The sequence below is a fragment of the Danio rerio genome, chromosome 22 (genome assembly GCF_049306965.1).
Source record: "Danio rerio strain Tuebingen ecotype United States chromosome 22, GRCz12tu, whole genome shotgun sequence".
NCBI classification, from domain to species: domain Eukaryota; kingdom Metazoa; phylum Chordata; class Actinopteri; order Cypriniformes; family Danionidae; genus Danio; species Danio rerio.
Genome location: NC_133197.1, coordinates 18,799,550 through 18,866,190, shown reverse-complemented (window position 1 = coordinate 18,866,190; position 66,641 = coordinate 18,799,550). Strand labels below are relative to the sequence as shown.

General features: G+C 36.0%; 2 protein-coding genes across 2 annotated transcripts in view; one reads left to right on the top strand and one right to left on the bottom strand.

The window, feature by feature from the left end:
* Positions 1-6,821: 6,821 nt before the first annotated feature.
* fgf22 (fibroblast growth factor 22) lies at positions 6,822-47,047 on the bottom strand. Its single transcript, NM_001040095.1, is given in 3 exon segments — positions 6,822-7,016; positions 13,124-13,227; positions 46,723-47,047. Coding segments are annotated over 3 exon segments (624 nt in total).
* A 10,911-nt stretch (positions 47,048-57,958) lies between these two features.
* The window catches only part of polrmt (polymerase (RNA) mitochondrial (DNA directed)), an 84,771-nt gene continuing 76,088 nt past the window's right edge, over positions 57,959-66,641 (top strand). The window contains exons 1-4 of the mRNA XM_005170522.5: positions 57,959-58,159; positions 58,552-58,650; positions 61,168-61,859; positions 63,999-64,132. Coding sequence (XP_005170579.2) covers positions 58,018-58,159; positions 58,552-58,650; positions 61,168-61,859; positions 63,999-64,132 — 1,067 coding nt within the window. The 5' untranslated portion in view covers positions 57,959-58,017. The remainder of the gene's footprint in view (positions 58,160-58,551; positions 58,651-61,167; positions 61,860-63,998; positions 64,133-66,641) is intronic.

Genomic DNA, 66,641 nt, shown 5'->3' with positions numbered 1-66,641 from the left:
TGACATATTTTTGGTTGATTGTAATCATTAGACTGTATTTCTATCAAAGATATTTGATTTATAAAGAGGAATTTGTCCGCAGTTTTACTATGAAGAACTGAACTATGACGAGTAAACTGCGGTAATGTGAGAAATTTTTTAAGTTATCTGAATATATTTTTATATAATATAATATAATATAATATAATATAATATAATATAATATAATATAATATAAAACTGGTAGGTGCAGCTAATCTATTATATCAAAGCTTTATTCTTTATCTTGACCATCCTAATTACGGACCCAAATTCTGAACAATCAAACTGCCCACACTGTCTAAAAATGGAGGAAAACAGAAGATGTCTTCACCGAGCTTTTCCAGGGTCCAGTTTTCTTATTTTCTCAGGCATTCCATCCTGATTTTCCGCTGAGACGTTTCGCGGGCTGTTTTAGCATTGATCAAAGGTCCAAAGCTTTGATCTTTCGTCCTAGTGCTGCCAAAAGATCACTCCGGTCTCTCTGGCGGGCGAACTGACAGGACAGTAGACCAACAATGATAATTACAGGCTCCTCTTTATGTTTCTTTCTGTGTCTTTCAAGCTCAAAACTGGCATAAACAGACACTCTGCACTACAGCCTGAATTCCTGGCCTGTGAGACGAGGAGAGGTAGAAAGGTAAAGTTTTTTTTTTTATTCTATCGATGAAGAAGAAAATAGATTAAAGGATCTGTATAAAGTATAGGTTTCTGCTATAGATTGATGTTGAAGCCTTTCTTTCATGTACATTTATTCTTAAGTTGGATTTTAAAGCAAATCCCCTCTTGATTTTGGTCTAAAAATGTGTTTTTAATATGAAATATCAACAATGCACGACTTTAAATAGTTAGTTCAGCCAAAAATGAAAAATTGGATAGTAATTCCTTACCCTCATGTCGTTTCCACCTTTATTGGAGGTACTTCACTGTAAAAAAAATGCTTGGTTCTACACCATTTCTTCATGTTGTCCCAACACAAATCAGTTTGGTTAACTTTGTTTTTGCAAATTTAAGTGGATTAAACATAAGACAATAAAGTTGTTCCAAAAAAAGCTTACGAATTGTGTTGTTTCACCACGTTTTAAATTAGTAGTATAAACAAGCACCAAAAGTCTTTTTATTTTTTATTTTTTTTTGTGTTGAGGACAAAGTAAATTAGGTACAGTATTTGAAAAATCATTACATGCACACTGTAAAAAAAAACAAAAAAACAATAGGTTACACACAATCGATTTGTGTTGAGATAACTTGAAGGGATTAAGTTAACTTATTAGTTTTTTTTTTAATTTAAGTGGGTTGAACATAAAACAATAAAGTTTAAACAGCAAACTTATTTTTTTTAGTGCACCCGGTATTTACGTTTATTTCAGTATAATTACAAGTGGATTATGTTAAATTCAGGCAGAATTTAGGCAGCTTGTCTATTTTCAATCCCTTCCAGAAGTGGTTAAAGGAATTAAACTGGTTCAATCAGTGTGGAAGTGATGTAGATGATGACAAGATAAAGGGGGAAAGCCCAATGCAATCCAAAAACAATTAATTCTTATTAATTTGTATGATCTCTGTTAGGACTGAGCGATATGGCCTAAAATCTAAATCTCGATTAATTATATTTTAACTTGATTAAGATTAATGAATGATTATTTTATTTATTTATTTATTTGTTTATTTTTTGCCCTCATACTTCACAGACTTTAAATATGCTCACAAATTACAATTGAGAGATTGCTGTATGAAGGGTGCATTACTTAACTTTAAAATAATTGAAGGAAACACACACTATCTACTATCTATGATTTATTTATTTATTTATTTATTATTACTGAAAATTAAATAATAACTGAAATTAAAGCACACATTGCCTAAAACTTAATATATAAATAAATAACTTGCACTTTTGGAAACAAAATAAATTATTTTTAATGTTTTCATATTAAAAGTAGAAAATAACATTTAGTTAAATAAAATTAAATAAACTAGCTCTTGTATATCCTGTAAATAATATTTTAAACAGTATTTTTTATTTTTTTGCATTTTCATAAAACAAATATTTTATGTAAAAAATTATTTTAATGTAATGGAAAATATGCCATCTCAAGGTATCTCAGTGCAGCTTTCAATCATCGTCATTGTAGTGCAAAGTAAAGCTCAAGAAAAGGTCTGTCGTCCTACCCAGCCCTAATCTCAGTCATTTATTTTAGTATGATTTGCATATCCTCCTAATGAGGTATAGGATTAGGGTTGGGGTTTGGAAACACACCTCCTTTTAAAACATTGTATGTTTCATACTAATGAAATTGAATGAATTTGCACGAATTAGCCACATAATGCATAGAATACAAAAAAAAGGGGTTTACTTGTGAGAGCGGGCTGGAAAATTCTCTGTGAGATCTAAACACAAGTCATCTAAAGTGACACGTTTAGAGCACACAAAGCTAATTTTGCCAATTGAATGGTTGCTTTTATAAAGATTATAATTCAATTCAAGATTTATAATTCATTTATGGGCGAGGCAGTGGCACAATAGGTAGTGCTGTCGCCTTACAAGGTCACTGGGTCACTGGTTCGAACCTTGGCTCAGTTGGTGTTTCTGTGTGGAGTTTGCATGTTCTCCCTGCCCTCGCGTGTGTTTCCTCCGGGTGCTCCGGTTTACCCCACAGTCCAAAAACATGTGGTACAGGTGAAATGGGTTGGCTAAATTGTCTGTAGTGTGTGTGTGTGTGTGAATGTGTGTGTGTGTGGATGTTTCACAGAGATGGGTTGCGGCTGGAAGGGCATCCACTGCGTAAAAACTTGCTGGATAAGTTGGCGGTTCATTTCGCTGTGGCGACCCCGGATTAATAAAGGGACTAAGCCGAAAAGAATATAAATGAATGAATAATTCATTTACTAACTCAGTTGCTATTTGTAAGAAGTAACTAGTAACTAAATCTAAATACTTCTTTATTTTAACATGCCCAACACTGCTGCTGATTGGCTGCGTGCATGTTTTGTGATTCAGTTTGATCAGGCTCACGTAACTATTTTGCATAAAGTCAGAAAAGTGGCTAATTTAAATAAATTCATATGATTTTCTTTGTGAAAATGTATAGTTTTTAAAAAGCCCCCAAAGCCCAGCTCTAACCCTTGCCCTTATTATGGGACGAGCAAATCACACTAAAATGTATGAATGAATTTGTACAACTTAATATGAATTAACCACTAAATCGAAAAGTTGCAAATAGCATAGATTTGTTTATAGCACACATTTACTGTAGTACAAGGTGAAAATAAGTCCTTAGATGCTCTCATATCAAGTACCATTTTTGGTTTATAAGAGTTCATTTACATGTCTTTAGTAACTCATCTTGCATTATATGTAAGTTCTTTATATGTAGGTTCTTCAAACGAACCTATATGGTTTCTTTGTTCTTGGGTGTTTTGTAGCATCAACTCCACTGCATGATTTTCCTTCTGAATGGGGCTTTTCTCTGTCTTCCAAGCTTTGCAGCCCAAGTGTGACCCTATTATGAAGTTTTGTTGGATCATTATGTCAGTAGTAGTGGCATTAAGGGTTTTTATTGTCATTAAACCTGCAAATAAGACAAGATTCAATGAGGCTAATAAACCAAAGCACTCTTGTAACGGAATATACCTCAGCATACTCCATTAGTTTTCATCGCCTTGTTCAACATATGCCGATACAAAATGTCAACCAACATTTCACACAGTGAATAAAATCCTTTTACTTTTTGACTAACAGGCAAGATGGGTATAAACGTCTCCGGAGCTTTTTAGCGACTGCCAGCAACAGGTGAAAGCAAAGCCCTGTTTTGACTTAAACATATGAAGCTTCCATTAGTGCGGCTAGAATTCTGCCTTTTTGGACGGCAGCTTTGGACTTTCTGCCACGGAAAACCACTCAACAGGTGATGTTGATCATTAGTAGGCAGAACATGCAGTTGTGGTTAGTGACACGTGGAGGAAGCCAGATTCTCACCCATACATGGGGCAGACTGTGGTTATTGAGGACAAAACTCAGACAATAACATCATAAGCGAACAATGAAGATCAGAAATGTTGAAACATATGAAATGTTCTATTTTTAAAATATCTTAAAGGGATAGTTCACCCCAAAATGAAAATTGATTAACTTGATTAAGAAACTGATAAAAGTTGGGAACCACTCGAGAGACAGTAAATATTTAATCAATTATTAATGGCTACTCAAGTGGTTCAAAAACTTTATGAGCTACTTTCTTCTGTTGAGCACAATGATATTTTGGGAAAAAAAATGAGGTGAAAACCTGTAACCATCGAGTTCTATAGTTTAAGAAAAACAATTATGCTTGCATATTTTAAGCTTTCTTCACAATTTCCTCTTTTGTGCTTATCAGAATAAAGAAACTCAAACCGGTTTGGAACAAGAAAAACAAAAAATGTGAGTAAATGATTATAGCATTTTCAGTTTTGGGTGAACAATCCCTTTAAGGTGACAATAAGAACAGACATTTGGCATTTCTGTGTGGTGTTTGAATGTTTCTTTCTGTGTTTGCGTGGGTTTCCTCCGGGTGCTTCAGTTTACTCCACAGTCTAAAGACATGCAGTGTAAGTGAACTGGATGAGCAAAATTGCCCGGAGTGTACAAGTATGTGTTAATAAGAGTGTATGGGTGCTTCCCAGTACTGGATTGCAGCTGGGTGAGCATCCGCTGTGTAAAACATATAAGGGAATAACCTGAAGGAAAATAAATTAATGACTGGATCAATGAATGGTATTCACAGTGAATCTTCTGTGATGGTTTCTTTTTGTTTTGGATCCGTAGTATGTGAAATTTCTGAGTTTCATTAGACTTAATCATTCTAACCACAAAAAATAAATGAATGAATACATTTTGAGGACAAATATTTTTTTATAGTGAAAAAGGTTTTCATACTGACAGCTTCAGAGTTCATGTTGAAATATATGTAATGGACGTAGACAAACAACCAGTTTCAGTCATTTCTTTTTTAAAACTGCACAATCACCAACTGTGATGTCCAGCCCAGTCTCAATAAAAAAAATGTTGTTGGACATATTTCCCCCCTGAAATTAAATCAGATTGGTTTTATGTGGCAGAAGTCAACTTTCAGTGAATTGTTCTTAAAAGAACCATTTTTTTTTATATGATATAAATGATCTTTTTTTTCCACTAAAAGAATCATTTTTTGTAACAAAAATATTACATGAACGTTAAAAGTTCTTTATGGAACTATCAATGACAATAAATAACAACCCAGGTTCATTCTGAAAATGTACCCCTATTTACATTTCTGGAGAGCACCAAATATATCCCAGGAGCTGCATTTTTTTGCAGTTTTTGTTTTTGCGAATGTTTAATGAATGTTTCCCGCTGTTTAAGATCTCAAATTTCTCTCATGAGTGCCATTTCTGAACGATACCCCCACCCACCCCTTTTCCTAAACCCAACAAATAGTGTTTTTAAAAGCACTTATTGACCAACACCCACCCACTTCCCTGAACTCAACCGACAGCAGTCAGATTTTTTACCATGTATTCAGATTTTACCAAATTCTCACCCTGTTATTTAAGGCAGCTTTTGCTTTATCAGGTGATTATTTTGTGACTGCTAACATAATGACTGTCTAAATTATTTGAGAGATTTTGAACTTTTTCATCAGCCAAATATGTTTTTTTTTTTTTGTCATTCAAATTATATAAATGTGTGGCAACACTTTATTTTGATGGTCTATTTGTATTTGTATAATGAGAGGCCACTGTGTACACTTTTTGAGAACTCAAATTTCTCTCATGAGTGCCATTTCTGACTGCCCCCCCCCCCCACTCACCACCTTTCCTAAACCCAACCGATAGTGTTTTTTAAAGCACTGATTGACTAACGCCCACCCACTTACCCAAACTCAACCGACAGCGTTTTGAAAAGCAATTCTAATAAAGAAAAGCTCTCGCTGCAGTCTGATTTTTTTACCATCTTTTCAGATTTTACCACATTCTCACCCTGTTTTTTACTTGCTTGTTTTATTTTTTGGCTTTTGTTTTAGCTGGTTTCTGGTGTCGTTTTTTACCAGACTTCAACTCCTTCGTCACGGTCAACTTCGCTCTGCATCTCAAGTGTGCCAACGTACACGACGAGCCACTGGACAAACTGGTAACAGCGGGAAAGCCGTTCATTTTGAGGTAAGCATGAAAAGGATCACAGGATCACCTGTAGCGTTTTTTTTTTTTTTTTGTATTTTTTTACGATGAAATGCAGCAAAATGTTCCTCCAGCTACACAATTTGTGAACTCCAGAAATGTATATAGGGCTAGGTTTCCAGAATGAGCCTATGTTGAGAAGTAATCGTATTTTTAAGAGTATATTTTGCAATGAATGGACAAAATGGTCCATGATCACAATTTGTGTGAAAAGCAATACATTTTATGGAGTTTTATTTTCTCTAATGTTCATTTCAGCTGGAAACTACATGAAATGTATAATTTTGGGGATGCAAAAATATTGACATGAGACTGGGTTGGTGATGTGAGTCAGTAATCTGCCATAACAGGAGTACAAAACAAATGCGGTAATGACCTAGTTAACTCAACAATAACATTAATACACAACCTGTATATACATCAAAATAACAGCCTTGCTCAAGTCTTTACTGGGTCACAGGATGAGCCTGAAGACAGAGTAATAAGTTAATGTACTGTGTGACAGTACTCAGGAAAAAAACAACAACAGACAGAGCAGAATGTAATAACATTTAATAAGTCCCCATCAAATGCTGATGGCATAGCGTCGCTCATGATGAAGTGTCCGGCTATGTGGGCAGCATTGGGAGGAAATGAGTAGATGGGTGTCTCCGTCTAGCTTTGTGACCTCTGCGGGGTTTTCCTCGGCCGTTCAGTGACACAAACATCTGCCTCCCCCTGTGCTTCCAGCGCAGAGAGGCGTAAGTGTTATAGCCGTTCTCTTCAATCCGCTCTTTGAACTTGCAGCTGGGGTTGTATCTGGCCTGCAATGAGTCGAATGAAGAGAGTGGGTTGAGGCACTACTATAACTGTGTTGGTTGTGACAATCAAAATGTGTACATGCTGTGTTTTTGTTTAAGACAGTTATCCTGTCAAATACAAATTACCATTTTGTCTAGATTAGTGTTTCCCAACCCTGTTCCTAAAGGCACACTGACAGTACACATTTTCAACCTCTTTTTAATCAAACACACCTGAATCAACTCATCAGAACATTAGAAGAGACTCCTAAAATGAATGGTTCAGATAAGGGAGACATCCAAAATATGCACTGTTGGTGTGCCTTAAGGACCAGGGTTGGGAAATATTGGTCTAGATCAGTGTTTCTCAACCACGTTCCTGGAAGACCATCAACACTGCATGTTTTGGATATCTCCTTCATCTGTCACACCTATTACTGATCTTTTAGTCTGTGCTAATGAGCTGATGTTCTGAATCAGGTTTGTTTAGTTAAGGAGATGTGGAAATGTGCAGAGCTGGTGGTCCCTCGAGAATGTGGTTGAGAAACATTGGTCTAGTTAACTAAATGGCACATTTGGTCATACTTGAGTTTGATGGTGCGTTTGTTGAATTTAAATTACATTGCATCATGCCAGCTAATTCCCATTAGATTATAAGTAAACTGTTGGGTTGGGCTTAGGGTTAGTGTAAGTTGGCATGTTTCTTATAGTCAGTTAAATGCCTGTTGAAGGAGCATTATCAACAGATATTAAGCAGACAGTCTACTATATGGACCATCAAAATAAAGTTTTACCACACATTAATATAAATTGAAAAAAATCATATTTGGATGATGAAAAAGTTCAAAATCTCTCAAATAAATTAGACAGTCATTTTGTTTGCAGTCACAAAGCATTTACCATCTGATTAAGCGTAAACATTAAAATCTTCAAAAAGCTGCCTCAATTTGCCAGATCTACTTGCTGAATCAGTAGTCACTTCATTGCCAAGCTTTAATTTTTTTTTTTTTTTTTTTTTTTTAAGTATACTTACTTTTTCAAGTTTGTTTTAGACAAATGTTAGGTCAATTTTGGACCTAAAAAGTACAAAATCTGTCACTGGGGCAGTACCTTCTAAAAAAGGTATATTTTTGGGCCTCAAAGGTACAATTTGGTTAAAATGTCTACCTGAATGGTATGAAAGTGTTTATTAATTCATTCATTTTCATCCGCTTTTCCTGGGCCGGCTCACAGGAGCAGCAGTCTTAGGCCCCGTTTATACTAGTGCATTTTAGTTTTAAAACGGCGTTTTAGAATAAAAACGATCCACGTCCACACTCGCGTTTTACCCAGCGTTTCTGAACTGCTCTCCGTCCACACCAAAACGCTGAAAACGCACATCACGTGACCACACAGACACTCTCGGGCAAGCGCTGCAGCCCATCTACCCAGATGAGAGCTCTGCTAGTTGGACATCTCATCAAGCATCTCCCGCTGGATCTAATCTCACTATATTTATTAAACGGGATATTTCATTCATCTTGTTGTCTTTATCTAACGACATATTCCCTGACTTTGGTCATTGAAATCTATTACTTGTTCTCAGGTAACGTGTTTTGGCTGAGCGCAAAGATAAGTTAATGATTAATGTAACCACGTAGCCTATTCTGTTTATTGACTTGCCTTTATTTCCTATAATGTATAAACTTATTGTATGTTATACTTTTATAATGGCCATTATTGATTATTAAAACTGATATTCAGCAAAAGAGAGGGTGTGTTTCGTATTTTCACTGAAATTGAAAGGAGGCAGTTGTTATCGGCTCCGTTTTGTTATAAATATCCACACAGTGAAGATGACGCTCATATATGCAGCACGGCGCCTCAACATTTCTGCTGTCTAAGTTGCTAATTTTAAAATGAAAATAGGCAGTTTCTTAAATCATGTTTACATTTTTTGTTGAGAAAGTGAAACAACGGAGCCAGGGTGATGTGAATGAAGTTATAAAGTACACTGTTCCCTTTGAAGATTTGCCCGTGTCCTCGGTATAGTCTGCTTTTCCATATCAAACTGAGAAGAAGAGACTGCAGCCTTGATCAAACTTCCGTAGTCTGAACTTACAAGGAGAGGATGCAGAACTGAACTGTGTGTGTTAGGCTACTTAATATTGAGGAAAAGCCCCAATCAGAGAGGCGAATGTCTGCAGCCCCGCCTCCGTTTTCAGATGTCTCCGTTTTCCATCATCCACACTGAGACGGAGCAGCAGCGTTTTAGAATGAAAACGGCCTCTCCAGCGTTTTCGAAACGCTCCTTTTTCGGCGCTCGAGAACTCCGGCGTAGTGTGGACGGTTGGCGTAACCGTAGCAAAACTTATGCGTTTTCAAACTAAAACGCATTAGTGTAAACGGGGCCTTAGGAGAGAACCCCAGACTTCCCTTTCCCCAGACACTTCCTCCCGAGAGACATAGTCCCTCCAGCATGTCCTAGGTCTTACTCAAGGCCTCCTCCTGGTGGGACATGCCTGGAACACCTCCCTAGGTAGGTGTCCAGGAGGCATCCGAAACAGATGCCTGAGTCACCTCAGCTGACTTCTCTTGATGTGGAGAAGCAGCGCCTCTACTCCAAGCTCCTCCCAGGTGACAGAGCTCCTCACCCTATCTATAAGGGTGCGCCCTGCCAACCTGCAAAGGAAACTCATTTTAGCCGCTTGTATTCGAGATCTTGTCCTTTCAGTCATGACCCAAAGCTCATGACGATAGGTAAGAGTAGGAATGTAGACTGACCAGTAAATCAAGAGCTTTGCCTTTTGCCTCAGCTCCTTCTTTACCACAATGCATTACTGCTGCTGCTGCACCAATCCGCCTGTCAATCTCACGTTCCATCCTTCCCTCACTCGTGAACAAACCCCCAAGATACTTGAACTCCTCTACCTGGGATAAGGACTTTCTTCCAACCTGGAGATGGCAAACCACCTTTTTCCGGTGGAGCATCATGGCCTCGGACTTGGAGGTGCTGATTCTCATTCCAGCCATGTCACACTCTGCAGCAAACCGCCCCAGTGCATGCTGAAGGTCCATGTTTAGTGTAAAGCATAAACCGATACAGTCTTACTGAGCTAATTGAACCATGTGCTGAAAAGCAGCAATAGAAACCTGAGAGTGAGTAATATTCCAAACATCTCATTGTGTACCCATCATGCATTTTTATTTATCTCAACCAGCCTGTTGTTGCAAATCGACCCTCATGGAATCAAAAAGCTGCTTGATGAAAACAAAATAGCTGGATAAAGCTATTTACTTTCAAAGAAAAAAAGGCTGATGACAGTAATGCTTGGAGTTCTGGTTGAGCATACAGTTTGATAAGATAATGGTGGAATGAGTGTGACTAATAATCACTTAGAAGGGTAAGAAAAGAAGGGTGCTCGAGTGATTCCCAAGGTTTGTCATGTTCACTCTGGGGATCGGAGGACAGATATAGCCATCTGTAAGCCATCTTATCATGGCTGGGTGACAGATTGCCAGGCAGAGATTTCTCAGAGAGCAGTTAAAAGTGAACCATGCAATGGGGCGTCTTCATTAAACAAGCCACAAACAACTGTCTGGTGGCACGCACTAATTTCACTAAGCCAGTAAGTGACGGCAGATTCTAGAGTCTATTTGTAGAGTATAGGTCATTTGACATTTTAAAATGTCATAGTATTTTGTTGGAGTCCCTACAACTGGTTTAAATGTTAAATCCAGAAGACATTGTAATTCATATTAAAATAATAAGCATTTAATATTAGAACCATCTTTCAATGATTTCCATGTGGTTTATTTGAATCAATTTGGGTACTGATGGTCTTTTAAACTCCTCCCTTTCCATAATCCAACTCTGCTCTGATTGGTCAGCTGACCAAGTCTGTTTTGATTGGTCTTTCTGAATGTATTTCAGGTGCCATTTACACTACTGTTGTTTTAAAATGCACAAGTTTTATTAAGGTTATGCCTGGCATCCACACTATTCCACCATATTCATTCTACAAAAACTGAGCATTTCTGAAAATGCTAAAGGCCCTATTTTAGTTTGGAAATGCTAGTTTTCCTTTTCAGTGTTGACAGAAGGAAATGCAAACTTTTGAGAACTAAGGTGTGGCTATCCACAGTCGTCTTCTGATTGATTTTCTAGATTATTGTCTATCCCTGATTCGCCAAGCCTCTCTGATATGACCGATAGACTGCAAGTATAGATGTTGGTAAAATATGTGCATCCCCAGTGACACTGGCTATTTCTCAATATGCGTTCTTCAGTGATCTTGCATCGTCGTGTTCTCATGTAATGTCATCATCTGCTACCAAAGTTTAGCTCCAAAACTCAAGACCGCAAGAACAGAGGATGCGTGAAACTTCCCACATGTGTTCTTGATATCATGGACGCACCGATGCAGACTTGAGCACCGAACTCGCTCTAGAAGTCCCAGAAGTCATTGCGACTGGAGGTGGGAAGTGCAGCATTTTATATAGGATTGTTATTAAAGTTTAGAGATATAACTTATTTGTCTCAGGAGTTGCCCTAAATGAAACAGTGAAAATAAACATTACCACGAAAAATCTTAATAACTGAATAAACACATTAAAGGTGTTTATTTGCTGAAATTAGTATTAAAATCAGTTTTATTTATATTGTGCAACAGATATATTTGTGAGGTCTTTTTTTAGAGTATAAATTTTAAAAAGGGGAAAAACAGTATATCATTGTATGAATGCTATAATGTTTAAAAAAAAATTTTTTTTACAAAAAAAAATGCGTGAAGGTCACGTGACCATCAGGAAGTACCAGGAAAGAACGCAGCGTCTCATTTCTCACAGGACACGTTCTCTGTTCTCGTGGTCTCCTGAGTTTGTTCTTCCAAAAACACCTGGAAAGACCAGTCTTCACAAGAACGCAAGTCAGTTCTCTACGTTCATGGAATTGAGAAACAGCCCATGAATAGTCCCGTATCATGTTTTTTTAAGCTGTATAGTAAGGGGAGAGTTTTTATTTTAAAACGCAATAAAAATGCCAGTCTGAATGACGAGCATTCTCTAACGAGCTGTTTTCTAACAAAAACTCCACGTTGACGTACACTAGTAGATAAAATATTTTAAAATATAATTACGTATTAAGCAGATTCAAAGCTGACTCTCTCTTTTAAGAGACAATGACGAAGTTTAAATGGACATTGGTAATTGAATAATTTGCCTTCATTTTAATAAGACAATAATTTGATTAGGGCATTTATATGAGTTGCTTTTTGTATGTTCTTGCATAATTCTGTTTTACACATTATAGCACATAATTCCATTAACGTCATTGCGTCACCATGCTATTTACGTTTCCTCTGAAGTTTCAAGTCATTTCGGGAGTTTTATTTTTAATTTCGCATTCTGCATTCTGAATGATTTTGAGATATTGAGCTTCAAAGTTTTTGCAAAATAAAAAGTCTTAAAATGTAAACAACTTATAAAAAAATCCCATAATGTAAATATGTTGTCATTTAATAAGAATATGTCAATAACTCAATTTTGACAAAAATGTCAGATAGAACCGTGTAATTCTAAGGTGACGATTTGTTGACTTTCACTGCAGTTCGGCAGTTTCACTTTCATTCAGGAACATTTCATTCATGCCCCTATGTCAAACTGAGGTATCGGATGCAAGTAGGATTAGCTTTTAATGGAATTTGATACCGCATGCTGCACGAAAAAACCCTCCGCATTTTATGATGTGTGTCTATGATCCTGAATCGATTGGTGCAGAGAACAGTGTCAAACAGCTGTGTGTATAGACTATCTTGTCGCAAAACATGGCGAAAAGTCCCCCATGACGGTAATAGTTTGATGAGGTTTGATAAGGTGTTTACATGTCTGTACTGCAGATTAAGGTAATCAAAAATCTCTGTTTACATGGTAGACTCATAATCAGAGTATTTTCCTAATCATTATTGGTGTCCATAAAAACTTACCACTGTCTATTTTTAACAACTTTGTGGACTGTTTACAGGACAGCTACATTACAATTATTTTAGGAAAACACATATGGCATGCTAAAGTATTCCCTACTTTCAAACATTTTTATTTCAAATATCTGTGATTTGAAAAAACACTTGAACATTTTCATGCGATGTACCTACCGATCCGAAGAGCGTTCCCTTTTTGGACATAGCTAAGTACAGGCCGGTGCTGACAGATTTGATGGCGACAACTCCCACACTGACAGATCGGATTTCCATCAGACCTGAGGAGGGGGGAAAAGAACAGAAGTCTGGTTTAGAAAGAGCGAGTTTCTCCATCAAAAGCCACTCTATCATTGCTGATTAGAAAACCAGGCATCCATATGCTCAAGGGATGTTTTTTTTCTCCCTCTCTCTCTTAGGACATGAACAAAACAGGACATTTTACAATAGGCCAGTTTGAATGATGCTCTTTGTGAATCTACCAAGAACAACCTAGATTTCCAGACATGTTCTTCTTTTGGTACTCATGTCGTGTGATGAATGGAAGTGTAGAATATGCAAAAACATATTGCCAGTGTTGGGGGTAACATTTTAATGTTATTAATTCTTGTGGCAAATTAAACCATGTATTGACAAATGCAATGGATTCCAGTATATATGGCAGCAAATAAAATAACAGTATTGAATAGTGTATATACAGTGCTTGACATTAACACCCGTCAAATGCGGGTAGATTTTACCTGTGGCGGGTTAGATGACATCCTCACTAGCCACTTTGGCTGGTTGAAAATAATTTTTAAATTGCTTTGTCACTTAAAATTAGATTTTTAGTTTAAAACCACTTGTCAATATGTGTGCAAATGTGCTCTTAAATTCGAGATACAGCACGACTGATAACTGTTTGCCCAAGCAAAAGAAAGCAGATGAATACCGAATGAGAAAAAGATCAGGCGCACGGTGATACAGGCGATCCTGACTCACTGACATTAGTGTCGCACAACAACTGATGTGATATGCATGAGTGCTTAAAAGCCCCTGAGTCCCATTTCCTTGTGCGAAGCAACCGTGCCTGGAAATGCAACTGCTGCAATCGTTCCTCTTTGAAATAGACTGGAAAAAAGCAGTGCTCATGCATGTACAGTCCTGCTACTTTCAAGCACTCAAGATTTTTTTGTAAGCAGCAGTGTTTGCTGCTTTCACTTTAACCATTCTTTGAACAGATTATTAATGTTATCAATGTAAACCGTGTGTGCGCGGTCATTCTTTTTTTTATTGCACACAAAATGTTTTTCAACTGCTTTCTTTTGCTTACATTTATTTTTGTTTATGTGGTTTAATTATCTTCTTTTACAATAACATTGCTTTGATAGGAGATTGACTCTCCATTTATCTATAGTAAAGTGACTAGTCATCTGGGACCTTAAGCCTGGACAGACTACTGTGTATATTTCTAGATATATACATGCTAATTATTTTTTTTAATGTCAATTGTTTTTTATGAACATTTTTGTTAAATAAAATTTTTAGTTTGTTTGTTTTGAACTATTATTTAAAATTTTCCCAACAACAAAATTGTGGCTAGTGAAAATGGCAAGTGGCTAGTAACGGTGGAAGTGGCTTGTGATCGAAAAAGTTAATGTCAATCCCTGTGTGTAAATTATACATTGGCTATATTAATCTGAACCAAATTAATATATTTGAGTCAATTACATATATATATATATATATATATATATATATATATATATATATATATATATATATATATATATATATATATAWWATATATATATATATATATATATATATATATATATATATATATATATATATATTGTAATTCAGTTTTTATTTCCAAAATGAATATATAAAATTTTACAATCATATAGAAAAGTACTTTTAGCCCATACTGTATGAATCTCTCATCCCGTTACATCAGTAATGACAGGATAACTATAGTTTAGACCAAGCATTTCAATAAATTACATTAAATTTGTAATTCGTAGTGTCAGATGAGGGTTAAGTGTCCAAGATTTCCAGCCTAGGCACGTTCTGAAAGCATACCCCCATATTAATTTCTGGAGCCAGAGGAACACATGGCTGCATTTTGCCATTTCAGCATGGCTATCCTCCCTTTCTAGTTACTTTCTGATTGGTTATCTGGACTATTTTGTATCCCTGATTCATCAAGCCTCTTTGATATAAAAATCACATAACCAGTAGACTACAAGTACAGATGTTGGCAAAATATGTGCATCTCCAGTAACCGTGAATAGTCATGTATCATGGTTTTTAAGCTGTATAGTGAGACGGGTTTTTATTTTAAAACGCAATAAAAACGCCAGTCTGGACTAGGAGCATTTTTATTGTATCACACTGTTTTATGCATATCAAAAATGCACTAGTGTAAACAGCACCTCAGGATGTTCGTATTTTGCAGGTATGCAAATGTGTTACTCCGAACATGTAGCCAGAGGAACGTATGGCTGCATTTCATGTTTTCTTCAGTCAGTCGACAGTGGCATCTGGTGGATTTACGTGAGAAGACCAGGCGTGAACGGCCCTCATGAGAGCAATTTGAGATCTGAAAATGTGTACACAGTGGCCTCTGATGGGTTTACGAAAACAAAAAGTGCAATAAAACGTACCTCCTGGAACGTATTTGCCGCTCTTCAGAAATGTATATAGGGGTGCGTAATCAAACTGAGCCTGGATTGAAGATTTCTTTGATGTCGCATTTATAGATTTTTCACACCTCCAAATGTCCAGCATGGCTGATGACAGTTCTAGGTACAGTATTTACATTAGTGAACGCAACCAGTGCTTAACAGAGAGATCATGAGGTGTTTCCACCTCTGTACCAACAAATTAATTAATCTTCATATATAGCACTTACAATGTAGATTAAAATAGAAGCAGCTTAAAATAGAAGTACTAGTGATATGAAACTGTATCAGTCCAGTTGTCAGAGTTGAAGTTTAGGCTAGTTCAGTTTAGTGTGATTTAATTTTCACTGCTGAAAGTCCAAACACTGAAGAGCAAATCCATCAATGCTTAGCTCCATTCACCAATTGACGAAAGTGCAAGGAAAAACCTCAAGAGAAACCAGGCTCAGTTGGGCACAACCGTTTTTCCTTTGGCCAAATTTCTTGTGCAGAGCTGAAGTCTAGGTGCTGGAGGCTGGAGAACGCTGGACGTTCATTAAAGAGAAGCTGCAGGTCTGAGTAGGTTACCAGTGGGTGTCGTCTGCCTCATGGCCTCCACTCCTCTATGACATCCAATGACATCACATTTTTTAGTCAAACATATTTACGTTTTTGGTGTTTTGAAGAATATTGAGTGCATTTTGACCTATAATAACTCTAATTGCCTATTTCAGCATGTTAATTATAAGATGACCTATTTTTAATCAAACATTTACAAGATTGTATTCCTGCACCATCAAGAGACGATCATGAAAGATTGGACTTATTATTTCATTGCTTAACTTTCATCTATTAAAACACAAACTATGCGTCTTCAGCAGAATTTTGTTGCACGCTGTAAAAAGTAGATAAGTGTTTGTAATTTCTGAAAATGACACATTATTTTTAACTCGCTACTCTTGGTAGATTGCATTGGTCCTTCTTCCTATGTTTTTGGTGGGTTTTTCCCTCCAAAATGGATGCTAGCCCATTGTCATGACAGTAGACTAGATTGTTTTGGAGATGACCTGAGATTGTCCTGGAAATCTGTGAATAAGTCTCAAGTTCTTTCTAAAAGCATTCCTCTCCATTACATCACATTCTTCTTAATGTGCGATGTTATCTGTCGAGAACATCCATGACTTTTCAAGGCTCATAAAAAACAGCTTAAAAGGAAAAAAAGAGAGACAAAATGCTGCAAACCATTTGGTGTCGGCTGGGTGCCTCTCTATAATACTGCAAGGGGAAACGCTGATGACAAATCAGCTGTTGGCTTTGGACAAGGACTGTAAACACTGTAACACATCGAGGTGCTGAATGAGATGTTGACCTAGTGCCAGTTGGGAAATGAACACACAAAAAACCCACAGGAAGGCCATTCTGCAGAACACGTGTGTTGCAGGTGGCAGACCGAAGAACTCGGGATTGGGATTCTGGTTAAAGCTTCTCAGCTGTGACTGAATAAACCCTCGCCGTCAGGTTTGAGCAGGTGTAGCCATTTCTCAACTGCCGTTTCTTCCAGTTTAAACTCAGTTTAGACTAATTATCGTATGCAACTTTGTGACACTTCCTGGTATGAATTACTTGTTGAATTACACATGCTCTATTATGATAAAAACCTGGACAATGGTAGAATGTAGTGATGGAATAATGGCATTGGCTGTACACTGTTTCCAATGGGTTTTGAATTGTACAAACATGTATATATATATGTATACATACACACACACACACACACACACACACACAGTTGAAGTCAGAATTATAAGCCCCCTTTGAATTTTTTGTTCTTATTTTTTAAATATTTCCAAAATTATGTTTAACAGGGCAAGGACATTTTGATAACATGTCTGATAATATTTTTTTCTTCTGGAGAAAGTCTTATTTGTTTTATTTCAGCTAGAATAAAAACAGTTATTAATTTTTGTAAACACCATTTTAAGGACAAAATTATTAGCCCCTTTAAGCTAAAACTGGTTTCTATAGTCTACAGAACAATTGGTGCTTTTTCAGAAATATCATATATGTTATTAAACTATTAGAATTACCATATTGTATCCATAACCTACAGAAGATCAAAATAGTATTTCATAGTTACATAAAATAACAACATGCAAATAAAAAGCTATAAGCCTTTAAATTCTTTTACCAGTGGACTGTGACCCCTGGGGTTATTACGCTAGATTAATAGTGTTATTAATTAATAGTGTTAGTTGCAGCAGTTTGATTTTACGCACAATGTTAAATTTTGACACCTTTACTGCACTCACATACATTAAAGATAAAGGCCACAACTGAACATAGAGGATGATCTCCAAGTGATCTTCAAAATTATACCAAAAATAGTCTTGTGCTGTAAACATGGTGCTTACATGATCATTAAGTGATATTAATATTAAATTAAACAAATGACTATAAAAAATGATATGGTTGTTAGACTGTAGCACTTTCTTTTGTGTCGTTAATAAGCTTGTGTATATTAGTTCCTATTGATGTGTGTGCATCGTTGTGTGCAATCTTTGTATGTTTATAACCATCTATGAGGATAGTAGGGGTTGCGATTCATTGGAATGGTTATTTTGGGAGTCGAGGGGCTAAAAAAGTTTAGTAACCCACACTTAAACCTACCCATAACACTAAACCTGTCCCTAACCCTACTCATATCCCAGCTTAAGAGCACTATAAATGATCTGCAACACATAGGAACACAGTGCGTACATTGTATTTATATTTTGAAATAATTACAATGTAGTTAAAGACACTGTGAAGTTTCACAAACTAATTTCGAGAATAGCATTTGATATGATTGACCGCAGCTGGTCTCTCATCTACAATCATTAGCTAATCAATCAGATTATTCCAAATTTACTATAAGAAGCCAAGCTTAAATGTATCCCTTAGCTTTGTTTTCTGAAGAAACCCCCCATCCACCCCTTCTCCCCCTTTTTTTTCTTTACCAGGGAGAGCTCTCGAGAACTACCTGATCTTGTATTCCCCTTTACAAGCTCAATCGACCAGGCAGGAGCCCTGGGCTCAATTATCTCCAAGCTCAGGGTTCTCTCCCGGGACAGTATGCCAAACCTGCTAACATTTGTCAAACAAAATCTAAGTGTGAACTCTTGAAATATAAAGTGGGACCGTGATTTATAGTGTACAATATTATATTTTTGTCTCATCTACTTATGCCTAAGTGACTGTTATGTTTAGTAGGCCTTAAAGATTACTTTATGATTAAGTGTTCATAAAAGTTAAATCTTTCTAAAATTAATACCAGAATACCGGATATTTTTTTTTAAATTCATACATTTTCAAACTAATTAGCATAAAAATAATACCAATTACCTTTAGCAAAGTGTAAAATAGTTGCATTTTCCTGTGAGATTGGGTTGTTTTGCATTTTTGTAATAATATCTAATTAAAAAAGGTATACATAAATCATTCATTTATTTTCCTTCAGCTAAGTCTCTGATTTGTCGCCACAGTGAAATGAACTGTTAACTATTCCAGCACATGTTTTCCGCCAACTATTCCGGATGCCCTTCCAGCCACAACCCAGTACTGGAGAACTCCCATGCACACATACACTTTGGCCAATTTAGGTTATCCAATTCACCTATAGTGCATGTCTTTGGACTATGGAAGAAACTGGAGCACCCGGAAAAACCCACACGAACACAGGGAGAACATGGCAACCCCACACAGAAATGCCTCAAACCAGCAGCCTTCTTGCTGTGAGGTGACAGTGCTAACCACTGAGCCACTGTGCTGCCATATTATACATACATCAATCAATCTAATTTTTCATGCATTACATTTATTGCATTTGGTAATTTTTTTTATCCTTTACTTTAAAAAAAAAAAAAAAGCATCTGCCAATGGCATGAATCTAAGTAAAACTGATATAATATAACAGCAATTATATAAAAACAGTATTGAAATAATTGGCAAGCAAGTGCATAACTTGTTAGGAGAAGACAGTCAACAGGAAGTGACATCAAAAGTATTAAAAAAGGTGTGAGAGAGAGGGAGATACAGGGTAAATAATGCTGTTCTTCATAAACTTGAATGGAAAATGTAATCCATCATGAAGTGCTGATAGATGCCCCTGTCGTACAGCTGCAGTCTCATTCTATGTCTGTGCTTTGAAGGCCAATATGTTATTTCCTTGCTGTGTTTACAAACAGTGTAGCTTTGGTGATGGACGCGTGCAAACAGCTCATAAGACATCCAGCCCGTTTCCCAGATGATTGGGGCTCACATTGGGTTTATGAGCAACACTCCAGTCAAATGAAAAGCATCACTGTCTGAAGTGCTGTTACTTCTAATTTTCATTATTAGCTGCTTGAAGGTGTGAGTCAAGTACAATTCAGGAAGACCTCCTAAATGAAGAACTGGCATACTTAAAGGTGCTGTATGTTAGTGTTTGACTCTTCTAAAGCATAAAAATGTCATAATATGTTTGCAGATATTTAGGAACTATGCTGAACATTCTTGTTTACCTTAAAAACAATGTTAAAATCAGATATTCTGCTTTAAAAATGCTGTCTTTGTTTTGGTTTTTTAACCCGCCCAATGCCACTTTAGTCAATTATATTCCGATACCCTGGGTTTCCTTGGTGAAAAACCACGTATTTCATTCATTCATTCATTCATTCAACCATTTATTCAGAAAGGCTCTCATAGCATGCGTCCGTGACTGAAATGCGACCTCCAGTGGACAGTAGTAGACTCCAAAATGAGTATATAAATATAAATATAAATATAAATATAAATATTATAAGTGTAAACATCAGGTAAGCAGGTTACATTTTAACCCTGTGTCAAAACATGTTATGTGACAAGATTTGCAGTAATAAGCAAGTTGGATGTTTGCACCAGACGAAACACAACAGAAATTTAAATATAGCCTTTCAGAAGCACAGAATATGCACTCACTCTTGAAATGGTAAGGGTTATAATCTAAATAATGCATATTAAACCTCTAACATTATTAAATGTACATGCTAAATCACTGATATATGTTCATTTTCAGTAACACTAACAGTTCTAAAGGTTAATTTCAAACAGTTTATTTTATTTTCAAGATCTGAGGTGAACTATCTGCTGCTACTTTCAGTAGGATGGCAAGACATGTCATGTAAAAGGGCATTTAAACTCATATTAATATTTAACACCGAATAAAGCACATAAGGTGTGGTGATTATAGTTTTCTATTGTTCAGCTGCAAGAAATAGAAACCGTTTCTAAAATATCAATTCGAGGTGTTGGATTGGAAAAAAAAATATTTTAATATGCTTCAGCCTTACATCAGCCTTTAGCCTTGATCGTCCGACTCGCTTTTGTTGGTCAATCTGGAAACCCGGGCTTGCGTTTGTTTTGATCCAGGCATGTAATACCTTGTTCAACCGCTGGGTTTCAAACTTACACACTGCATCTTTAATGATCTAAAACCATATCTTTGTTAGAAGAAAGGGAAAAGAATTCCCCGTTTGGAATCAAATTTTCATATTAATGTTGCTTTGTCAATCTGAACTAGCCATATCTGTTAAAATGCACTGAAAGGACTGGATTTGTCTAGGAGAACTTATTCAACCTTCTTTTATGCATGACCAAATGCCTACAAAGGCATGTACTGTAGGACCATTATTAAGCATTATTCTCTTTCAAAATGTCTTCCATTGACTCCTAAGTTAATGTTCTCAGGAATTAAATATTTCATGAAAAAAGTCTTGTCCAGCACAACCTAAAACTCAAAGGAAAAACTTGTCTTTTTTGTGACAGTAAGAATTAGATGAGAGTGTTCTTTCTGTGAAGCGGCATCTGGTTGGCGCATTTGTTTCCTGTAAAACATGCAAGAAAAAAATTGTAGATGAGAATAATTGCAGCAAAATTGTGTGGAGATCGTATTCATCTCATCTTCGGCAAACTCTCTTGACCTTTGACATGTTTTGGCCGGAGCGGGCAGTAAGCTGCTTGAACTATTACAAGCAAAATCCCCATTTCTACAGACTTAGTCAAGTGTAGACGACCTATTCTTCCCATCCAGCATGTAACTCCTGAAAGCCCTTTGCGCAGTCTTTTTACTCTTTCACTTTTGCCTTAATCTCCCATCCTTTACTTTCTGGAAGTGAGCCCATCTTCAGATCATTCAGCCCTTTTTTGACGTTGAAAGCAAATCATTTATATAAAAAAGGCAGGAAGGAGCTCTCAAAGCGATTCCTTTGTCAGAATTATCGTCGGGTGAGAGGAGCAGGAGGAGGAGTGGTGGAGAACGTGGGCACTGGATGCTGGTAATAAGGAGAGCCAGGGCGGAGGTCAGGAGGTTCCTAAAATTATGTTTCCTTCAACTGGCCCTTTGCTCCCAATAGGCCTTTGTTACCTACCTGAGATTTGGAAGCTGACAAGGTCTCATTAATGACCCAGCTTTTGTCACAAAGAGCAAAGTTCCACCCACATCAATTAAAAGAGAAGGAGGGGGTCGGCAGGGTGAAAGATGGAGCTAAGTTTCTATGCTGAACCCCCCTCCCTTACTTGCTTTTTAAAGAGGGTCTTTAATTTCCCAGGTTGCCCCCTCCAGAAGCCCTCTCTGGCCTGTCGCCCCTTCGGGTGAAAGCCTGGGAATCTCTTGTGTCCAACTGGGTGCTTGTAGTTGATTGACATACCTTTTCAATTTTTTTCACAGTTTGCTTTCTTCCTTTGGAGGGTCCTGATGTTGTTTTTTCTCCTTTTCTTTCCTAACCCTTTTCAGATCACAACCTTTTCATGCTGGGTCCTTATTGCTGGGCCTAATGGCCGTGACCAGCACCTTTGATCAGATCAGCCTCCTCCTAGGTGCTCTTGAGCCGAATGAACTCTGGGCCTATGTGTGTGGGATGAGCATTCAGGCCGTCAGCCCACCCCAGTCAGCGCTGCTTTAAACAGCTTGAGTTTCAAGTGTGCGGGAAACTGCTCTGCCTAACATTTGGACCATGTTACACTCAAAATCAAATTTTCCCCTAACCCTGGTGCCCTGGGGAAAGCGGTTATCATTTGATACTATCACTAGTTCCAGAAGGAATGTGCTCTTGTACTTAATTTATTTTGTACCAATTTTGTCCAAAAATTTCAGTTCAGGCTTCAAACCTGGTAGACAATGTGGCAATAAAATGAGAACAGAAATTAAAGAAGGGTGGCAGATCTATAAAAGTGGCAGATGTATAAAAGTTTACTGATATGAAAAATTTTACCAATACCATAAATCGATAACTTTTTATATTTTTAAAAAATGAATTCCGATATTTTTGAACCTAATTACAAAAAAAAGCTCACAAATTTAGTGCACAACTGATATTTTAAAACTGCAGAAAACAAGGAAACTGAAAGGAAACATCTACGTCTTTTTCCCCACCAATCAGTAACAAATTTCGGACAAAAAAGTAGACAAAAAGTCCTCTTAATTGGGAAAATAACACTAACATTTGCATTTAATAGCTGATATCCATATGGCCACAGATAATATAATATAATATAATATAATATAATATAATATAATATAATATAATATAATATAATTTTGATCAACATACAGTAATGCAACCCTGCTAAATAGTAATAATACTAATAGTAAAATATAATAATAAATACAACTACGACTAATAATATTTTGCTTATGTATTCAGATAGTTTCATGGTTTTAATATCCTGAATTTTAGATATGCACTAGACTTTCCTTGGATGTTAACTGGGCTTCATAATTTAGGTAATTTTATGATTGTTTTAATCTTCAAATGAATGTTTACTACCAGAGATCCAGTTCCACACTGTCTGGTATAGTAAAATCTAAACTTTTCCAAATGTACACACACCTATAGGGCCCACATTAGTATCCCAAAGGTATATATTGCATTGTACCTACAAAAGAGGAACATTTTTAATCACTAAAAGGATATGTACATTTGAGGTACCAATGGGATATCATCCCAATTGCAGCTATTTATTTATTTATTTTTAAGAATTTTATTTTAAGAACTCTGTCCATACTGTACCTACAAACTGCACACATATATAAGGTTGGACTGTCAAAATGACCATGTAACCTCAGTGGTAATGTCCTGGTATACTAATGTAAGTTGTATTTTTGTGCAGTTTTCCACCTTGGCTTCATATTACTGTATATTATTCAAATTACGTAAGTCTGTCCAGGCATTTCAGTCTATAGTAATGATTCTTGTGTCTTATTTAGATCCCATGACACCTTACATAGCCATAAATGTAACTTATGGTTGTTATTGGTGTAATAAATGTGTACAGCTAAGCTGTTTATTATACCAGTTTCCAATGCTCCCTCTAAGCTGAACTTGTGGAAAAAATAGGCATTTCATGACATTTTGGCACTAAATGAACAGACACCATTTCAACTGTAGACCATTTGCAGTGTCAGATGATTTTCAGTATAAGTGCTAAAGCTTATATGCTCATAAAATGTATACTTTAGGCATTTTTGTCACACTTAAAGTCCTGATATTAGTTACGGAGTATCAAATTAGACTCAAATGTAAATGCCTGTAAAGTATGTGTGCAAAATATATTACAATATTGCTTTTTGGAGACTGAAGAAATGCAAGAAGCACATGTAATGAACTAAAATAAACACAGTTTTTTTGTGACTTAGAAGCAAGACAATGGCTTACGCAGATGCTCTTGCTCACATTTAGTCTGTCCGGACTGGGAAAATGGTCAAAGGAAAGGGATGAAAGAATCGAGAGAGCTAAGAAAGGACGTGGCTGAGGCGATTCTTTGCCTGGCCTGATTTCTCTCTTCGTTCCCACATTCTTGCCATCTCCAGGGGGTGGGGTGGTGTGTGTTAAACTACGTTGGCTTTGATAACATCAGTCTTTCTCATCCTATTAGTCTGCTATTCATTGCACCAGAGGCCTGCGTGTGAGGTAAACATGCACGTTTTCCTATTTAAATTGATTGTTAAATAGATTCTTTAGCAATAATAAGCCTGAATATTATGTCCTGTGTCTTTGTTGCGGTTGCCAAACAAAAGCCACACACTTTTTTAATGCTTAGAAATGTCTGATAATTAACTTACAATTGATTGCGGATAATTGTAAGCTAACGAAAAAAAGAAAACAGGAAATAAATATATTAATTTTTTTTTAATTGAATGATGAGACCCTGATCGCTGCAACAAATGTTAATGTTAAAATGTTTAACAATCTTGACTTCTATTGACATTTTTAGTCATTCGAAAGAATATTGTCTGGGTTGTCCAGTAAATAATGGCACAAAAACCAGTAATGAGCTGCCACTACGTTATTTCTTATACACACATCTTGTGGTGAAATAATTTTTATTATCATTTTAGTGATGTGCTTGAGGTAGGTCAATTTATTTTTAGGCTTTTGATAAAATAGTAGACAACTTTGGAGCCCTTTAGACAAAAATTAAGATAAATAAGCAAATTAAAATATAATCCTAAAAGAAAATATAAATAAAAACTGTAAATGAAAGTGCTTATTTATTGGCTGTCTTAGTCCTATTACTTTAAAATAACAAACTTTTATAACTATTTATTTATTTATTTAGGTATTTATTTATTTAGGTATTTATTTATTTATTTATTTACTTTTATTTTAGTTGTCATTTATTTCTTTAATTATATTTTTCTTGAATGAATCCTCATTGCACTTAACAAATTTAAAATGATAATAAAGCTCGTTTTTAATGGTTTATGAAGGAATTATAATGCTCTGTTTCGTTGTTTCATCTTTATTTACAAGTAGCAGAGTATTTACAGGTACTGTATTTTTCTGTTTGTTCACATCCCGTTCCTTTGTGCCCCCTGGCGGTGTTGTTGCAAACTGCTGTTACACCAGCCTGATCTCACGAAGAAACGTAAGTATTTTACGTTTTGTCAGTTTAGTGGCTAATTCGTACGAATCCGTACGAGCTCAGTCAAACGAAATTGTACGATTTTAAGAAGGAGGCATGGCACCTAACCCCACCCCTTAACCCAACCGTCATTGGGGGATGAGCAAATCATACTAAATTATATGAATTAGATCATACGAATTCATACGAATTAGCCACTTAATCAAAAAGTCACGAATTGCTGTGGGATTGTGTTGGTTACACCTAAAAACATTTTTAATAATCCTTTTGTCTCGCAGTAGCGTGACATGTGGCGTTAGTGGTCATTTTGAACTGTTACTCACTGTACATTGGTTCAAACTACTAAAAATTACAAAAAAAGTTGCATTAAAAGTGCAAAGTTAATGTTTTTATTTCAAAACTTGTTGGGGCAAAAATCAAGGTCCCATAATTCAATTAAAAACTGTAAATAACTAGAAAACAATTATAAATTGCTATGAGCAATTTATATCTTTGCAGTGTTCATATAAAATATAACAATATGCCAAAAATTAATCTTCTTTATTTTGAGATCTGCTAAAATTGACTTTTAACAGTGTCTTGTTGACTTTAAGTGATTACATTTTCTATATCAGTAACTATGTTTTTATTTATATAATATATACTTTCTTTCTAAAGATATTAAATTGACAACTTCAGATGAAAACAGAGCTTGTGATACTGATCTGTCTAAAATATCCCTGTTAATTAATCCCTGTAATATTGACATTTCTGACAACATGAACCAAAGCGAATAAGAGCTAGTGCTATAGTTCATATAAAAGGTGATGAAATCTGCAGCATGTTTTAAAAATACAATCAAATAAAAAGATTTTTGACCATGTCACACACACTGACGTTAAATAACCCTGCCAAGCATTTACTGTCCAGTCTCATAAATGTCCAGTGACTGTAATGTGAAACATCTGTTTCAGGCTTGGTCTTTACTTCTCACCATGTGTTTCATAGGACTCCAGTATAATAAAGCACATGTCATATTCACTCATGCTGTACTGAAGAAAAAGGTATATTCTGTACTATGCACCAAAGGGTCATGGTTGGAAAATGACATCCTCAATGTTAAAACGGATCTGAATAACTTTACCCCAATTGCACCTTACAAAATGTTAAACATTGTTCATACCAATACTAACATTGTTGCGTCCTGGTTAAAAGATGACTAAGTCTTCCACTGATGTTCACGATTAGTTTATTGGTTACACTTCATAGAATTTGTTCACATTATTCATTCGTGAATCACCGTAAGAACTAGAGAGAAAACAAACAACAAATACAAATAAATCCCGAAAATTAACGCTAAGTCAACATCAACAATTAAACGATAAACAAATAAACCAAATTACCTTATTTTTTCCATCAAACCAGGAGCTATAACTCATGAAGAAGGAACCCGTGAAGCTACCATATACATGTACCCCTTTTACCGTGTTTTTCCTAGCGTTCCATAGTTTTCATTCACTCCTACACGCAATTTATACATCCGGTAAACTCCGCAATTTTGACGTCATAATCAAAGTCCCCAAACAATGTAATTCATTCAAAAAATCAACCCGTATACAAAATACAACAAAACATAAAAAATAAAGAAATAAATAAATTCAAAATCATAAACAAAGTAACACATTATTTCAAGTTTCTTTACACTCCCACCAAATCATACAATACATATAAGCCATAAATGATTTCCACACAAACACTCTAGCACTCACAGAATTTGAAAACTCAGTCTAAGCAAAGCACCAATTTTTACACCCAAAAAACAGTATAACATTGGGATACTAGTTGAACTCTAGCAACAGCACGAGTTTTTGTATAGGTCTTTCAATTACTGAGGGCTTGCCAAGACGTTTGCCTTTCGTATCTAGTTTTGAATCCCCTAGACATATTTTTGCTTTTCTGACCAATCCGTCGGTACTAACAGTAACCTCCTTTACTCTACCCAATCTCCACTGATTTCTCGGCAAATCATCATCTTTCACAATAACAATATCACCAATCTGAATATTTCTCTTAGGAACGTGCCATTTTTGTCTGACTGCTAGATTTGCAAGATATTCTTTGCGCCAGCGACTCCAGAATTGCTCCAATAAATGTTGCACTTGTCTCCACCTTTTGCGAGCATATTCATCATCCTTAAAATTGCAAAATGATTGACTTTGTTTATTTATACATTTTGCTTATAAAAAAGTACATTTACAGTAGTTATTGCAATTTTATTAGAATTTTAAAACTGTGATTGTATTAGGGATGTACCAATATTACAAATTTTGAATAGTTATTTTATGATCCATAATACTAATTCAGAATTTATTTCCTATACTTTAGAGATGCATTGATATCTTAACTATAACTATACAGAAGCCAATAACCGGTAAATAGGTTTATGTATACAAGGGCATATCATACACCCTACGCAATAAGGCACAAGATGTGTTTGGCACGATGTTGTTATTTTCAGACCAATGCAACCCTAATTTTCCCGCTTTGCTCCATGTCGTTTAAATAGCAAATCCATTTTTATTGCTTTGTGGTCTCGTGGGTGTTCCAGTTTAGAAAGAAGAATTTCTAGATTTTGAGGAAATAAAATAGACTGCGGAATTCACCAGCTGAAAGCAGGTCCAGTCCAGTGCGCGTCAGTTGTGCGCTTCACTCACATTGCTTAATACACACAGGACATACAGCAATACGCAAATATCTTTACAAATGAAAAAGAGTTAAAGGATTAAAATGTTACAAAAAATATTGCTTTCTACATAAATATAAAAACCACTGCCTCCATGCCTTCTTCATCTCGGGTGGCTTTTTTTTTAGCTTATTTAATGACAATATGACAATTTGCTTTAGTATAATGTTATTACTATTAGGACTATTATTATATGGGTATTTATATTTGTTTTCATAAAAAGAAGTTTAGAGTATTCCACCTGTCAGGTTTTGGAGACGAATGCATCACCAAATGGGGCATAAGAACAGGACGTGTTTAGATATAATTTTGTTGTTATTGTTCATTTATTTGTTTGTTGGAAATTAGAATTTAATTTAGAAATAGTTTGGAAACAAATCTTTATGCTTAACAAACAAAAATTAAATATGTAGGCTAATGGATGTCTTCAGTGGAGAGCGTACAACACTGTTTTCTTATCCAGGAAAGTAAAGGAGTAAAGAGTAAAAGTAAAGTAAAGAGATAGAGGCCATATGGAGGAGGCTCAATCTTCATTGTTGCTGCAGATTTAACTGTTTTCTCACTAGTGAATCGTTGTTTTTCCACTTACAAATTCTGCCATGTAAACAACACCATGGCATGACGCAACTGACTCTTAAAGGGAATGGGAGATGAGATTGATTAGTTTAATGCACGGTATACTCAAAACACAACCATAACTCATTAAAGAAATAAGCACAACCCTGTTAGACCGTGCGCCACAGCGCAAAGCTTATTTTTACGTCCTAGAAATAGCAAATGTGGATTCGGACCTGTTCTTAATGCTTTTGCATCATGTGATTTAGACTTTGCACCTAGATTATTAAAATAGAGCCCTAAGACTTGATATGAATCCAAAATCCAATTTTTTTACAAGGTCATGTATAAATTGAAGTCCTCTTTATTTTTTTATTGGGCCAATATAACAGTAGCATTGAAATAAGCATCAGTGTGGTCACCAATATATTATGCAGCATCACAACTATGCTGAACCATTTTGTCAAATTAAATAAAAAAAGTAAAAACTCAAATTGTAATACAGTAACTGCAAAATTACACAGTATGTTTCAGGAAAAAAAAAAACATCTTAGTGTGTCACACAAGTGGGTTGGCTTGACCACCTGTAAGTAACTCCATATGCTCCATACAACTAAGCACTCCATACTTCTTGGAAAACATTGTGCAATTCTGAGTGTGCTCCACACAGATGAGTGGGCTTGACAAAGTGGCTTAGTTCCTTATTTATCAGGGGTCGCCACAGCAGAATCAACCATGAACTATTGCAGCATATGTTTTATGCAGCAGATGTCTTTCTAGCTGCAAATTCAGTACTGGGAAATACCCATACACTCACATTCTCACACACACACACACACACACACACACACACACAATATGCCTAATTTAGTTTGTCTTATTCACCTACACTGCATGTCTTTAGACTGAGGGGGAATCCAGAGCACCTGAAGGAAACCCATGCGAACACGGGGAAAACATGCAAACCCCACACAGAAACGCCATCCTGTATGATAGGATGAGGGAGGAAAAAAGAATAAAAACTAAAATTAGAACTTTTTGGATGAAAGCATCTGCTTAATGAGTAAATTTAAATGTAACATATGTATATGTCAAGATTACACAGATATTGAATTACTAGTGATTTAAAAATCAAACATAGAGGAAGTTTGTATGCACAATCAAATATCCAGTATCAACTAATAACGCCATATGTTGTGCATGTCTTTATAGTGCCACCAGAAGCCATTCAGACGCTATTGTCCAAGCAAATGAGGCTGTGCAAATTTGAACCCCAAGCACCAAGGCACTTGAACTCAGTTGAGAGTCCATTATCACACTCATTTGCCAGGGTTGCACACTTGGTTGACGTTCCCTCTCGCTCAATTCAGAGCTGTTATAGTTTCAGGGGCCTGCCCTCGGCCTCGTTTCGCTTTTATGGCTTGCTGAATGCAAACTCTAGGGATTAGCCAGGTCCTTCAAAGGCCATTAGAGCCAGTGACAGGTATCCCATTACCCCCCGCACACAGAGAAACGGCCCAGGTGAGAGGCACAGAGGCCAAGAAGGAGAGCAGGGGTCAGACGGGGACAAAGTGAGATTTAGCCAAGGGCCCCAAGTCCTTTTTCTGTCCATTTGTATGCCTTTACTTAATTTACAGACGGCTCTTTCTCTCATTGACTGGTAGAGAAAGGTTTTGTGTGTGAATTTTGGTTGAATGGTTCATTGGATTCAAATGGCTGTGCGGGACAAGCTCATTAAGTAAGATTTTTACATTGCTACATGCATGTATTCTAGAAATGTCTCTGATATAGAGATGTGTGATAAGACCTCACTTTGAGACTGATTGAAGGGATTCTCCAAAGGCAGAGGAAGTCTTTCATTGCTCAATTACTGTCCCAGATAAAGAGGCCACTTCTAGAGTCAATGGATGCAAGGTCAGAGGCCACATGACATCATCAACTCCTAAAGCAAGATGGACAACATGTTCTATGTGCTGTATGTATGGGCCAAGTAGACTGGAGAACTTCAAGTACAGCAGTTTGTATGCTCAATAAAAATATATATTTTTTTAGTTTTGGCTTAACATTCAGAAAACATGCATAAAAGTCCTTAAAACTTCGGCCAAAATAGTAAATTCTGTTATTCATCCTCTGAACAAAAATGAAGAAATTTGCATTCTGTGTGGAGTTTGCATGTTCTCACCGTGTTCAGTGTTGCCAACTATTTTAAATGAAAATTCCCTAAGCTCTGCCTGAAAAGTCGCTAAAAGTCACTAGATTATGCCATACGTCAATTTGCATATTACTGACGTAATCGCGTCCAACAGTTACAGTATATCAGAATACAGTATATCAGTATTGATGTGTAGTGAATTAGCAGTAATCTCTCAGAAATAATAACAGAGTATATAGAGGAATCAGAGAGTGAAATTCAATAATTTTAAAGACTCTTTCCATACATTTTAATACCTTACAAGCACTTTTCACTTGGAAACACTGGTGAGATTTTAACTTACAGTATATTTACTAAATACTAATGTAAGAAATTAATCCAAAACTAAAACATTCATATACTGAATACAAATCTATTAAATCTGGCTAATTCAGCAGGTTGGCACCCATAGAACTGCAGAAATAATAGTGTTGCATTCATTACTATTGAGCAGCATGATGTCAAATCTAGTAGGATTTCATTGATTTCATACTACACAGCATCATGATATTCGCAGATTTAATTCAGCCAAACTTTAGCATACAAGCATATATTTCATAATCAAAAATGATATAAAATTTAATACCTTGCAAAATAGAATTTAAGACTTTTTAATATTTAAGGGCCTTAAATTTATCCACAATAGTTTATCAGCTTTTAATCCTTTTAAGACCCTGCAGACACCCTGAATAGACTCAGACAAGTTCCGAAACTGTCACTAAAATCTCTGTGATTGTGAACAAGAAAAGAATAAACTCTCAAATTAAATTGTTAAATTTAAAACAAAGGAGAAACAGATTAGTTTTCTTGCGCAAGGGAAATACCTCACACTCACGGTGCTGAATTAATTTGCCATTGGTACGCAGAGAGGTAATCTGCTCTCAGGCTGCAGGTGGGAGAGACTTTTATACGAGGACTGGGCCACCCGTGAGTGCTCTGAGGCGGGAAAGGGGCCGGCGGCATCACCTGCAGTTAGTTGAGAAGAGTAGGAATGGTAGAATATGGATACATGAGAGTCTCCACTAACACTAAAAAAAGTCGCCAGATTTGTCGCTAGTCACTTTTTTGAAAAATTGTTGCTAAGGGTGTCTGAAAAGTTACTAAGTTGGCAACACTGCCCATGTTTGCGTGGGTTTCCTCTGGGTGTTCCGGTTTCCCCCACAAAAAATTAAAAAAATGTAGTTAAGTGATTTGAATAAAGTAAATTGTCCATAGTGTGTGTGTGTGTGTGTGTGTGTGTGTGTGTGTGTGTGTGTGTGGGAGTGTGAGTGTGTATGGGTTTTTCTCAATGCTGGGTTGCCGCTAGAAGGGCATTCGCTGCGTACATATGCTAGAATAGTTGCTGGTTCATGGTATCTGAAATAGAGACTAAGCTGAAGGAAAATTAATGAAAGAAGCCAAGGCAAGAAATTGATTAGCATTAAATATGCATTCTTTATAAAATCTTCGAGTAAATTGAAGTTGTTTTGCTGTCACTTTGCACTACTCTGGTGATTGCAAACCAGTGGTCAGACCTTCAAAAAGGTAAATTCCTAGTGCATATGTGTCTGAACCCTGAGGATGGTTCCCTTGCTAGCTTTTTTCCTTGGAAAAATCTAGCAGACAATCACCCACCCACAAACAATTTATGCATGCCGAAGGGCAAGCGGTGGCTCTGTCGAGAGGACTGTGTAGGCCAAAGAGGTTAACGAAGACATGGTCTAATGTGTCTGGTCTTGTGAGGCACATAAAAGCGTGAGGTGGCAAGGAAAGAAAGCAGACCCCATAAATGGGCTTTTCTTTAATCAAGGAGAGGGTGTGCAGCAGTGCCTCCAAATCATGCATCACTTCCTCTGCCAGAAAGTGGGAAGACATCAATGGCTGGTACGAATGGTTACAAGCAGATTCAAGCGGTACTTTGTGACTCAAGGCTTCTGTTGTTTTCTGCACCCAGCGTTATCAAAAGGCACAGGATTAAGGCTGAGGTCATCGTTGAAATGTGGCTAATTGCACCAAATTGCAGGAGAGGAGATCCGTCTGCCAGCCAAAATGCAGATGCAGTCTGAAAACAGGCTTGGGGAAGAGACCAGTGCTCTACTATACTGCATCTTTGATAATACATGTAGAGCTCATTCAAATAAAGCTGTGGTTGAACTTGAACTCTAGAACATGTGTACTGTAAGTCTAGGGGACTTACTTGTTGTTGTCATAGAACATTAATCTAGAACCCAAATCAGTTACATTATCGCATTAGACAAAGTACCTAACCTAAAAATAGCAGTGGAGTTACAAAGGTTGTGGCAATAGAAAAGATGGTTGTACTTGAAGCAGGGCAGACTGAGCGTAGACAAGGAGTTCCACTTGGTCAGTCTGAAGCAGGATGTTTTCCATGGCTGGAGCTCACTGTGTGTTTCAAAGCACTGAAATGAGACGGACTGAACAGGAAGCTGACAGCCAGCACAAAGGGGCCATCAGCTTCTTGTCAGATCTGTCAAATCACTCAGCTAGTGAGAGAGGCCTTGACCTTAACACTATCCTCCATGGGGGATTTCTGGCCCTTGTCCACTCAACCTTGGTCTGGAACTTTCTGATCAGAGCTCACCTGAAACTTCGCAACTGAATTGAGCGGCGATGACATCTTTCCATCTTTCCAGGTTTCAAAGAGCTCTAACATCAGACGTGTTAGTGCCCATTAAGATCTGTATGTAACAAAAGTGACATTATTTCTTACAAATAAATATAGAACAAGCATTATTGCCAATCAAAACATTTTGACACATTCTGGTCCGTGTGAAACATTTCAGCAAGGTACCTTGATGTCAAAATAACATTATAAAACTCCATCAAAAACGATTTGATGTGAATTGACTACCTTGATGCCAAAATATCAAACTGACAATATGTTGGTGTCAAAAAATGGTCCTTGACACCAATGCCAGACGTCAATTTGATGTAGATATATGCCTTTCAAGGTAGTTTACATGAATTATAGGGATACTAAACTGTAATTTTGGAATTTAGAATTAAAGCTTTTCAGATAAAACTTTTTTTTTAATTATAATAATTTTTTTGTTGTTATTTTTGTGGTGAAAAAGGCATCAATATGTCATCATATTGTCAGTAAGTAACAGTATGGATGTCAAAAAGACGTCAACGTTTTGACATCAAATTGATTAGCATTTTTGATGTGTTTTTGCAATGTCGTTTTAACTGCTAAGACACCTGTGTGATCTTGAAACAACGGACTAAGTATGTTTATGAAAAATGACCTCTAGACCAGTTGTTAAAAAAGGTCTAATTTTATCTTTGCAGATTGCAGATGATTTAATATTCAGTTTACTGAAAGAAATACAGACATTTGAAGTAATCAATTACTTTTACATATAAATGCAATATGAAACTTTTAAAAAATAGCAAGCTCAAAGCTCCATTAGTTAATTTTACAAAAAAAATAATGATTTACAACTTAGGAAAATTGTAATCTTCACTAGAGATTTACCAATATGGACATTTTGGCCGATTCCCATAACTACCCAGCAGACACACAAAGTTATAAGACGTTAATAATAGGTTAGATTTATGTCCTGACATCAGGTGACCACAATTCAATGTCTAGCCAGGATCTATGGACAACGTTATTATGACATCCAATAACGACGTCAAATGACGATATTTGGTTGATTTTAGGTTGTGTTGGAAAGTGACCAAAATCCAATGTCAAGCCGACATCTTAAACTATCAAATTGATGTCACATACCCTCATTTATTTGCAAGTATGGCAACCAAAATTCAACGTCTGATAGAAGTCATAGTGGTAACATTCACACAACGTCAAGCTGTAACATCATTAGATGAATATTTGGTTGATATTACATTGTCTTGGAAAGTGACCAAAATCCAACGTCAAGCTAACATCTTAAACTAATGTCAAATTGACGTCAAATACTGACATTAATTCATCAAGTATGGCAATCAAAATCCAACATCTGATAGATGTCATAGTAGTAATGTCCACACAATGTCAAGCTTTAACATCATTAGACATTGATATTTGGTTGATTTTAGATTGGGGTGTTGGACATTGATGTCGGCCTGACATTGGGTTCTGACACCAACCCGATTTTCCTTTTCAAATAAAATCGGCAGAATAAATCTTCATGCATTTTATTGAGCCTGGTTAGAAAAATATGAAAAAATAAAAACATAGATTTTAAATCAAAACTGAATGAAGCAATTCAACTGCAAGGATGAATGATTCCTGAAGGGCCGCAGCTCTGCACAGTTTTGCTCCAACCCTTATCAAACACAGTGTTCAAAACTACTAAAGACTATTGAGCAGGTGTGATTTGAAGGTGGTTAGAGCTTAACTCTGCAGAGCTGTGGCCCTCCAAGAATTTAAGACCACTGCTCTAGATCTTTCTGTGCCCAAAATCTTTTACAAATTGCAACCCTGAAGTAAAGGCGATGCAGTGGTGCAGTGGGTAGCACGTTCGCCTCACAGCAAGAAGGTTGCTGGGTCGCTGGTTCGATCCTTGGCTCAGTTGGCGTTTCTGTGTGGAGTTTGCATGTTCTCCCTGCATTCGCGTGGGTTTCCACTGGGTACTCTGGTTTCCTTCCAGAGTCCACAGTCCAGAGACATGCGGTACAGGTGAATTGGGTAGGCTAAATTGTCCGTAGTGTATGAGTGTGTGGATGTTTCCCAGAGATGGGTTGCGGCTGGAAGGGCATCCGCTGCGTAAAAACTTGCTGGATGTTGCGGTTGATTCCGCTGTGGTGACCCCAGATTAATAAAGGGACTAAGCCGACAAGAAAATGAATGAATAAATGAATCCTGAAGCAAATCAACTGATGAAAATATTGCATTAGGTATTGGTCAATCATTTACTTTCCTATCTAGAAGTTTAAAATCACACGTGAAGCAAAAAAGTGGTTTTGGAACGTTTGAAAAGTCATCATGAAATGTATGTTTTTTTTTTTCCTGTAAGTGTGCTGTATTAAAATTCGAAAACATTAATAATGAAAATTTTCAATTCAGTTAGACAGTCAAACACTAACTCAGTAACTGCTCTGGTAATCTCTTTAATCAATTAATAACATACAAAGAACCAGTTCTTAAGAAATCAGCAAAGCAACATTTCACAGAGCCCATTTATAAAATCTAGTCTGGTCTCAATCAGACAGAAAAGAAGAATACAAACATACATTTACAGTGTGCTCTGCTGTGTGTAGACCTGCAGATGAAAGATTGCAGAACTGACAGACAGCACACATCCTGAGCATGTTGATTCAGCTAATTGGCCACACAGGAAACTAAACAGATCTTGAGGAGTGTGTGGGAAAATATGCAATTTTTGTAAAGTGTTTCTTAATCCCAGTTGTGGTAATGGGGCAACACAAAAAGAAAACTGTGTCAGGAAATTAAGATAATGTATACATTTGGACAGCTTTGTAATGTTGGTGGTAGCATAATGGCTACAGATGTAAATTGATTTGCCAAAACAACTGAAAAGAACTGTGAGGTGCAGTAAATTCGTATTATTAATTTAATGTGTGCTAAAAAAAAAATCTGATACAAGACAAATCAAATCATAACCGCTATATAACTTATCAGTTTCGACAATCAACAAGTGCCTAAGTGAGCAATCACAAACACATTATGTTTACACCATGGGGCCAATTCCTATGTGTGTTTATGACTCACTGTGCTGATAGACAATGCCCTTATATGTCTTTTCAGGACAGCACATTTCACCACATCATAATTACTTTACATCTTTAGGTGGCAAGATAAAGCTGTTGAAACACTGTTGTTGGCCTTCACAAACTGTTTCCATCCACCTATTTTATGCACATTTTGGATTATTGCATACAAATAATTACAAGATTTGCATACATTTTAAAAAATGTGCATAAAAACGTATGTGCACAACTGGTTAGGATAAACTTTTCTTTCAATGGGAAAAAATGCACATAAACTAAGATGGAAACACCTTTACTGAAAAAATTCCAGTATCAACATTAAAAAAAGTCGTGTGGTTTTGTTTTGAGATCACAAGATGATAAAAATAGGTGTGATGGACAAATAAAATCATTTATAAATAGGTACTGAAAGAGTTTCAGAACCTCACCCAAGGATATAATAGTTTAGCATTTTTTAAGTTAAATTTTATTTTGAAACTATTTTTAAATTTGCTGTAAATTTTTGTTTTGTTTTGTTGTTTATTTCATAGAGTTTTTGTTAGTTTTAATATATCTTTTATTTTACTTTATGAACACAAACATTTCAGTGTAGGTAATTCTAATTTAACAATTAACAAAACATACAGTGTCAACCAAAGCAAACTTTACGTTAACTCCTCTTCAAACCTCTTAGTAATAAAAGTAATATATTTTAAACAGACACTGGACTAAGAAGAAATAGGACAAATTTCTACTTTTAATGTAGTTAAACTTGTCTCTTTAGCATTTTTTTTTTTTTTTTTTTTTTGGCAAATGAAGAAATTTATTTTCCTTTTGTTTGTAAAAGCGGCATCTACAGGTACTTAACCAGCCACAAGTCAGATTTCTCACCACAGAATTAGTGCATATGAATTCGGAAACTAATTATATATTTTTAGCTAATTATTACTTTACTTCAGGAAGTTTTTCTATTGACTGTTGTTAGTTTTAGTTTTTCATTTATTATGAATTTTTTATAGGGACAGAGTGGCTCAGTGGTTAGCACTGTCGCCTCACAGCCAAAAAAAAAAGTCACTGGTTTGAGTTCCAGCTGGGTCAGTTGGCATTTCTGTGTGAAGATTACATGTTCTCCCGGTGTTGGCGTGGGTTTCCTCCGGGTGCTGTTTCCCTCACAGTTCAAAGACATGCACTATATAGTAAGTGCATTTGCTGTGTAAAAAATATGCTGGACAAGTTGCTTGTAATATAAAAATATTACAAGGGACTAAGCTGAAGGAAAATGAATGAATGAATGAATGAATGAATTTTCATTTCAGTTAATGAAAATGTTATTTGACCAATTATTTTAGTCTTCGTTTCAGTTTTTATTTACTAAAGTAACTTTAAATTTTTTTTTGGTATATATTAAAGAGATAGGAAAATTAGGACATAAAAATTTTGTCCTAATATACACATCCTTCACTTGTTCAAAACCATTTTAAGTTTCCTTCTTCTCCTGAACACAAAATAAGATAAAATGTCTTATTTTTTGTTCAACAAAACAAAGCAAGTGGCCAGTGTCCTTCACAGTTTAGCTCCAACTTCCTTTAACACACCTGCCAGGAAGTTTTAGTATACCCAGAAAGAGCTTGATTAGCTGGTTCAGATGTGTAAAATTGGGGTTGGAACTAAAATATGCAGGACACCGGCCCTCCAGGACCAAGCTTGGAAACCCCTGGTTCAAAAGCACATGAGGTAGTGTAACTAAACTAATATGGTCATTTTTATTTTTGAGTGAACTATCCCAACTATGTTTTTCATTTCTACGCTAGGGTTGTCGAGGTACTGGTACCAATTGATACTGAAATTTAAAAAAATGTCCATTTCCCACTAACATTTGAGTGATGTTTGTTGCACGTTCTTAAACCACTGATTTGCCATTGTGTTCACGTGCGCAACAGAAATGACTGTGTTTGGCCATGAAGGTAATCAGTTCATCGAACTCACTGCTGTTTACCACAGATACAGGGACACTGTTTTTTAAAGCCATGTTTTATCAGCCGATCGCTCATGTGTCAGCTTAAAGACAAACCAGCTGATCGATGTGTCTTGAAATGCTCCAGTGTCCCTGTATCTGTGTTTACACTCAGTAAACATCAGCGAGTTCGGTGAACTAATGACTTTCACGGCCAATCCCAGTCATTTCTGTTGAGCACGTGAACACAATGGCAAATCAGCAATGTTTAAGAACGTGCTCAACAGCGCTCAAATGTTAGCAGGAATAGACGTTCTTCAAATTTCAGTATCGATTGGTATCGAAATCCAGTATCATGACAAAAATGCATTTTCAAATAACTCTTATCAAGTCTTTAGTATCAAATAATTGTATAAAAGTCATTTTTAATATGCTTTCATATTAAGTAACATTTCTCATTATTGTTGAAGTCGATCATTTTAGGTCAGACAAAAGCAAGAAATTCAGGTAGCAATATACTCAAGAGTAAACCATGCTGCCATGGTGATCTGAATGTTTGCTTAGTTTTTTGTTGTCATGTTGTTTTATATACGCAAATCCTTTTATAACTACAGTATGTTTATGCCAGCAGCTAATTGTGCGACACACTTCCAAATATAAGAACAGCACTTTGTCATTCACAAATCATAAGACATTATAAATCAAAAGCTGCCAAATCCACTACCCATTGTAGCACTTAATAATTTTAAATATCTATTTTAGAAAGAAGTTTTTCCATTGTGGCCATTGGAATTCTCATACAGATGAAGGATAGGCCTGTTTTTGGTGACTCAGATCCATTTTATTGCCGTTTTTTACAACTCAGTCAGCTGTATAAGAATGTAAAGAGGTGCACTGTGTGCGTCACATTCTTATCATGACATATTTTATAAGGAGTTTCCTTAGATTTCTGCTCTGATTAGAAAGGCACTACTCTATTCACACTGAATTATTGATGTATCATCATAAAATAAGGAATGGATAAGGAGCAGTATCAAATAGGTCATGAAAGCATAAAGCGAAGGACAACATAAATACAGTGAACTTTTAATGAAACCCTAGTGCGAGACTAGGGTAAGCCAGTATCCCAGACTAAGAGAAATCTGTTTAATAAGCCTGTGTTTCGACTGATATTCATCCCTAAATGACAGTTTTATACCACAATATAATGTGACAGGCGAAAAATGTGTAAATCTTAAAATGTCATAAATGCATGCAGGGTAATCCCACAGTAGTCGCTCACAGTCTCCAAGATACACGGTCTGGGTTAACCTACACTTGAAGGTGAATGGCTTTAATCAAAAGGTCAATTCAGAGCGACTTCAGTCCCAAGAGGGTGCTCCAGTTCGTTGCTGCCTAGTGCCTGAACCCAGTCACAATGAGGCCGAGTCTGTCTGTCTGTTTAATTTCGCCCTGGAGCCAAGAGAGGTGGACTGTGTTGGCTTTGGCAGATGCTAGTCAGCATATGGTACAGCATGATTTAGCCAAGCTGTGGGTTCCCAACTGATCTAATTAATACTTGTTTTACATCCCTCACAAAAAGTTATAATAATAATAACAGTGCTAATGACTTCTCATTCAGGAAGAAATGGCCTCGGGTCAATTTTCTACAAACATTACCGTTTGGCGAGCGAAGATGAGAGAAGCTGAGCAATACCTTCTGAACCGTGAGACTGCCTGTCAGTAATAGCACCACTGGGTATATAGAGTGTCCAACCTTTGAATGTAAATATATATTGCATTAGTTGAGTCATCACAAGACTAGGCAGCGTTTTATGATGTTATTGTTGGCTGTTTTTGCGATGTCTTCAGAGATCACTGGATTCAAACTGACACACTGACTCCATGAAAAAAGTTTAAGTTTGATTTTAGTCAGGTAAAAGAAATAGTTCGTCACTTTAAAATGTCAAATCATTCCAGCTGCATTGATGTGAAGTAGGACTAATAGACCTGAATAATGTTATTATAGCTTGGCTTTGTTCAGCATGTGTAAATGTTCATTAAAGGTGCAAAAATCACGCCTCTTTAACACAAAGGACACTAGACAACATCACTACAATGCAACACAAAGCATTCACCAGACATCATAATACAGTTTGTAGATTACAATAGCAAACCTTAAAAAAAGAAGTTAGGTTGTTAAAATATTTGCCTGCCATGCTCTGTCTGAAAGCATCATGGTGGCGCAGTGGGTAGCACAATTGCCTCACAGCAAGAAGGTTGCAGGTTCGAGCCTTGGCTGGGTCAGTTGCCATTTCTGTGAGGAGTTTGCATGTTTTCCCGTTGTTTGTGTGGATTTCCCCCACAAGTCTAAAGACATGCGGTAAAAGTGAATTGGGTAAGCTAAATTATCCGTAGTGTATGTGTGTGAATGAGAGTGCATGGATGTTTCCCAGAAAGGGGTTGCAGGTGCATTCATTCATTCATTCATTCATTTATTTTCTTGTCGGCTTAGTCCCTTTATTAATCCGGGGTCACCAAAGCGGAAAGAACCGCCAACTTATCCAGCAAGTTTTTACACAGCGGATGCCCTTCCAGTCGCAACCCATCTCTGGGAAACATCCACAAACACATTCACACACACACTCATGCACTACGGACAATTTAGCCTACCCAATTTACCTGTACTGCTTACACCCAGAGGGAAACGCACGCAAACACAGGGAGAATATGCAAACTCCACACAGAAATGCCAACTGAGCCGAGGCTCGAACCAGCAACCTTCTTGCTGTGAAACGACAGCACCACCTACTGCGCCACTGCTTTGCCCCTGGAAGGGCATCAGCTGCGTAAAATATTTGTTGGATAAATTGGTGGTTCATTCCACTGTGGCAACCACAGATTAATAAAGGGACTAAGCCAAAAAGAAAATGAATGCACAGATGTATGGAATTACAAAATTTGGCAGGGAAGAGAGCCTATTGTAATGTTCTGACAGAATGTTTTGATTGGACAAACTTTTCTTGGTCCAACACCTTGCATAGAATATTACTATACATATAAATACATTTGCACAACTTAATTTAATTGCTATCAGGATAAGAAGAGACTTCTTAGCATCATGACAAAAAAATCGGTAACACTTTCTTTATTTTGATGGTCCTTTTGAGTATTAGTAGACTGTCTGCTTAATATCTGTTGATACGATCCTTCAACAGACATTTAACTCACTATAAGAAACTTTGCAAGTACATGTCAATTTACTCAATCCCTAACCCCAAACCCGACCTAACAGTCTACTTATAATCTAACGAGAATTAGTTGGCATGTAGATGCAATGTAACTTAAATTCAATAAATGGACCATCAAAGTAAAATGTGACCAAAAAAATCTATTCAGTTCACCTATTGTGCCTTTTTAGTAAAATGAAATTGCTACTGTAATAAGACTACAAGTGCCTTTTAGGTTTAGCACATGAGAAAAGAAGGTAATATGCAATAAGCATTAAGTATTATAGTAAATAAATATACCAAGTGATTCAGGCAAAAAAATATAGTATGCATCAACAACAGTTTCCTTACAAATCACTATGAAAACAAGAAGCTTCTGACTGACAATTAAGCAAATTCAACTGACCGGATCTTGATGTACGAGGTAATCTTTTAGACTCATATGAAATTATTTACATTTATATTTAACGACTAGCTATATCATAAATTATTTGACAAGCAGGACTGCCTATTTAGCTATAAGATACGTGTTTTAGAAATTGTAAGTTACCATTTGCACTTTCCAGTACAATGCTGATTCAGCCAGTCACCAAAGGCTTTTTAATATGTTTTACACAGCTTCATTTAATCCATTCATAACATCAAAAATAATTTTTCCAAAAAAAAAAAAAGGTTTAAAAAGTTAAGCCATTTTAGAGCTCTGGCAGTGTTTCCTTTTCTCTCCAGAGCCAAAAACACCTGGCAAGTCCTGGATTTCAAGCATTTTCTCACTACAGTATACGCTGGACCACTGTCCATCGGAAGGATTAAAAAGGCAGGATTTGTAGGATTTTCTTTTTTTTCCTGGCACCAAAATCTCCAAGAGGCCCCCACAGGTTAAATGTAAGCAACATTCCCGGACTTTCCAAGAAGTCTGGAATCACCTAGCACCCATGTGCCCTTAGCACTTAAACTGTCACAGACCAGGAGCTTCACTTCTACACTTATGAAAGGTCCTTAGTAGAGTACATGCCCTGCCGTACTCTCAAATATAAGGCTGCTAAGTACTTATGTTTCCATCCATCTACTTATCGGATAAAAATGTTTAATGGAAACAGCAAGATTCACATAAAATGGGACAATTTACAATAAACTGAGTAGGATAAACTTTTTATCCCAGTTAAAAACAAATGTGTATAAACTACAATGGAAAAACTTTAACCAAATAGATTCCAGAATGCATATTAACAAAGTCATGTGACTTAGCTTTAATAGGAACAATTTATTAAGTGCAAAGGCAATCCACTTACTTGTCGGAACTGTGTGCAATGGGACAGCATTAATGGACATACCAGCAGTCTGACCACATTTTAAAATATCTGATAGCTGCTTTGGTCATTCTAAAATTCTTTTGACAAAGTCCATCATCAAAGTAGTTTGGCAGTATACTCTCCCAGAACTGTCTTGAGGGGTGTTGCAGCTCCAAAAATTATTGCACATTCACTGCACCTTCATGGGGCGCAAGTACTTTTTTTTAAGAAAGAAAGTCGCTGCTCTTACCGCAGCAGATTCTATTTTTCTTTGTTATTTGCCATCAGTTTATCAGGAAGTGACAATTTTGTTATCTTTGACTATTGGGAAAGTTTCATTCACATCATTGGAAGGAAACATAGCTAATGTCTCATTTAATTTTGATAATGTTAAAGAACTGTCAAATGTTTTCCTGAATTCAGTAATCAAATAAAATTTGTAACTCTTCAGATATGACATTGGGAAATTATATGGGATTCTACAAAGGTTTATGTGCCACCATTCAGTTGCGCACAATCTCTCCTCTGTGGCCTTTAAGCGTCCATGAACTGACAGTCTCTCTTTTTGAAATATGTTTTAAATAATTCCACAATATATTCAGAACGGGTGGATGATTTTCTTCCCGTGACTTGGGTCCAAGCTCAACACACCTATGAAATCACGGCAAGGGAAACGGTAACATCTAAGGCAAGATGCAGAAAAGCAAGGGGAAACTTGGTAAACATGACACAACTCTTGTAAATACAGCTGAAATGGAAGAAGGAGGGCGAGAGAAAAAGAGAGAAGGAGGGAAAGGCCTGGCAAACTGCAAAGTGGCCATATTTTAGCAAAAGTGACTTTTCTGATTATGCCTGTCGCATGACTTTATTTCCTTAAACGCAGTGTTGTTGCCTGGCCTCAAGTCAAGCATTTGATGTCCTCAACCACATACGCCCTAGACTTCAACAGTGTTTTTTAAAGCCAAATGTTAAGGGGGAAAAAAGAGCTAAGCTGGTTTGTCAGCCAGCAATATTTTAGAAGTACCTGCAACACGAAAAGTGTAAAAGAAAACAACCTTGGCTAAATCCTTCAAAGGAATGGACAGAAAACATTAAGTTATATATCTGATTTCACACTCAACAAACCACCTTAGTTATCAAGTAGTGTTTGTTGGTTGTCAGGGCCTTTTCCAACTCAACATATCTTACTAGTAGTTAAACTTATAATCTGCAATACTGTATTTGTTACTCTCCAGAAAACATAGGAAAATACATTGTTATATCTGACAGATTCCATTATTAAATTAAATTAGATGCGAAACTGAAGGCCATTTTTTGATTAGCATCTGAATCCCACACTAGTGCAAGAGGTTCTTTAAGGTTTGACCAGTTTACTTGTTGGTCCCAGCTGTTTAGATGTCGAAAGTATACCATTATGTGTGCAAAATGCATTTCAATTATTGAGAGATGTAGGCAGCAAATAAACTTAATATTTCATAACATTACAGTGAATTATTTGCCATTAACCCATTTTAAAGGACTTTAATGAAACATTTTATTGCTGGCTTTAACATCATACTTCTGTAGCTGCATAGAATTTACTAGAAAATGCACTGGGATTGTGCGTGTTGATTTATTATTATTATTAGTTTGTGTAGTCCCAACAGCTAATAAGAACTGTCAAAATATCAGGAAATACAACCACACTTCTTTTTCACTCACCCCCATCTGCGAAAGTATAGTTAAATAAGCTTGTCTAGTTTGCATTAGGTGGCTATAAACGATCTAAATCTTACGGATGCTGATTGACTTCAATCTACTTTCCTGAAACTTCAAAGTTCTGTTCTATAATCAGCACCTGGACAAAAACAAGTTTCAGGAAATGGAGTCAAAGAAAAGCTTTTTTGTGACGCACTAAAATCATACGCACAATTATAAAAGCCATGTCTGAGTGCTAAGTGTCCAAACTCTGTACTATTCAAATTTATTCTGGTAACACATTAAGCTTAGTCTTCCAAGACTGCCACTTTAGCCAATTTAGAGGCTTCCAAAAAGAAAAGAAAAACAATCTCACCTGCATAATCTGTGAATTAAATGTAATTAAAAGCCTTAAAAGTGCACATACTACAGCATGCACTTATTAAAGGAATAATATCCCATCCATCCATTTACATCTCAGTCTTTAGTCTGAGTTCACTGGGATAGATACAATATTTTCCTACCTCAATTAGCCAAGGGCTGGTTGACTAATTCCAACTGTTTTTGCACCTGAGAGTTTGGGAGCGGGAGTTGGAAAAAGTGAGAGGGGGGGTCAGTGCGAGGCTGTTTGGGCAACACGGCAGTGTTGACGGACGCTGAGGGCTATGCAGAGGACAAGGTGGACAGCAGCAAAGCAACATCAACAATGCAAACTCAGTTTTCATTCTGCACAAGGTAAATGGACTCATAATATGATGTTTTTTTTTTTTTGTCAAAATATAGACTTTCTCTAAAAGTAAAGACAACTTTTAGAAAGTTAGTAAGGATACCTTTCTGAGAAGGGGACCCTCTTTACCAAAATGAGCTCAATTCAGGCACAGGAAATGAGAGGATGGTAAGTAAATGTTCAAGCAAATTGCTTAAGAGGGCTGTACAATTTCACCCAGCTGTACGATGCTCAAGCATCTAAGCTGATCTGAGAAAGCCGTGGAGAGCCTAACTTGTAAACAAATGTCATGCAACAGTTGAGATCTGCACAGTGGCAGAGCAGTTAAAGCAACTTGCCTGGAAAGAAGTCTGACTCACTCACTTTTGCAACTACACCACAGCCAGGGTCAGCCCACTATGATCTTCATGACCCACACCACTTAAATCTCAAATTCAAATGAATGAGCAGCCACTTTTGAACCGTGACAGAGGGATGACAGAGTAAAACTCCAGCTGGAAAAGTGTAACGATAATGGAACTGGGAGGTAGGGTAGACATGATTTGTTAGGAGCTTGGGATAACTTTGATGACAGGCACATCTGGTTCATTTATCTTAGGTTTTCTAGAGACCAGCTGCACCTGTTATTTCATAATAAAATAACACACACATTTTTGCGTCACAATGTAAAGACTCTAAAACAAAATACTATTCTTAATACATGTTGAACTTGCATGTGAATTTGACAGTGCACTTAATTTCAAACTTTGGTAATGATGCAGTTAAGTGTTACATTAATCCTCTCCTGTGCAACCAATCTGATTCTGTTTTCACCTCTGAGTAAAAAAACAGGTAACTGATACACAGAAATGGTCACATTGTAGGATATATGGTCACAATACGGCCACAAAAATGAGAAGTTCTAAGTACCACAAATAAGTCAAATGGTTGGAAATAAAACTGCAATTTTAAGAAATTTGCAAATAAGAGATTTAAAGTTTTAATTCTGAGATTTGTGGGAAAACATATAACAGTGAAGGGCCTTCACTTTACAAATATTTTGATTCAAATCCTACCTAGCAACACCTTTGTACAAACTCGTAATACAAAGTCTGACTGTACAAGCAGTGAACTAAAAGAGCCATAAAACACGAATGATAAGAAAGTCAATGAAAGATCATAAAGACCAAATGAGCCCCACTCCCTTTCTGCAGTGACACATGAATGGAGATAGCACTGTGTATCTACTCACTGTCAGCGTAATTTTTCCGACGTGTGCCATCCACCTTGCCCGTCTTGTCGATGCAGAGAAAGAACTTGTTGGCAGAATAGAGGCGTCGCAGGCGAACGTCACCCTCGAGGTGGTTATAGCTGCGTGTGTGCCGCTCCAGAGTCCACGAGCAGTTTGTCCCTTGTGCCAGCGCATGTAGGGGGTCATGCCCCAGTGCAGGTGGGCAACCTCCAAGAGCAGAGCAAGCCAGAGAGAGTAGGGACAAGCATACCAGGGTAGCAGGATAAGAAGGGGGGGCTGAGCCAGCGAAGTGGAGACCAGCGGTAGTAGGTGTCCATTTGCACATGATGGGTCAGACTCCCAAGGTGCACCTTGCACAAGCAGTCGGCATGATGCTGTTGTTCGCAGGGCTCTCTGCCTCACGCAGATCCCGTTAGCAGGAGCATTAGAATATAAGGTTAAAAATCCTTAATAAAAACAAAGTGACCAACTTTGAATTCAAATGTTTCTCTTTGGTGTTGTAACCAGCTGTCTGTTAGTCTTGCTCTTCAGAACGATGAACGAAAGTGATGCAGTTCCATCCTGAAGAAACTTCTTGATCTTGTTAGATTGTCCTGGAGTTTCCAGGTCCCTCAGTCCAACCTGAATAAGTTAAAAAAGACTGTGTCCTGTGTGATGGCAGCACCTTGCAGGGATCTCTCTCTTCTGAGCCAAGGGCAGAGCAAGGTGAAATGTGAGGCTGTCTGACCCGTGCCCGTGAATGAGCTGAGCTGAATGAGTGTATTTGAATAAGTGTGTGTATGTGTGTGAGAGAAAGATTTAAAGAGACTAGAGAGAAAGAGTGGGAGAGGATAAGATAGAGGTGGCAGTGAGAGTCTGACGGACTGAACAAGGCAGTTAAGCTGTAAATGGGTGTCTTTCTCTCTCGCTCTCTGTGCCTTGCTGTCTGCCTGCTCTTTGGTGGGGTGGCTCAGTCCTTTCCTGCATTTTATTCAGGGCAGGGCTTGCATCTGGGGGACTGAGAGGAGATGGGTGGGGTTGGTATTATTTATAATCACTTTAAGTAATGTCAATCTCAATAGTGTTTACCTTTTACCACACTGTCATTCATGTCCCTTCAGGGAACTGATCATTGTCAGATGTACCATATCGTTTTACCTTCCATTCTAAACCAAATTGTTGTCATCACATGTGAAATCCTGCTTTGTCTGTGGAGGTTAGTAAAACGCAAGCAATACATAAATTTTATTGTAGAACTGAAGCTATGTATTTTTTCCAAAAGAGGAAAACAAGATTAATAAGTTTGTGCAGCAATAATGAGGTCTCCTTCACCTGTAACTTCACTTATACAAAGTACCGATGAATATTTGCGCCAGCTTATGACCTGGAGAATGTGACTTTGAAATTGCATTCATGAACAGCTGGGAGCCCCAAAGTGCTATATTTTCCGAAAGGTCACCAAATCAAATATTTACAACATCTTTTATCTGAACTCAAGATGTGTGTGTTTGTGAACACATTGTCTAAGTGTACCTCTGCTCTGAAAGACTAACATCCTTTTCAAACACTCCTGGTTTCAATGAACTGTGCAGCCCACGGGCAGAGGGTGAAAATGATCTTAAAGAGTCTGTTTTACTGGGAAGAGTCAGTCACTTCACACTTTGTTGCTAGTTAACTAACAAATCACTGAAGCTTTAGGACTTATACTCAGCCTATAAAAGCATAAGGAGACAGCAGTCTGCAGTCTTTTTTCAGCTCCCCGCAGTCATTCCAGTCTGCTTGGGCATATCAGCATTTTGGTTTTATGCTACTGTACTTCAAAGTTTTCCTCATAGCTACATCTTAGTCCTTCACCCCCCATTAAACCTAACTCAAGTGGACCCCTACCTTTATTTTTGGTCCTCCCCATCAACTTTATGTTTCTCACAAAAACGGATGGCACAGAAAAGTACCCATCACGGTCATGCTGAGTGCCTCAAGAGCTGGATACAGTCTGAGAAAAAGCTGTAAAAGTGGATTCAGTTCTAATTAACAGTGTTTTCTAAGGCAAGAATCGCTGTTGTTCATGCTAGGTTAGGGATTTGAACAAACAGTTAACTGTAAATATTACTGTTATTATAACTTAAAGAGTTCATCCTGTTCTGTTAATGTTACAGATTTAAATAATGACCAAAATTATGGGTTATTCATCAAAGAAGCACTATATTTTTTTTACTTTTTATGGCAACACGTTGAAGGGTCTTTAGTGCTCAAAACTGTCCACTTCAAAAGGCCTTTCTGAAATGAAGGATTTAGAAGTGTAAATGTGATGTGATGTGATGAAACTTTTTTACTTTCGTCATATTTTACAAATATTTAATTTGTGATGCATTTGATGCAAGATGACACAGAAGTAAAGAAAATGCTTGTTGTTGGTTGTTTTTTTTTTTTCTCACACCATTCATCCCTTTGAACTCAGTCTAGAGTCTAAACTCTTTGAAGAAATTAGGGCATAAGGACAAACCCTTCAGAATAGATCACAGCCAAAGAAATGGGCAGATTGAATTTAACCACCATCAAACTACCCAAAACACCCTGGCAACCACAAATCAACACCCTAAATACTAATTTGAACACATTAGAATAGGACATTAGGATGAACACACCAGATAGGAATGGCCTTTTAACATCTTCCAGCAGCCTAGTGTTTTTGCAGCAAGTTGTTCACAGGAGAGCACCAGTGCATTTTTTTTTTTTTTTGGAAATCTCAAAATAAATAAATAAATAATGTTCATATTCAATCTCAGCAGAGTGAAAAAAATTAGCACATTAAATATTTCAAGCCAGCATTGTCACAATAGATTGAAAATGAAAGGATTTTAAAAAATAATAATAGTTAACTTCCATATTCATTTATTCTTCCCTTTTTTTATTTGTTTGATGTCTAATTTACAGATGTACCCTGAACATACAGCATCAGTATTCTTATTTGCCTCAAGCACATACAAAGACCCTGGATGTCCATAATATAAGCCTCCACTGATAGGGATGTCAATTACATTTTTTTTAGAAAACATGTAAGATGTTTCACTTAGAAGTTCAAGAACAAACGTCTTTCCCAATACTAATGTCAGATGTGATGATAAACTTGCTCAGTCTTTGCGGCCGATAGTATCACTTTCTAAACACATGTCACCAACACAGCTCTTTCATTCAAGACACAGTTGCACAACTGTCTTCATCTAAACCTTTCAGTAAATCTTAAAGAGCCCATATTATACATGAAATAGGGTCATATCCTGGTTGTAAGGGTCTCCAACAACAGTCTAATATGCATGCAAGGTCAAAAAACACTTTCATGGTCTCATAATCTGAATTTATTTTTAGCTAATTATCCCAGCGACTCCTGTATGAATCGTCCAGTGATTCATTCGTTCCCAAACCCCTCCTTAGCGCGGAGCTAATCTGCGCTGATTGGACCGATGACAGTCTGTCGCGATTGGTCGACTGCCTTCAGTCAGAGAGGGAAATGGCCAATAGCTAATCAGCAATTTAAAAAGTAATCACAGTTCATACACGCTCGATAGTGTAGACGTGGATTTTAGCTGCCACACTATGGCGAGTGGATAGTGCCACGGATAACCGAACGAAGGAGACAGTCGTGTACTCGCCATACCACGCACACACAAAAACACACACACCTTCGGATGACAACGCTCCCGCTTCCGCCCGCACCCGCCAGGTTTTAGCCTGAGAACTCGCTCCGTTTTCTGCCCGCCGCGCCCGGTCCCGCTAGAGCGGAGAACACAACCAAAAATCACCCAGTATACAGTCCAGACAGCCAAGCTGTCTGTATAAACACACACACACAGCACAAAGCACACAAAGCTCGTTCGTTCGTTCGTTCGCTCTCTCTCTCTCTCTCTCTCTCTCTCTCTCTCTCTCTCTCTCTCTCTCTCTCTCTCTCTCTCTCGCTCTCTCTCTCTCTCTCTCTCTCTCTCTCTCGCTCGCTCTCGCTCTCTCTCATACGCGCGCGTGCGCACTAACACACACACAAGCACCACGCAGACTCTCTCTTTCTAATTTGCATAGCAATATCCGTGATATTGCTAGACAGCCCGCTCCCGTCCCAAATTAAACCCGTTACCGACCGCTCCCGCAATTTATTCGGAAATTTATTCCCGCGGCTGTCCCCGCGCCAGATTTCTGCGGCGCGGGAATAAATTTCCGAATAAATCGCGGGAGCAGAACTCTAGCACGGAGCTCCATAAACAAACAGCACGCGTCGCGTTTTTAACGTGACTTTGCACGCGATAAGATAAAATATCCAGTTAACCTGATACAGTACACGCGGTTACAAGTAACAAATCACAACTAAATACATTTGCAAGCTAGAGTAAACGAGGCAACAACTTTAACCGCACGTACTTACACTTGAGAAATGGAAGAAACCCATCCTGACGTCCATCAGTTACTCTTTACTGATCCTTCCTTTAACAAACTCAGATGAAGTATTCTTTGTAGCATGTAGCTTCCAGAAGTTTCCAACTGCTTGGTTATAATGCTGAGGTTTCATCTTTGGGTAGAGACTCAATATAATGTCCATCTGCAGTGTGACTTCAATCGACCGGCATGTTTGTGTGCGTGTGTTTGTGGGTGTGCGTGTGTTTGTGGGTGTGTGTGTGTGTCTGGGTTTCTGCGTCAGAGGGCGGGGCCTCAGGTTTGAAATCTCCCGGGTTTGCGCGTGCACGTGAATAACTTGGTTTCGTTCGTACGTCATGGCGAAACACCTAATGAGTCGGTATCAAGGCGACTCGTTTGAAGCACTATGAGTCGACTCTTTTATAGATGAATCAACCGTTTTAAACACTGTATTCTTACAGATTTAAGCCTTAGCTGGATAATTCACTTCACTTAGAGCTGTGTTACACACTACATGGAGGGGAATTTTCAAAAACCCATAATATGGGCTCTTTAAACCATCCACAGAACGGCTGCCAGTGCATGTAAGCCTTTTTTACTGAAGGACAGTGTGACTCTGAAGTCTGGTGTATTTGCCTGCTGACATGGTTATCATTAGAGATTTCTGTTGAATATTTAAAAAAAAAAACTATTTATTTAATGTACAGCAAAACATAAATAAATATAAATAATAATAATATTAAAAATATATTAAACAAAACATATGAAACCTAATCTTGATTGACATGACCTTACAGAAAAGGCAACAATCTCTAATTCCACACATCGTTGGCTATCAATACGCCTCTGCTTAGCTCCCATGATGCCATGCAATGCCGGTTGCACCCTAAGCTGAGAAAATCTGTGCGGCCATGTGGGATGTTCACTGGCAAAAGGAACCTAATCTTTCCCAGCAGGGCTCCCATCAACTCTGGAAGTGTATGAATGGAGATAATATCTCAGTAATGAGGCCTGTTTTGTACCATCAAAGTCCTCCAAAAGGCCCTGAAACCCGACCTCCCTCTTTGCGCCGACGATCTCCCCCAAATAGCACCCATTATTAATTGTTTTCTCTCTCCTGCTAACATGCGGGCTCACTTCCAATCCCCCTCCATTACCTATCTCCACCCCCCAGAGTGATTTCAGTCTCCCTGTTTCGCTTCAAACTATTCAAGCTGAAATGAAACCAATGATAATGGGATGGTTATGGAAAGTTATTCACTATTTATTACACTGTAAAAATTGGTTTGAATTATCAGTTGTTGACATTTTGTTATTCATGGTTGTTTTACATTTATTTATTTAACAGTTGCCTTTGGGACTACAGTGTGTGTGTGTGTGTGTGTGTGTGAGTGTGTGTATATATATATATATATATATATATATATATATATATATATATATATATATATATATATATATATATATATCATTTTTTTTTGCAAAGTGCTTTTTTTAACAGCTAAATTTTAAATAAAACTCACTCTATTAAACTGCAGAATTTTCAACATCAAGGGTTGACAAGAGTTGATATCAATGTCGCATAGTGCAATTGATAACTGTTAATAAACAGATTATTCATTATTTTTTTGTGCAACACAGTATATGATGTGTATAAACAATCCATGGTGTGCATTGATTTTAAAAACTAAGCCTATAAACAGGTCTTTATCGAAAGTTGGGGTTGATAGCATGGTGTATAAAGTAAAAATAATACTGACAATAAAGAAAAAAGAAAAGAAAACATTGAAACAGAGAGAAAAAGGAAAATATATTAAACTGAATTGGGTGCTGGCACATTCTTCAAACTTGTGGTTTTGTGTCAAGAACGAGTTGTATGCTTGTGCTATATCAGCACTTTTACTTATTTGGATGATACAGACTAAAAGTGCAAGATGGGCAACAATTCATTCACAGTTTTAACATGCTCCAAAAATCATGTGTATCTGTCTGCGGACGGCAAGCAGGGGCGTAAGATGAAGAGGCCTAACTTGTAGTAAGTTAGAGGCATAACTTGCAGTTATTGAGATCCCATTGAACCAACGATCCCATTGTTGTTGGTGTTGTTGTTTTCATGAGTTTTCTCCAAATTTATCCACAACTAAGTAATTTGATATATTATTATATTCATTCATTTAGCAACTCCACTCGCTGACCTCTTCATCTATTTTGTCATGACAGTTAGCCTAATCACTGGGGCATCACCCCCTGTGGTTGCAAATAACAGTACAATGGCGAGCGTGATATGTATGAAAGCCTCCGCAACTTGCGGCGGTATATTAATAACTATGATGGTTGGGTTTAGGTTTAGGGATAGTGTAAACGTTAATAACTGTGATGGTGGGGTTTAGGGAAGGTGTAGACATTAATAACTGTGATGATTGGGTTAAGGGTTGGGGTAAGTGCAGACATTAATAACTATGATGGTTGGGTTTAGGTTTAGGCAAGGTGTAGATGTTAATAACTAATGGTTGGGTTTAGGGTTGGGGTAGGTGTAGACGTTAATGACTATGATGGTTGGGTTTGGGTTTAGGTTTAGGGAAGGTGTAGACGTTAATAACTGATGGTTATAGGCTTAGGGTTGGGTAGGTGTAGATGTTAATAACTGATGTACAGTGCCATATTGCCGACAACATAGTTTTAACATGGCACCATAACTTCAAGTTACACTTCTAATGTACAACAAGTTACGTCCCTAAGGCACCTTCATGTTACACCTCTGTCTTGCAGTCCGCAGACAGACCCTACTCCAAAAATTGGCAACCAAATGTTAGAAAATCTGATTAGCTAATCGAAGACTTTATTTATTTTTTTGTAATTCAACAAAAAATAAGGCATCTTTAATCCATTGAGTATGGGATTGGGGTTGAGGAGACTTCCACTGCAATAAAATACAGGACCTAGCTGATAAGGAAAGAATCTTTGAAATTCAGAAAAATTAAATAATAACTCACAGTCAGGGTATAGAACTCCAAACAGGCCAATTAATAGAGAGAAAGATCTATTTTAATAGATGTAATAGCTGAAAATGAATCAAAAACAGACTCCCAAAAAGGAAACAAAGCAGGACAGGTTCAAAACATGTGAACTAAATTTGAAGGTTCAGCACAACATTTGTCACAATTTGGATCAATGGCAGGGATCAATAATCCTATGACGAGCACATAAATAACAGATTGTTTTACATATTTTTTATTTCATATTTGTTAGACTAGTCATGCATATTTAATTTTGCCATTCCCTTTATTTGCTTATTTTGTAATAATGATATTGTGATGAATTACACTGTTGGTTATGCAATGAACTGTCTCATGTCAACCACAGACTTCCTGCTAGATTCCTCCGACGCAGGTGGTCAAGATAACCAGAGTGCCATACTGTGCGGCCGCCTGCATAAACATCCGTTTCTAATTCAGGATCTGTCCTCTGTCGCCACAACTGAAGATCAATCTACAACAAGCCTATTTGCATTTCCTGCTTCGTGACCATTGTCCATTGTAGCTGAAATCAGTGATAAGTGAGTAGACTATCTGATCAACAGCTCCTGAGAGCCTTCGTCCTCTTGGGATAGTGGACAGAGATCTAAAAAAATGATAGCATGGACTGTTACTTTTTAAAGAAAAAAAAAAAAGATTGCGGATAGGATTGGTGGACATTGCTAGTTTGGTGATAATCAAAGAGATATGCAACTCACAGATGTGAATACTTAAGCAAATATGTCTTCAAATGCCTTAAGGATATTATTTGAAATACTTTTTATTCATATTGACTCTGGATTCTATTAGTATCGACAGGTGTGGAGAGATTTTCCTAAAAATGTTGACTGACGGTATGCTAACCCCCTCAATGTGGTTGTAAAATACACCAAGGACTGGTATGTGTAGAGGCCTAAAAATAGACTAAATTCTTAAGTGTTTCTCTCTCTCTCTCTCTCTCTCTCTCTCTCTCTCTCTATATATATATATATATATATATATATATATATATATATATATATATATATATATATATATATATATATTTCATTGGTCAATTAAGTGAACATATTAAAAGCAGCTCTCATATTTTCAAGAACCATGTCTTTATAGATGTGTGCAAAATAGTCTGAATATCAGTGCCCCAAAGAATGGCAGGTTTGTCCCGGTTGGAGTTGTTATCAGGTTCTTGAATGACTCTCTTTTTTCCTTTTGTTGACAGCCAGTCACCCAATAATGACTGTCACACCAGAGCTTGAAACATCAAATGGACCCATCAGAAAGGTAACCCTGTGAACCGTAGTGACAAACAATGTCTGATCTCCACCTACTAGGTTTCTAGGTCATCTTATATTTGTTTTTAAATAGACTTAATGTAGAGCTTAATGAAATTAAATGATACTTAAATAAACATTACTGTCAGTAGTTATGTTAATTTTTATAATTTAATACATTTATTTTAGTCATAGTGACACTGTGAAGGTTTCTGGTTCGAGTCCCGGCTAGGCCAGTTGGGATTTCTGTGTGGAGTTTGCATGTTCTCCCCGTGTTCTCGTGGGTTTCCTCCAAGTGCTCCAGTTTTTCCCACAGTCCAAAGACATGCGCTATAGGTAAATTGAATAAACTAAACTGGCCGTAGTGTGTGTGTGTGTGTGTGTGTGTGTGTGTGTGTGTGTGCTTGTGTGTGTGTGTGTGTGTGTGTGTGTGTGTGTGTGTGTGTGTGTGTGTGTGTGTGTGTGTGTGTGTGTGTGTGTGTGTGTGTGTGTGTGAATAAGACTATATGGATGTTTCCCAGTACTGGGTTGAGGCTGGAAGGGCAGCCGCTGCGTAAAACTTATGCTAAATAAGTTGGTGGTAATTGGGTGTGGACCCCTGATGAATAAAAGGACTAAGCAAAAGGAAAATGAATGAATGATGTTTATTTTTTATCATTTAATCAATTTAATTTAGTTATTAACATTAATAATTTATTATTTTCATGCATGGTTTAATTTAACGTTATCTACTAAATACATACTTTATGAAAAAGAAGTATGTAATGTAATGATGTTATATAATGTGCTGACTCGTCACCTATTTTCAATTTTAATCTAACATATGTGAAAGTTTAATTTTAAATATATACATTGACAACCAGATAAACATCTTATTGACGAACATCCTACAAATGATTTAGATATGGTTTTCCCAACAATTTGACAAAAAACCCATATATTTAAAACCATGCTAACCTCAAATGTACCTTAATTTTGCTGCACTAATAGTTTAACCACGGAATTTGTAGCAAAACTTTGGTTATACAAATGCTAAGCAATGTGCCAGAAACATGTTTACTACACTAAAATAAAATACATTTTTGTAGATACAAATTCTGAATTACTAATCACACAAGAAATATAATACTTCCAATAAACGTCAACTCTAAAGTGTAATCTTCCATAGAAAAATGTTTTATGAAGTAACAAATCCACCTCACAGAAGGTGATATTTATTTTGTGTGATTTGAACTCCCAAAACAAGTGATCTTAAGATAGAAAATGTTAACTTAACAGATAGAAAACGTTCAAATTTTTGAAAGATTGTCTAACACAGTGTTGTTTTCCAGGACCCGTAAAGAGAGCTTATATTTTGTCTCATTATGATTAAAAAAAATGTGTACGATATTATAACAATAGAAAAAGATTTCCTACATACCCTGTTAATTTAAAGAGCTTCAAAATAATGTTAATATTATTTATCCTGCAAACTAATTTCTAAAGTTAAAATTCAATATTGGTGACTTAAATGTATTGAAACAACTGAACACTTGTTTTTCCAATGTAATGTGATACAAAGATTTTGAGATGAAGTATTAATTTGGATACAACTGAAAATATCTGTAAGACGTATCTTCTCAAGGGAAAGTATTGAGTTTTGCTTAATACTTAAAACATATATAATGAATAATTTATCGTTATTATTAAATTGTATATTCATAAATGTAAATTTTTCAAAATTCCTCCAAGACTAGTGGTGTTTAGAGAATAATGTGTGATCTATTTGAAGACATTAAGAGAGATGAAAAGCCAAAAAGCAATAAATTTATTTTTATATTTACATAATTTGAGGATTTTGGTTTCATGTTTTGAGAACTTCAACTCCTCTGCTTTTTATTTTTTCTTTATCATTTATTTTATTTGTTAATTTTTGGCATTTTATTATGATTTATTATTATTAAGGAGGATGGAAAGATTGTGAATGTATGTAAATTGATTGTTATCTCAGTCTTTTGTGTAATTCTAAAAAGTGTTAATGCCTTTCTGTTATTGTTCAAACATTATTAATGAAAAATATGTGTGGTTTGCGCGGCAAACACGTGGTTAATATTGCTTGGCAAAGTTCGCCATCTACTGTAGTTTCTAACAAACACAGGCCATTAAATATAATCTAGCCATTTCACACACAAAACGATCTTAACACGTAATATACTTTCTAACTTATTTGTTGTACATCATATATTAATAAAAAAATGTCCAAAATGGGATTCCTAATAATTAAATCGAAAAATACTTATTAATTAAATTGATACATTATCCTAAATATATGTATGCAATTAGACGAATACTATTTAACAAGTGACTGATTAACAAGTGAGTTAAAGAGTTTAATTATTTAAAATTATTTGAGAACGTCTTTCATTTCTTATCGCCTTAAGAACTTTAAAATAAATACATATCACTGAAATTCAACTTACATGAGATACAGTAGCAGCAGTGTTTATCCAACCTCAAAATGAAAGTTCGATGTGCTCGTCGTTCTTGGAGGTCTAACCTCGTCGAATCGTCTATGAACTAGTCAGGTCTAAACAAAATGGCGGCCTTCAGCACAGGATAACGCGGTGTTTCAAAACTATCATGACAACATGTCACTCTTGAGATTGTGTGCCTATTCAGCGGCTTTAACGCGCAGTTTTGCAGCTGACGGGTGTCTTCGTAGTTTTCTAAAAGGCGATTGTTGTCGCATGTGTCTCAGAATAAGGATCAACGGAGAGAGACAAATACAAGGTAACGTTAATGAGAGAGCAGTATTATTATTATGCTATCATCTGTCTCGTCCTTCAAATCCACTTTACCTCAATATTTATTTGCATTACTTATTATTTTGTTGTCATTCATTTTATATTGAGTATATTTTACATTCACGTTTCGTTTTACAAACTTTGTTTAAGTCAGATAGTTTACGTCTCAATGTCAACAAGGCTTTGACATGCAAGAAAGTCTGTGATGTTTGCTGTTTTATGAGATTTATACACGTGTTGTGGATGCTTCTTTGGTGTTCATCTATCTAGACATAATAGATCTGTAGATTGTTTGTTGTTATGTCTCTTTCTGTGTCCAAACAAACACGGAAGTTGATTAACTTTTATCGTTATTCACTTTATCTGTCATTTTTCCAGACAAAACATGGGCTACGATTTACCGAAGGCACTATTCAGTCATTCCTAAGAAGGATGATGGGAAGAAAAGAGTCTGGGAACAGTCTCAGCTGTTGGATGGTATGGTGTCTTTCTCCTGATGGTTATATTTCTGTTAATTGTGGGTTTGCTAACTCAGACGTTTGCTTGTGTGATTTTTCGTTTTGTTGAACATTTTATTTGAAAAAATATTTTATTAATAAAATAAATCACTTATGTCGTAAATAATATATTAATTTGGTCTTGAAGTTTACATTTTGCAGTAATGTAAATAGTCACTTAATAGAGATTTAATAGCTTATATATTATTGCCTTGCATCAGTTTGCTGTTTATTCGGATAAGGTTTAGTGTACTTAATAAAACTTAAAATACCTTATAATGTACTTTATATAAACTTTATATGTTGTATTTAATTATATTTTTATTTATATTTAATTTTATTATTATTACTAATAATATAGTTCATATTTTGCCATGATTAAAATAGTCGTACATCTATGTTTGCTTCAAGATGGCTGTACTATTTTATTATATATATATATATATATATATATATATATATATATATATATATATATATATATATATATATATATATATATATTATATTATATTCATAGCCGTAAAAGACAGTCTTGGTCTACAGTTGAAATTTTGTAAGGATAACATGCAACTCACTAGGCTGTATTATATATTTTTAGTATGATTATAAAGGCAAAAAAGATTGATATTAAGCAATATTCTTTTTTTTTTTCTTGAAATTGTTCGTTCGACAGCCACAATACACTATTTTTACCCATCATGTTATTTATTTATTTCAGCTATTTAGTTTTATTTTAATAACTTTTGTTTTCCTCTTATGATTTAATTTTTTGGGTTGGGCATGAGCTTACATAAGTTAATAATAACACCATTATAATACAGATAACTGTCTTCACCATTAAAAATAGGCTTAAAACATATTTTCTGGTGTTTAATTTTGCATGAGCAAATAGCAGACTGAATTACATATTTTTTTAAAAACAATCATTTACCTGCAGCGCATATGAGTTTGATCCACGGCATATCCACTCACTCACACTCTATAGACCTATATTTTATTTATAACACTGGAAACATCACAGGCCGATCATTTTAAAGCCAAAAGCCAATAAAATAAATAAGTGTCCTTACTTAATACTGCTTTTACGTAGCAGAATGGGATGTCATACTTTTCACACCTGTGTAAGTGTGAATGACAATTTGAAAATGAAAGCAAACAGTCAAAAGGGTTCTGTCTTTTGTCAAGCCTCAAATAATAGTATTTATAATAGTAATTATAGCATAGACTACTGTGTGGTTGTGCATTGTCAAACTAAACGTTTTTGTTGCTCTAATAAAATATTCCCTTAATAAAAAACAAATGTGTCAAAATGACTGGAAGTTGCAGTCACTACTAAAATTTATTTCAGTTTAATTTCTAAACATTGTGAATGCACTAGATCGGTTGCTCCAGATATGGTTATTAACCTTAAGTAGTAGACAACAATCAAGTTTAGAGAAGCATTAATTAAATTAAAATCTGCATAGACTACGCCACTGATGTGGATTAAAATATTCAATGTTATAAGTCTCAAAGAAAGTATATTTTTCTTTCTTGTGTGCATTAATTAAAAAGTAATTGTAGATGTGTGTAAGTCACTAGTATAAAGTCTAAAGGTGGGAGCTATGTAGTCCTTTTATGTTTACTGCAACAATTGCTTTTGTTATTCAGAGTTTTTGTCTTGTTTCTAGTCCAAATATTAAAACATTCTTAAATCAAAAAGCATTTTCTAGACAAAAAAAAAAAAAAAAAAACTTTTCATAAGAAAAAGTCAAAATAAAGTGAGTTTTTTTTTTTAGCATAACCTGCCAATTAGTAAGTAAAATAATCATGTTTTGGCTTTGATTGAACTATACATATATAGTAAAAGTTAAAATTATTCACTCTCCTGTGAATTATTTTTTCCCCTTTTTTTTTTTTTTTTTTAAATATTTTCCAAATGATGTTTAACAGAGCAAGAGATTTTTCACAGTATTTCCTTTAACATTTTTTTCATCTGGAGAAAGTCTTATTTGTTTTATTTCGGCAAGAATAAAAGCAGTTTTTATTTTTTAGAAACCATTTTAAGGTCAATATTATTAGCCCCCTTTAGCAAATTTTCCCCTTATGGTCTTCAGAACAAACCATCATTGTATTATTATTATTATAATTATTGGTAATGATTGGTAATCTGGTAATCAATTGGTAATTATTGTAACCTAATTACCCTAAATTGCCTAATTAACCTAGTTAAGCCTATAAATTACACTTTAGGCTAAATACTATTATTCAGCTATTATTTAATAGTTGTTAAAATGATTATGTTAAGAAATATGTTGAAAAAAAATTATTTCTGTTAAACAGAAATTGGGGGGAAAATATGCAAGAGGGCTGATAATTCTGACTTCAACTATAAGTATTATTTGTTAGAATGTAAAAAATTTAATTGAACTTCCTTCAAAAACCTCAGTTACAGCATGTTTTTATAGACATGTATTCCATCATGTGCACTTCTTTTTTCTTTCTTTTTTCACAGTTCTGGAGGCCAGAATCCAACAGCTGCATTCTGACGCCATTGTAGACGTCAAACATTCAAAGGTGCAAATCATCAAAGCGAAGCAGAGAGCAAAGAAAACATCACCTGGGAAAAGTCAGAAGAACCTGCCAGGAGAAAAAGCAGAAATGCTTAAAAGCGGTCCCTCTGCTCAAAAAAAGAACGTAACTGAAGGTGTCACACCTGCCAATACTCACGCAAGTCGCTGGATGGCAAAACTCAATCGGGAAATGTGGATCAATCCCAAAACCAAAACTTCTAAAAAGGTCATCAAGACGGGCCAAAGCAGTAAGACGAAACACTGCACAAACAATGCGCAAAATAAAGGAAAAGGTTTCAGAGTCTCTGAAAGACTACTGGCCAAGTTTCCAGATCTCCAAAAAATACACAGTGGTGAAGTTAGCTTGATTTCAGTCATTTCAGATAAAGCACTGGTTAATGAAGGAGAGCTTGATGTAAGCGTGCCCGCTCCTGAAAAGCTACTGGTGGATAAGGAAGGAAACCGCTATGAAGATTCACATCTCCGTGTTCGGTGCTATTTGGAGGCTTGTATGTTTCTTGACGATGTCTCTCGAGCTCATAACTACCTGCTGTCTCATCATCGTCAGCTTTCCAAACGCTCACAGCTGTCTATCAGCACCTACAACATCGTCATGCGGATGTGGGCCAAAAAGGTATGTATGCACATTTGTATCTCTTCTTCCACAACAAATAAACAATATCTAAAAATAACGTTGTAAAATGGGGATATTGTGGAAAATTTTGGTTTTAAATCATTTTTTTGGTATTTTAACAAATATTTATTACTGTGGTCAGTGTGGCGAAAAGATGGGTTTTCAACATCATTACTCCAGTCTTCAGTCTGTCACGATCTTTTAGAAATTATATATATATATATATATATATATATATATATATATATATATATATATATATATATATATATATATATATATATATATATATATATATATATATATATATATAGTTTATTTTTTTAATGCAAAAATCAAAAGTTTAATTTTTACATTATTACATGAGATTTTTTATCACTTTAGATTTAATTATTTTTGTTACAGAATGAATGAAAAATTCAAAACAAATGAGGCTAGATCAATGTTTTGGTTGTTTTGATGCTTTTTTCCGCACTGGTTCATTGTTTACATCATCACATATATTGAATTGTTATTCATTTTTATGAGGGCTTTTCATTTAATCTGCAGAATTGGCATTATTCATTCCTTTTATTTTCAGCTAGTCCCTTTATTAATCTGGGGTCACCACAGTGGAATGAACTGCCAACTTATCCAGCATATGTTTTACGCAATGCATGCCTTTCCAGCTGCAACCTGTCACTAGGAAACCTCCAAACACACTCATTTACACACATACACTACGGACAATTTAGCTTACCCAATTCACCTATAGCATATGTTTATGGACTGTGGAGGAACTGGAGCACCCGGACGAAACCCATGCTAACACGGGAAGAACATGCAAACTCCACACAGAAATCCCAACTGACTCAGACGGGGCTAGAATCAGCAACCTTCCTGCTTTGCGGCGATTGTGGTATCCATTGCGCCACCGTGCAGCATTTTTATGTATGTTTGTTCAAAGTTCATAGTCTCCCATAAGGGCCATTTATTCTACCTAACAGAAAACATACCTGTCTACTATTTCATTTACACAGTGAACTATATGAAAAAGCTTTTTACTTGCATGATTAAAATATATAGCAATCAGTTGACAGCATGATCAAGGTGATTTCCAATCCACATGCACTGTAATAAATGCTGGGTTCCAAACAATTACTACATGCTGTCCCAACAGAAATCAATTTAGTTAACTTAATCGTTTTTACAAATTTAAGTGGATTGCACATAAAACAATTAAGTTTCCCAAAAAACTTTAGAATTGTGTTGTTTCATCTTATTTTAAATAAGTAGTTTGAAAAGCAGCAAAGGTCATTTTTTCAATGTGGTCCACCTTCAACAATTCTAAAAGCTGTATTATTCATGCCAGGCCAGTAGATGGCATTGCCACTTTGTAAAGAAACACTATTGATTCTATCCGCTTGTTAAGTGGTGACGTATGCAATACTGTTTCGTGGTCCAAGCCGCCATTCATTTGAGTAGAGAAATCATTTTTTTATGATCAAAAAAGTGTTCGCGTGACGTCACACTTAACAAGGGGATAGTACCCCATTAAAAGAAATCCATAAACTTTTAAACTGTATTTAAAAATATTACAGACGACCGCAAAATGTTGTAATATACTTTTGCAATATTTTTGTCTATTCTGCTTTTAGTCTGTATATATGTGTGTTTGTGTGTGTATATATATATGTGTATATATATATATATATATATATATATATATATATATATATATATATATATATATATATATATATATATATATATATATATATATATATATGTGTGTGTATATATATATATATATGTGTGTGTGTATATATATATATATATATATATATATATATATATGTATATATATGTATATATATATATATATATATATATATATATGTATATATATATATATGTATATATATATATATATGTATATATATATATATATATATATATATATATATATATATATATATATATATGCCCTATATATTAATATATAGAATAATATATACATATATCTATATCTATCTATATAGATATAGATATATGTATATATTATTCTATGATCTTATGATCTCACATTTATAGGGTTTTCAGATTAAAAGAATTAATTCAGTGTTGTTCTTTAAGTTTTTTTTTTTTAATGTTTCGCAGGGTTCCATAAATAACATTCGTCGCCTGTTTTCTCTGATTGAAGAAGCTGGTATGAAACCAAACGTCACGTCTTACTGTGCTGCTCTGGAGTGCATGGGCCGTATGCAAAACTGTGAAACAGTTGTCATTGCCAGGTAAAAGCGTACCAAAAAGTGACCCTCAAATTAACTACAGTAGATAGATCTAACTAATGGTGCATTAACATTTTTGCATTGCATTTTGGTCTGAAAGATGTTTTTTTTTTTTTTTTAAAGCTTATACAGGTGCTATCGTGATCAAATAATATACTTATATTTTTGTCCACAATTAATTCTTCAATTTGAGAAATAAATATGAAATGGTAAGACTTTAGTACATTTGTAAATGTCCTATGTTGACATTGAAATATTATTTTAGAGCATTCAGTGTTCAGAAATGAGATTATGTTAAATTGATTGACACTTCCAGATTGTGTCTCTAGATGTCAGTGTTGCAGTTTGCAATAATTCATAAATAACAAAGGCTCCTACCGTGTAATTGTTTTCCTCAGATTTCATTTAAGAATCCAAATCAATTTTTTAAGCTTGCAAAATCATAATGATGCTCATATATATGCTTTTTTATGAAGACATAATCCATGAGCTGATCCATTTATCTACAGCACTATAGGATTATTATGAGGCAGACTTGACCATGGCCAAAAATAGAAATTCAAATTGTGGTCATTCATCTAAAGAGCATTAACTCAGTGGACCGCCATTTTCTCTCTGGTCATCTATTTGTTTTGTGTGCAGCTTGTCTCTGGGTAGAGGAATTTAGCAGATGAACACCTCCTCTCTTGCATTTATATGCAGAGCTCCTTGACAGAATGAGGCCAGATCAAAAATCTGTTGTTTTGACTTTTTTTTTTTTCTCATTTGTTCATTTTTTACAACATCACATATATTGAATTATAATTTATTTTAAATAGGGCTATTAATTTAATCTGCAAAATGAGCATAATGTATTATATTTATTTATTTATTTATTTTTATGTTTGTACATGTAAAAAGTTCATAGTCTCCCATAATACCCATTTATTCTGTCTAACAGAAATAGGACCTGTCTACATTTTTACATTATCACAATGTACTAACCATAAAAAGTTTAAAATATTTTGCGATTAGTCGACAACATTCTCAGGTGGAAACTCCTATATTTCCATATTTAATTAGCATTAATGGTGACTGTAAGGTGAAATATGCTGTTGTTACCCAATAGCAGAACCAAAGGACAGGCACAGGGGGGCTTGTGGCAGCTGTTTGGGCAATCGATCACTGTGAGCTGATGGCAAACACACTGCCGTCCAGTGGAAATCCTCTTTCTACTAGCCCCACAGGAGCCTATTTTTTACCCATCTGTCTCTCTTTGTTCTCCTTGCCACACTTTCAATTTGTCTTTCAGCTCTCAAGCGGCACGGTTGTTGCATCCTTCAGTGCAATCCTAACTTGCCGTCCTCTCTCCACATAAAGGTGACTTGGTTTCATGTCACAATCTTTTGGACAAACGGTTCACACATTCGTTTTCCTTGCGATGACATTCGATGTAGTCAACATCTGCTGTAAATATCAGAGATGCCAAGAACTGTTGGTGTGGAAAGATAAGATGGAAACCTGGAAATTTTGACAAATAACAAATACTAATCCAACAGTTCACATCGCATTTGTACAAAGCATTTGAATTTTAATTCATATCACATTTGGATTTGGTTTGTTAATATTTAACTCGATTTTACAGGAAGTATTTGTTTCATGTGATTGGTGATAAACAAATCTAAATGGGTGCTCAGCCAAACAGACTGACGAAGAGCTGGTGTGCTCGAAATGTTACACGCTTTGTGTTTACCTTTTTGATTTCATATATTTGTGTTTTTTTGGAGCTTTGACACTGCCACCTTTTTGATTATATTGGTGATAAACAATAAATGGTCAAATGATGTGACAATTTGTCAAAAATCAAAAACAAAAGTGTAATTTTAATAGATTTCTTTTTAAATGCGATCATTATCTCTTCAGGGTATTATGTCATTGCTTTGTGATTGTTAACTGGAACAGAACTATTATTCAAATTAATTCATTAAATTTAAACAGAAATTTAGTTTACATATATAGAAATATACATTTTTGCTACCTAAAGTACATATTAATTAAAAACTTATACTGAAACAGAAGTAAGTGAAGTTCACTACCTGACAAAAGTCTTGTTGCCTATCCAAATTTTAAGATCAACAAATAATAACTTCTAGTTGATCATTTTATATCAGAAGTGGCTTATATAAAAGGCAAAGGTCTCTAGATTACGCTTTTTTTTACCAAAATTAAATATGATCATGACTTGATTTTTAATGAGTTTATTAGGACAGTAAGGTCTGACTTTGCTTAGACAAAAGTCTTGCCACTTTTGCCACTACACCATTAATATGCAGTATAAATATATAAATATAATAATAAAATGTATAAATATTATAAAAAATATATAAATATATAATGCAGTATAACATTTAAAGTCATGGTGCTGTGGAAAAAAAAATCATATGACTCCCATGAGGGTAACGCAGTGACGCAGTAGGTAGTGCTGTCGCCTCACAGCAAGAAGTTCGCTGGTTCAAGCCTCGGCTGGGTCAGT